The sequence below is a fragment of the Struthio camelus genome, chromosome 2, assembly GCF_040807025.1.
Source record: "Struthio camelus isolate bStrCam1 chromosome 2, bStrCam1.hap1, whole genome shotgun sequence".
Classification (NCBI taxonomy): Eukaryota; Metazoa; Chordata; class Aves; order Struthioniformes; family Struthionidae; genus Struthio; species Struthio camelus.
In genome coordinates this window covers 134,631,865-134,703,953 of record NC_090943.1, presented here as the reverse complement: position 1 = coordinate 134,703,953, position 72,089 = coordinate 134,631,865, and the positions used below count along the sequence as shown (strand labels likewise).

General features: G+C 41.2%; 1 protein-coding gene and 1 long non-coding RNA gene across 2 annotated transcripts in view; both read left to right on the top strand.

The window, feature by feature from the left end:
• The first annotated feature begins 23,213 nt into the window (after positions 1–23,213).
• LOC138066208 (uncharacterized) lies at positions 23,214–36,477 on the top strand. The gene is made up of 3 exons (XR_011139451.1): positions 23,214–23,294; positions 23,458–23,911; positions 36,396–36,477. It is a non-coding gene; the product is annotated as an uncharacterized lncRNA (long non-coding RNA).
• A 20,908-nt stretch (positions 36,478–57,385) lies between these two features.
• The window catches only part of CLVS1 (clavesin 1), a 111,477-nt gene continuing 96,773 nt past the window's right edge, over positions 57,386–72,089 (top strand). The window contains exons 1-2 of the mRNA XM_009673514.2: positions 57,386–57,538; positions 69,341–69,966. Of these exons, the coding sequence (XP_009671809.1) occupies positions 69,578–69,966 (389 nt within the window). The 5' untranslated portion in view covers positions 57,386–57,538; positions 69,341–69,577. The remainder of the gene's footprint in view (positions 57,539–69,340; positions 69,967–72,089) is intronic.

Sequence of the window (72,089 nt, the reverse complement as noted above, 5' to 3'; positions counted from 1 at the left end):
TTGAGAACTGCAGCTTAACTCAGAACTTTATACGGGAAAGATAAAAAAAAACTTCATTCTTTTCCAACAATAAAACTTACTCTACAATTCATATAATATAGAAGAAATATCATTTATCACTGTCTGTTATGAAGCCTCGCCTGATGGACTTTCTCTTTCATGATTTCAGCTCTTGCAGATCATGTTAAATATAAAAAACAGAACATCATTCATCAGATTAATCAGTAGAAACCTACTTCGTGGAGCTGTTTATTCCAGGAGAGCTCTGTTTCATGAATCACTTACTTTATATCTGGATTCCCTGTTTTAAAGTTACAGCAGGAAGTTGCATTTCCCTTACGTAAGATGAAGCATCATGCCTGTTTCTTCCAAGAACAATGCTGAAAGTTGAGTTCTTTCTGGTTCAAAAGATGGTAAATGCCAAATGCCCAATGCAAAGCAAAGTGTGTGGTGTGATAGGCAGAGACACACACAGACCTTGCTTCCTCTCCTTCTGAAGCAGGGCAGTCTAGGTGAGAGAACTTTTGTACGTAGCAGAGTTGTGTGATTTTAAGGTTACTGAGCTACAAAATGAATGTATAACCATAGTGATGCACAGTTTAAAGTAACGCATAAAATTGAGGTGGTATGATGCCAGTGATGAGCAAGGAAGAGCTGGCTGAAACTTCTCTGGCTGAAGAGAACGGCAGTTGATTGACTGCCTTGGTTAAAATAATGTGGATCCTCTTCTAGATCCGTAAGAGGTTGGGTTTCTCTAACATCCCATATTTGTACTGTAAAAGGAAGCACAAACCTGCATTTCTCCAGGACAGCGTGTGAGATGCAGATGTTTTCCATAGTATATTGTGTATGAGACTTGGTTTTTCTGGAGAACAGGTGAGGACATTCAAGTGAAATCGAATTTCATCTCAGTAGGCATAATTATAGACCTGGGTAACTTTACAGTGATGAACATCATCACTGGTCTTTCAGGCAAAGATGGGAAAAAGGCATATACCTAGCAGCAATTCTATGCAAGGCACAGAGGCACCTAGGCTAACTTTGTACATGATGTAGCACTGGAAAGAGGTATACATGGGCCTCAAAGTAATAGAGATATTTTAGCTGTGCCTTCCATCTCAGCTAATGCACTCTAGCGCATCTCAGCAGCGTTACTTAGGGGTGCAACGCCTACCTTGCTAAATTGCCTGCTGTTACAGAACTAGCTTGTCTGGAACCAGCTTAGTTAACTTTGCATGGTCCTGCACTGGGCAGCATAAACACCACCCTCAAATGAGTCCCTGGGGAACAGAAGTTAACAACATCCGAAGAAACAGATAATGTCTTATACGGTTGAGGTAACTCCAAAACGGATATGGGCATCTAACTTGTGCATCCCCTTTAAATTCAAGGGATTTACCTAAACTAACTTGAAACGGAAGAGTGTGTCTACTGTAATTTTAAACATTCATCAGCCTGAAATGCCCAATGGAGATTTAGCAGCAGAAAGGTGAAGATGCGTGTACGCAGTATTCACTGTTTGAAGAAGTCTGAGTGGAAGCCCTATGGGAGCAAGGACTGCACAGCTATGTGGCTACAAGTTTGAGGCATGGTATGAACAAGTCAGACAGCAGTGAGACCTAGGCCTTGCGTGGCAGAGGGAGGTGTTACTTGGAGTTATAATCACAAAAGTTGTTTCAAAGGTTTTTACTCTAGACTAAATCCATAATAAACTCTAACAACGGCAAGACTGTTACCTGGAGGCAGAAATGTTTTTGTACTACTTAAGCTTTACTCACTTCGTTTTTCCCTCATTTTTCCTATCAAAATCCAGTTATCCAAAGTAATTGTTGGCAGACCTGGAGAACTAAGGTCACAACAGAGGAAAGTAAGCTGTAATGCCCTGATATGTGTAAAATGCGTTGCCTTTCCCTTGGCATGGAAGGCAATATATGAAGCTGGATTTCTCTGATGCCCAATGAAGTTTTAGGCCTCAATTTCCTGATAGGAGTTGAACAAAGAAACTATATTTTCAAGAAGGAACTTTAAGTCTGAGGTAGGAAAAAGTAACACAGCTTATTGCCATTTGTTTGCTTTTTGCCTAAAATCAGTATTGCACAATGCTTTTTTTTTTTTTCTGCAAAACCAGAATTTATGTGGTAATGTAAAACATCCTGAATGACAGAGATTTACCAGCAGCAAATGATGAGTAAGACTGAGGGCTGCAGAGAATAACTGCTATATAAAGTTAGGGTTACCTCCTGCTAACCTGAGAAGAAACCTATGACCTTGTTTCTGGATATCCAAGAAAAATGCTAATATGCTGTAAAATGATTAATGAAAAGACCTTTCCTTCTGTTCCCCTTGCATGAGACTGGGCTGCTTGACAAAACATATTGTCTGTGAGTTGATGTTACCGATGCAAATGGTGGAGCAACTTTGTTTTTACTTTTAGCTATTTATGCATGTAGCTGGATTTCACTGTAGTAGAAAAAGACTGCAACTCTTTAATACACAGTGATGCATGAGAATGGGTTTCTCTGAGCACAGCGAAATACAGCATCACTTATCACTGAACAGCAAAAAAAGCTATCTGTGATTACTCTTTATGTCCAAAAAATAAAAACGCAGTCTCATATATTAAATGGAGTCAAGGACACTCCTTGACATGGATTAGTTTATAAAGAAAGGTAGCCTCATGCATCAGAGAACATCAATGAAACCTAGCCTCATCCATCACTGGCTCTCAGGAAAATGTGGTCATATCCATTAGTTTCACGAAAATCCAGGCTTGAACATCAGTTTATATCAGGTAATCCTTGCCTCACATCACGTTACATTACAGAGAAACCCAGTGTGATAAATTACCATAATTCACTTCTGCTAAAATCAGCGCAATATTCACTTACTACTGAGGTAATCCTATTATACAAACTAATGTCTACCAAAAAAATCTGCCTGAAAACAGCAAAATAACTGTCTGCTATCAATCAAGACATACTCAAAAATTCCAGCCTTAGCTACTCACCAGCTACTCATTGCGGGGTATCACATAGGCTGAGAGTGTTTCTCATGGTGCAAATGCGGAGTAGTGAAATGTCAATGCCATAGAGCTGAACTTTCTAACAGGGATTACGTCACTGGCCCTTCAATAACATCACTCTCTCAGTACCGTCACTATATTTATGAGGACTGGACTCAGTTGTGTTCAGACATGTGCGTCTCTTGGCATTTTAAATCTTCACAGAGTCCTGGCAGTCCGTGTGGAAGATCTGCAGCCTTCTGGTGCTGCAACTGGAGGCTGTACAGGATAGCTTAATGTCTCTGAAATGCCATTGTGTTTAGTCGGTGTGTTTAGGCCCACCATTTGTGTTCTGCGTGATTTCAGAAAACTTTGACACTGGCATCATCCCTTCTCTGAGCAAAGGCCTGAGGAAAGGGTACATTAATCGTACAAACTAATTCTCTGAGGTAGAGAAATCAATGATGCCATATACACAATTTTTTTATGTAAACACATAAGCAAATCTTGGAACCAGTATGGGGTCACAGGTCAAGAGGAAGATCTAGGAAGTTTCATTCGATAGTTTCTCAAGTGGTTTATATTTTCGGATCATGGCACTCATTTTCAAATTCCCAGTATCTCTCTGTTTCTTAAAAATCCATTCTTGCCAGGTCAGGCAGGGAGAAGGAAAGCTGGTGTGGCGGTCTGCATAGGTTGAAAGGACCTTACTTTTTCACAGTATAGTATATCCTGCTATGTAAATCATCTGCCTCAAGTTTTACCTTTAGGCCATCTGGAATCTCTTTGTGTCCCTGAGTCAAGTAACTCAGCTTCAATCATTAAGGTACCTCAGAGAAAATTATAATAGGGCATCATTTTATAATTAAGAATGGAAATTCAGTCTCCCAAGTGGTCATGAAATTAATCCCTTTTCATCTAGCATCTTTAGAATGAGAAACTTAGTCTAATGCATCTCTTGACAGTAGCAACAAAATCATCATCCATCACTTTGCACCAGGGAAGTCTCTTCATTTGCTTCATTTTCAGCCTGGGAATACCACCTTCACACAAATGAATGAACACCAGAAAAAAGGCCCTTCAGATAAACTGCCTCCTGAGGATATATATCTTTAGATACTGCATTGCGTTCATATACTAGTATATTTGCACGATCTTTCCCATAAGATGAATAAAGTCTCTACACAGCAGAAATCATCCTGTGTATATTCATTTAATGACCAGAATAAACCTACTATGCTACCTCTAAAATGGGAATTCTGACTGAAGACCCAGAAATCGCTGGAGGACAGGAAAACCTACCTTCTTGCAATGCAAAGTAAATGTGACGGAATATGCAATTGATGATTTTATGTAGACAAAAATCTACTTTGACAGTCCTGCACAAATGCTAAACATACAAATCTTTCAAATCACCCTCACATTATATCCATATATCGGGTACAATGATGTAGTGATAAAAGGTAGTGAAATTGGGACCATAGACTTTCACCTTAGTTCAGAGAAACAAAAGCTATGCATATGCATTCATCTTCCAGCATAGAGGTCATGCAGCAAAGAAATCTTGCCTCGTGTTTGCGTTTGTGGAGGAAAAAGATCCCCGCTACCATTTACCTAATATTTGCTTTTTAAATCTAAGAATGTCCAAGTGCATATCAAAAAAGAGATCTTTCTCTGAAAATGAAATATATTACTGTACCCTCAATGAATAGCAAACAACAGATTATCGTAACTGTAGAATTGGGGATGAAATAGCCTCAGCAAAGCTTTTTTAAGGAAAAAGCTGGACACAACTCAGGACAATTATGTAAATAAGGGCTGGTAACATTTCCTAACACAATATTGTCTATGAAGAAAGCTTGGACTTACTTTTATCACATCATTGCAGTGGAAATGCACCAACCAGGATCTCTTTACTTTGGAGGAATTCAGGCACAGACACTAGTTCACACCAGAGTAAATTCCAGAGCCGATTCTCAGTATATATTAAGGGATTTCTCCTCCCTTTTTATAAGAGCTTACAAATTCTTTACTGTTGTAAAACAAGACTTTTCTTCATATTTCACCTGGAAATAAAATGCTTCACCATGTGCATCACACAACACCACAAGATTCGTTTTACTTGGCAAAAATCCTCAGGGAAAAAAAAATCCAACTTCATCCTTCTTGCTTTGATCAGAGACAGGAAAACTTAGTACCTGCCATTAGAGAATCTTAGGCTTAGATTTTATATTGGAGATGTTCAGCTTCACTCATCTTAGAAAAAAGCAGAAGCATGTAGTTACTGATGTTAAAACACCTGACAGATCTTGCACATTTCAACAATAGGGTTTCAGAGCTCATATGGTTGCCCGTAATAAATGGGTCAGCATGGTCCTGGGGAAAAACAGATGAAGAAAGATATTATAATTGCAGGGGATATTGTAATAGGGAAGAAAGATATTTTTCTCTTGTTCTTCATTGTATTTCATTAAATACATGTTTAGCAAACTTATATATTGAGTTGAATAAGAGATTCCAATGGAGAGATTTCCCATGCTTTGAAGAGAAAAATAACTTTGTAGTCAAAAAATCTTTCTCTAAGATGGGACAAACCTGTTATCGTTCTGCAGGAGTTTTGATGCCAGCTCCCAGTGTTGCACTGCTTTGTTAGCTAGTTATAATGGGATCTAGCAGTCTAAGTGATGTTACATTCACCTCTAACACCATCACAGATAACTAGAATGCCAGCTGGATATTTGTTTCACTTATGATTTACAACATAGGTAGATACCAGGTATTCCAGTTTACATTGAGGGAAACTGGTTTCTTACATTACTGGGCAGCTTAGCAGGGATGGATATATCCCAGTTTGAATTGGGTGGCCTGGACCCACGGCACACACAGGTAATGTGTAGGAGTGGGATGAGCTCTCTAGAACTTAATCTCTCAGTCAGCAAGTAAATTTATATTGAATTTGAATACAAATTTGGTAGACTGCATTCTTTTTAAAATTAGAAATATATGAAGGAATGTCCCCTTTCTTGTATAGAAAACTGTCCCCTTGTATTGAGAAAAATACTGCCTTTTCAAAGTTTTTAAGCACAGGCTTGCAGACACCAGCCAAAAAAACCCTGTTTCATCCAACAGTTTGCATCATGGCAATGTTTTGGTCTCTCTTGCCTAAGAGTACATAAGTAAATGTTGGCACCACTGGTGATAACCTCATATCAAGGAACTCTGTCTTCAGGTTTCTCATTCTGTATGTGAAAAATGAATATCAAGTATCAACGGGCATCTGAAAAACACTAAATCTTAGTTCAATTTACATAAGGAAAATGTAACTCCATGCTTCACTGGGTGTCAGAGAAACTATGTCTCATGTATCACCATGGATGGGGAGAGGGGAGCAGGAGCTTTTTATACTCTTTATTCTGGGGAAACATTGCTCCAGGCATCACTTTTCATTAAGGATATTTGGCCACCTGAATCGTTTGGCAAAATGTAGAGTGGCTATAATAAATCACATTATCAGAGGGAGATGCTACCACACACTACACCAAAGAAATGCTACCTCATGATTTTGTATCAAGGAAAGGTAAATCTCTCATATCACTTTACATCGTGGGAATGCAGTCTGGCAATGAGCAACCTGGACTGGGGAAATAAGAATGTTTCAGATTTTTATCCTCTCTCAACCTAAACAATTAGCTGAATTGCACACTCTTTTGGGTTATTTCTACCAGAGATGCAGCTGACAATGCCTTCGTCTATTTCTGCAACGTAATCTTGCTATGCAAATAAGGTACAGGATGAAGTCCTGTTTCCCAGAGGATGTGCAATATCAAACCACAGGAAGCGGTTGTTCAGCTTCCCTTTCCAAGCCTCTTTCCCCTCAACACTTTATCTAAAATAATCTATTCTGAGATTTTCTTTGGAATAAGAGTAACAAGAGTTTTTTCTCCCTATGACTCTCTTGCTGCCTTCTTAGCCTGCTTTTGTTGCTTTTGTCCAGCTTCCATCTTTCTCTCTCTTGCTCATATGCAGAGACAGAGACACATAGGTGCAAGCAAATAAATCCCTGTTTTCTGCATTTAGGTTTATTTCCTTAGAAAGCCTGTATGACCACATGACCTCCTGTGGGCCGAGGTACGTGTGGTTGAGACCTTCAGCTCCGGCTTGCAGAATGAGGGCGCTGCTCTCTGTGGGTTCCTTTACGAGATACATTTGTCCCAGGGCTCTCCAAGGGTTTCTTTGTAATAGCAAGAGTTCATGGCCTATGGGAAAGATTGAAAGTACTAGGATTCTTTCCCTTAAGGAAAAGAAGGCTAAGAGGCTAATGATAACAGTCTTCAAGTACACTAAAGACTCTAGTGGTGATGAGAATAATCTGATCTCCATCTATATGATGAGTAGGATAAGTAATACACTCACCCTGCAGCAGAAAAATGTCAGTTAAACACTAGGAAAAGCTTTATAATGGTCAGGATAGTGGCATGCTGGAAGAATCTGTTCTTGGAGAAAGAGTGTCTATAAGAGAGAGTCTTGTAAGAAAAAGCTGATCCTGCCCTAGGGCATGAGATTTGGACTACATGACCTCTTTTTTTTTTTTCTCTAGTTTTATTTTTCTTTACCTCTAAAGCAAATATCACGTATCCTTCACTGAGTTCAAATTCTACTTGCAGTTTGCCCAAAATATATTTTCTTTTAAGTCATTTAAAGCATTTGGAACTTATGAATAACCAGCATCCCATAAACTCAAAATATCTTTGGCCAATGCTTTCAGTACAATTCATATCAGTACCCAACACTCACTAGGATTTTTTCACATTCTATATGAGATTTTGTTTCAGCATTGAAGCTTCCTCAGGATGGCATGGGAATTTTGAGATGCTGTTCCAGTCACACGCTATTCTGAAATGAGGATTTTATCTCTGGAAAGTTTTACTTTCACTGTTCCACTAGGTAAGTCAGATTTATTCTCTGACTTAATTTTTTCAAACAGACAACCTACTCCCAGTTATTTGCAGCTAACCTGCCAGCTAGTCAATTGAACAAGCATTACTTGTTTTATGTCAGTGTTACTATGCTATGCTCTGGCCTGTGTTCGGATGTGAAATTATAGCACTGTAGCTTTTGCAGTTGTTTTTATACAAGTTGCCTTTCAGAATTCCTCAATCTAAAGAACCCTTGCGGGGATGCAGGGTCTAGTGTGACCATAACGATCTTCCCACCCACACAGTGATATTCAGCTGATGGTGTTAGCTCTTCTACTATGACCACCAGTAGATCCTTTTAGATAGAGTGCAGCAATTTATCTTCGCGTTGTTTGGACTTTTGCTGCAGTGAGCCACGATTCTCTTGAGTCCACTAAATTCTTGTGTTAGTAATGTCTTGGGCTGTGTGTGGTACCAGTTGCTCACTTGTGAAGACACGCCAAGGCAGGAGTGGTTACTTACAAGAACGCTTACCAACACTGAAGATGCTGAAGCATCTGCAGACCGTGGAAGTGTCTTTTCTTTCAGTCCACCAATGCAATGGTTTCACAGCACTATTAAACCCAAAAGTAAAATTCTAAAGTAGAAATGGAGTATTGTAAAGCACTATTAGTTTCAGAGCATTGGCTAGATGTATAAAAACGAACCCTGAAATACCTGTTTAACAATGTAGCTTCTTTTAACTCCAAAAGTCTATAGTTTGAATGTTTTGTTTGACTGTGTTTAAAAATCCCTCCAGGCGTTCACTTTTGACAACTACAGGAAACCTCTTTTTCAGCAGCTATTTTACACAGTAAAACCTGTTATAGACTGATTTTTTTCTTGGTAGCAGCACAGTAACAGCAGAACTTGAGCACTGTCTGATTTTGGCAGTGATACATCTGCCTTTCCCTGTTGGCTTTTGACCCAGGCTTCTTCCTGGTATTGGAAGCCACTAGATCCTGAGACCTTACCTCTACAATGAATATATAAATATATATGCCGAGGACATGCATGCTTATGCACAGATACCCTTTCATATTTGAGGCATTTTCCACAAAGATTTTTTTTCTCTTTCGCTCTTTTCCATTCTTGATGCCACAAATGTACTTCTCAGATATAAAGCAACATGCAGTAATACTTTGCTTTTAAATGATACAAGAGTCTAAGTTTTCATAATCTCAAGTGATTTGTGTGGCAGAGTTACCTCTATCTTTATGAAGCTGGGTTTTTCTGTTGTGCAGGGATGCATGCATTTTGGTGTCGCATAAGTAAATAAAGTAATGGAGCTGACAGGGAAATCCTGATGTTTAGTGAAATGTGAAGTTGCATTCCTCTGATCTAAAGTGATGAACTGGATCTAGTTTTCCTTTAACTATTCAAATATAAGCAGCTGATTTCCAATAAAGCAGCTTTATGAGCACAGCTGGTTTATAACTGTCTGACAAGGTATATTCTTTCCAAATTTTCAGACTTATATTTATTGTTTCAAAATGGAACTTAACTTTTTCCTAATGTCAAAATTATCTGTGATACAGTAATTCTGATTTTATAAAGTCTTTTCTTTATGGACCTTTAGTTTATGGACCTTTCTTCTTTTCATTTAGGTCTTCCGGCTCCTAACCGGACTCATGTTATTACCTATGCCTAGATTCTGTTGCTAGGAAAAAACTTCAAACTGATTAAGATGATGCCTGCGAAATGATCCTCGGAACAAGTCCCAATATTTCCAAGAAATCTCAGGATTTATCCAAGTTCAAGAGGTTTCCAAGAAAACACGAAGGTCAGGTCACAAAATAAAACAGACTCTATGATTCTGATTCTTTCTGTCACTGAAATCAGAGAGTAATTCTGGGTTTACTAAAAAAATGTTCTGTCCTAGTAAAAAGCATTTGAAAGATATGTCTTGGACACATGCAGATCTCCTACGCTGCCAGACAGAGTGTTAAAATAAATAAATAAATGAAGTTATCCCCTTAATTTTCAGAGCTGCTTGGAGATGAGCCATGAAGTGATATGGTCCCCTTTGGAAAGGCTGGAAGCGATGTGGTGGGATGGCATATTTACATACTGGCTGGAAACTTATGACAAATGACAGAGGAAATGCCCCCACTTTTACATAGGATATAGCTTGCCTTTGACTTTCCAGCAACATTTAAACTCAAAGGTCAACTGATAGGTGCTTTAACTGTTCACAGTCAAGGTGATCTATTACTTAGAGGAAGAAGTAAGAGGTCACAGAAAATGTGTATTGCAGCGATAGTGCCTTACAGCCAGCAATGGATGGCTTAGCCAACACTGAAGCCTTATCCTAAGAGGGGCAGATCACAGCTGTTTCTCAATTCTATTCCTTTGCTTACACCTACATCTTTGTATAACTTCAGCCTCACTATGAAGCTGCTGAGGAGGACTATTCAGTGAAAAAACGCTTTTCCCCCCTGTGGTACTCTTCAGATCTCAACAGTTATTCAGAAACACCTGATGGCCCACATTCATGGCCATGTGGGAGATGGTCATAGATGTGTGTTAATGAGTTTATGATTTCAGATTTAGTTTCCATCTCTTACCTCTCTATCTGCTGTTCATAATAATGAGCTCTGGGACATGATTCACTGGGAGGAGGGGGAGCCCTTCGTATTTTTTGCTCATTCCCACTAACAGAACTAGTTCTGGGACATAAATCTGTATGGAGTCTCAGAGGTGCTTTTGCTGCATCCTTTCAAACCAGCAAAGAGCAGATTTCCGAAAATGGGGAAGTCTCCATTTGTTTCCTGCTCTGAGAGGGACAGACTGGTCTGAAGTCAAAAAGTTTTTATGTCAGTACTTTGGGGGCGCTTGAAGTAAATATGAGATATCTTTGAAGTTACGCAAGTATCTTTCAAAGGAAGGTGTCAAAAAAAGCAGAGAGCACAAACACATCACTATAAGGTATAAGCAAGACACTACTTTTGCTAAGGCTATACAAGGGGAAACACGCAGCTTTTAAAACTGGCCTTAATTACTTCTTGCTTCAGCCCAGCTCACTTGTATCCCTAGAGGGAAGAATGTCTGATATAAAGAGGAGAGCTTGTCTTATTTGTAAAGATTGCCATTGTCTGGAGCGATTCAAAAGATGAAAAGAAACCTAGTGTGAGAAAAACAAGAAAGATCACACAGTCCAACACCATAGAAAAGATCTGAGGAGGGGAAGATGTGATCTCTGGGCATCATGCAATTTCTGAAATAACATCTGTTCCAATTAACCTCTTGTCCCTGGGAGTCTGAGCTCTCCATGAGCTTGAAATACAAGGCAGTTACCAGAACTCTCTCCTTGGTTCACAGTCCATGAGGTGCACAGCGCCAGTGGCTGACTCACTGGGTCCTGGCAAGGTAAAGGAGATCCAAAGGTGGAACTGTTTTTACCATCAGTGAAGAAAATAAGAGGGGAAATAGTAGCAATTCTCCAAATCAGTAAGACTCTCTGGAACATAAATAATCCAAAACCATTTCTTCTTAAGAAGGGCTCGCTATATGTCACAATATATGTATGTGAGACAAGGGAAGAATAGACTACTGATGCTTTTTGGAAAAAAAAAAAAGAATCAAACCTGCTCTATTGTAGGAGAAGGTCATTTTACAGTCCAGGGGAAACGCAATTGCTGGAATTAATTTTTGAATCTTGAGCAGCTTTTGAAATATCAGTTTCAAAAGTACAAAATCCAAAGTGGAAGAAATGGCATGTGAGAGAGAGTTGTAGATTACTCAATATCTGAGACACAAAAAGGCATTTAAGGTTCAGCAGCAAATATGGCAGACTGCAAGCATCTGAGAACTAGAAAAGGGAAAAAAGATATGCCAGAGATACAAAGATTCGTGTAGCAGGTCATGATCATCATCCAGGATGACTGAGGTAGCAAAGAGACAGCCTCTTACAAAGAGATCTTTGTTGTCTGTGAAGCGACATATAATCCAGTCCCAGTTTGGGATATATTCCTCTGAAATCTTTCGGAGCTGCTCCCACATCTTGCATCTTGCCAACTGGTTAAAACAGTCATTGTAAATTCTTCCCTTTCCTATTTTTACCCACTTTAATCTAGTCAGTTTTCTTCATATGTTCTGCTGGTTTAGATCCACTGAAAATTGTGCATCTCATGATTTGAAATTCTTGAAATTTCCATTGCAGTGATATACGTTACTAATGAGTAACAATGAATTGTTCTTCAAATCTTCCTAGAATTTATTATGCCCACTTGTAAAGACTTGGTATCGATTGTGTGACTCATTTCTCTGGATGAGAAATTGAATAGACTATGTCAAATTGCTGTTGTTGCTAATGCTGTTATTTTTGTAAGTGGTAGTGAAACATTGGCTGACAACGGGCGCTAGGCAATAGTTTATGCGCCACACAAAAGTTTCTGGGAATCGACTAGGTTCCAAGGGAAACAGTATTTGGAATGCGGCAGAATCTAAGTGGAAAAATGTTTATCTCCAAGTTGACCTGTAGGAAAAATTAAGGTAGCTTGTGACACCCTGACTAGCCATTGATAACTGCAGGGTAAGAAACCCTGCATAAAGGTAACAAACCCCAGCTCTCTGAGCAGTCAGTAAGTGGCGTGCTACTTAGCCTGAAGTGCCTGAAGGGGGGAGTGCCAGCAGCTCAATTCCTACCTATATCTGAGGAGACTGCAACACTAGCTCAGATCACCCCTCCATCCCTCTAGGTACCCTATCAAATAGTCCAGGTGTAGTCTGCCCAGAAAGTGATGATTTCTCCTTTACCACTGGTGACACTGTTGTATTTTGTGTACAATATTTAAATATTCATTGAAGCTGGGCTGCACATCTAGGATTTCTCCTTCCCAGCTGAATGCTCTGACCTCTAGGCTGTGGAATATTTCCACTGGCTCCATTTCTAGCACAAAGACTATTTATTTATGCTACTCAGACTGGAAGGGCTGCAACTGAAAGACAGATAGTCACATTCCCAAATGTGCAGTATAGCCTGGTGATTATACGATTTGTTTACGAGAGGAGAAATATCAGATATCTGCAGACAAAAGAGGGAACTGCATCTGGGTGTCCTTTGACCCCAGATGTCCCCTTGTCTGGGTAACCCAGTATCTACTAAACTACTTCAATAAAAAGGATTTTCATCAGCTCTTTCTTTTTGTCATAAAGACCAGATCTGAGTATTCCTAACAATCCTGGTTTGCAAGCATTATTATTACTTTATGAGTGTTGCAGTGGCTTGGGTATGAGTTAGGTGAGCTAGCACCAAACCCTCCCCCATTCATTTTCAAGGACTTCTGGGCAGCTAAGTACTTCAGCCCTGTGTGTTCTGAGAGGTATTCTCTGGACTTCAGGTCTTAAAGAGGCAGTTAGATGCCTATTTCTCTCTGTTGCACTAGATTCTGCTTTTCAAACACAATCAAGGATTGCACGTCATGAGGAAAGTGTCATGACCTGGGCCTCCGCAAAATATGGTTTTGAACAGATGTCTGGTGCATCCATCCAAGGTCAGAAAGTGTGAATAAAATCACAGCATCTGTTGCTAGGTGGAGAAAAGTCAATCTGGAGTGTGAATAGTATGCACCACAACTACATTAGAATCCCACTCTGTGAAGACATAAGGATGAATCAACGGTGTAAGTAAGAACCAGCCCTTAAAAGAATGGAAAGAACAAAAAGTAGTGAAAAAGCCTGAAAGGGGACAAAGCTTTTAAATATGCTTTTAAAAGTGTATGATTTAAAGTTTGTCTGATTTCTGCATTTGAGTCATATAGTGGAATCTGGATGCCCTTGAGTTACCATGCTGATGGTTATTACTCTTCTGGCCACTATCCGTACATCCAGGGTCACTTTCTCTGCTTAAGCTCAGCTAGCTCAGGAAGGCCTTGCTGATTCATCATGCTTCAGGAGAAAGTGGAGAGGGGATTACAGGCATGTCAGAGCATCAGTTACACCTGCTAAAGCAAGACTCTTCAATAGGTGGCTCTTGGCTTTTCAGGACAGTACCTAGAGCTTTCACCAGCTTTCCTGGTGGACTTTCCCGTTCCCCCATTGCAGACATACACCCAGCATAGAGAATGGGTGGGTATGTGCAGCCCCACTGTGTCACTGCAGGACAAGTGTTGCAGCAGGACAAGCATTATAGCCTTGATGGACAGGTTAGCGTGCTGCTGTCTTCTGCTGGGTCCCAAAATCCCTGGGATGGGTCTATCTCTAGGATTACTGTGTATGGTATGTACTGGGAGCAGATCTTACTGCTGACTGTAGTACCTCTCCAAAGTACACTGGGAAGAGGAAGGCCAGCCTGTTCCCTCGATGTGCGATGGGCTGCTTTGTAGCTGGGAACTGCAGTGTAAAGCCTGGGCTCTGGGTAGCCGAGGAGGTCTGGTGTGATGGGTCTGGTGCCCTAATTTGCAGTAGGCTGCAGTGCTGGGGTGGGGAGCTTTTTTCACCCTTCAGTCCCCGCTGAAGCCCCAGGCTGGATGTAGAGCACTGAAGAGCCCTTCCTACATTGAGCCATTTGGGCTTGGCATCTTACTGTATTTTCCACATTAAAATAGCAATGTAGGGCCCTGTGCCAGGACCAGTCACGAGCAGCCAGAATATTTCTAATAAATAATTGACTCCAAGTTTTTTCAGTTGATGAAAACATTCCTGTAAACAAGGGCCTTATACACTCTAATTATTCTCTTTCTGATAAGGTGTTAACTCTCACTGAAGCTTTCCCCATTTGTGTGGCTCTCTTTTGAACGAGCTCTTGGCCGTTAGGGTCACAAGTTTGCACTACAGCTCTCCGTTCACGGATGACAATAATTTGCCTGCCTCACCTTCACTCAGCCGCTAGTTTTTAGAAAGCTTGTGAGAAATATCTTTGAGACTTCTACTACTTTTTTCAGATTTGCTTGCAACTGGTGAGTGGGTTCAACGATCCTTAACAGGGCAAAGGACAGATAGCATGCACTCGTAAGCTTCACTGCCCCAGGAAGCCAGGCTAAAGAAGAGAATTTTTTTTGCAGCAGTCTCTAAGGGACTTTGCAATGAAAGGGCAGATCTAGAGGCCTAAATAGCAAGAAGGATACCATAAAAAGCAGTGGCATTTTTTAGAAAATAGGAGGTGAGAGAATCCCTTCTTTTAATTAGCTTCCATCAGACTGGCAATTTGTCATATTTAAGCAGAGAAATTGGTCTCTGAAAAATCTGTCAGCCACACATATGAGCGCTTTTTTATAGATGGCTTCTCCTCTACAGCCTTTATTGATTAGATGATTAACTCTGTACATATAATAAAGAGAAGGAGATCTTGGATATCCCAGGGAGTCTCTTAAGGAAAGAAATGATCAGGAGACAAGTGGATTCTATCTTTGTAAATGTTCCCTAGGCTTTAAATTCAAAGGATTCAGCCATGACTGAGAGATTATGAACACAAAAGATGAATGGCTAAAACTATGATCCATTCAGTCTTTTTGGAAGATTTTAGACCAAACACTACATTTTCAGGTAATTATGCTGCATATTATCCTTTCCTTCTAACTGTGAAGGGAACAGCCAGACTCTTCAGGTTCATTTCCTCCCTGCGAGAGCTCTGGTTCGAGGGCGAGCTCTAAAGGATGCGTTCATATCCCAGTGCAAGATTAATAGTATTAATGCCTGTGGCCCGAAACTCTGAACACAAGCCAGCTGTGCCATTCATTGTTATTAAGCAGAGAACTCAATCTCAAACCTAGCAGATTTTCAGATTTGATATATCTTGATGTCCGTGCCCAGAAGTGAGGATTTTTGCTTGCCCATGCATGGGTGTATCCATGCCCAAGGTCAGATCAGTGTAATCAGAGTAAGGGTATGTTACCAAATTCTGGCATCACTCTAAGCCTTCATGGCAACAATAACTGCTCAGAAAAAATTAATACCCGCACCTATCAATGAAGGAAAATAGATGTGAATGAAAATTCAGTGTTCTCCTGTAATAATCCAATTTGATCTTTCTTCAGCTTTCTCCTCAGGGGTTCCCACCCCCTTCCACTGGCCCCTGGACTGTATCTCACTCTGGCTTTGAATCAGGTATGTTTTGTGAGGGACAGCTTTGTAGGCATAATCTCATGCTGCCTGTAGTCAGGGCAGTAGTCCTGCGGCAAGTGGGTTTTACCAGCTGGACTATTTCCAAACCGGAGGTCCCGTAAGAGCTTCCAAGCTCCTAAATCCAGAAGTAGCTCCATATTGGGGTGAGACCAAGAGACAAAACAGCATCCTTCCTTCTTTTGTGTCCTGAGGGAGGGAAATAGGCTGGCATGGCCTAGCAGAGTCCATGATGTGTCCTGACTGGACCCACTGGATCCCAGGTACCCATAAGCCACTTTAGCTGCAGGCAAAGAGACTTTCACTGGGGAGGTAGTGGGCAACATTTAATCCAGTGGAAACATTGGACTTGAGCGAAACGGCTGTAGTTAAGTTACTTCTTTCATAAGTGCTTCCATCTGCTGCAACTTGCATTTCATGTAACTGGTCTTACAGATTCCTGTCACCTCCTGAAGCATTCATAATAGTTTCTCTGATTTTTCTGAAATGCTTTGATGAAAACATGTTTAGACAATGCAATAACAGCTACCTATCCCAGTACAGTTGGCAAGTAGGATTGGGTTAGCCATACCCCAAAGGGCCAGACTTAGCTCTCTGTCCTGTATCTGGCTGGAACCGGTGTCAGATTTGTTAGAAAAAGGATGTTACTGATGCAGATATAGGGTAACCTACTCTTCATTCCAGGCCTCGTCTTGATCCCTGATACAAGAAGCTTTGTACAACTTCCTATTTTCAGCACAGATCTTCCCACTTCTTTGAATAAGAGAAGAATTAGGCCACTGCTGAAGAATTTTGAAAATTTCACCTGTAGATTTGTTAGGAAGTGGCTCATCCATTATGAATTAAAGAAAAAAAAACAGATGACTGGAAAACTAATAGTCTAAATCCTACTGAGTTATAAAAGCTCACTTTTCATGTATAGCTAAGAAAGGAAGAGTGTAGATAGCAAAATATGTCTTCAAGTGTTTTGCACTTCCCTTTGTCACTGCCAGTTTAAGAGCTGGAGAGAGAAAGACCAAGGAAAAGCCTAAGGGAACAATCTTGACAGAACTAGCTAGAGAATTACTCTAGCTAGTAATTCTTCTAGGTTTTATATTTCAGCTCTGTTCTTCAGTGTCATATTCACACAGAGATTGCAGAATTATTGCTCTCTCTTCAGGTTTTCTTTTCCCTATTTACATGTACTGATTTTCTCTTCCATTTTTTTCAGATGCTTGAAATTAACATTGCATTCTTATCCCAAAACCCAGCACCTTTGACTCCCACATTGCCACCTTTTGCCAGTTGAGGATTCTGCCAGAGGCTGCAAAACCTAGAACAGCAGTGGCTGCTCTGAAATAGCCAGGGAGGCTAAGAGAGAGGGAACAAAATACTGCAAGGTGTATTTCTGGGGACTGTATTTAGGGCTTAGTTGTAGGAGGCACTGAATGCAACTTGCAGGAAGCTAACTGCTTCTTTCCAGGGCGCTCAGTTTCCCACCGGGTGCTCCGCAATGAACATTCAATAATGCTGTGGCAGCTGCTGATCTGCAGCCACTGTGTGTAATAAAGGCATAAGTATCTTCCCTTTACTATCTGTTGGTTTTATGGCTAGCTTACTTTTTGCCTTCCCCTTAGGTTTGGAGTTTTGGGGCCAGAATTCTTATTTGGAGCCATTCTCTCCAGTAGCAATGTAGATAATGAATACTGACATCACTTCTGGAAACTTGGGCAGTCTCTGACTTCCACTGGGTCTTTGCCGGAGGACAAGCACTGAGATTTGCCCATTTGCTTTTAGATCTGACCAAGGATCTGACTTTCAGATCAGAAAGAGCCTTGTGAAAGAATCTGACATGAACGTAAGAGTCCAGGATGGTGGGTACGAGACAGACAGGCTTAGTAATATTTTCAGCAGCTCCTTTTCCATGACATCTGGAGAGCTGCAGGCAGTAGCAGTATTGCATAGTAACATAGTATTATATATAGCAAGCATAATAAAAAATGAATGAGTGTTTCTTTTAGAGTGAACAAATGAGTTGTGATCCCAGATCCAGAGAATCGTGAGCTGGGAGCATGCTGTGAAACTGTTAATAAAGAAATACGTCTACTGTAAACAGTATCACAGACTTTTTTTAAAACTAAATGTTTGATGGATTTAAGCCTTTATCTGATTTCAGATACAGAATATATATCACAGTTTATCCTGTAAAAGCAGCTGCTAAGCCTGGCCACACATACACACAGCTGCCGATTTTACAACACATGCAGTGACAGGCACCTGGGAAACCAAGATCAGAAAATAATTGATAATGTGTTCTTGATACCGCAGAGTGTGAAGAGAATTTAAAGTGAACAGAGTTAGTTAAAGTAAAAACGTAAGTGAATGTAGGGCCCAGAGCTAATAGCCACAGCATCTTTGGTCCTCCCTAAGTAAGTAAGTAAGCAAGCAATAATGCAATGTTTTCCGGAGAGCTCATTAGCAGTAATGGTATCATAATATCAAGCAGAGATGAAGGATGAACTTCAAAAGAGTCGCCAGTGGAGGTGAGTGGGAGGCAGTTTTCTTGCCTGGAAGTAGGATAAAAACTGAAAATTCAAAACTATTCTCAGATTAGAAATCCCAAGATATTTGCTTTTGTAAACTGTGGTTTCTAAAACGAAATGCGCTCCCTGGGATCTCAACCAGTTCATCTGTAGGAATGAAACAAAGCTGAGCACCCTAGAAACTGCTGACTCCAGTCTGCGCGATGCCCGTGTGTCCCACCAGCAGCATAGCCAGTGGACGAATGGCATACCTGACTACCCCCTCTTTTTTTATCAACTCAGCAGGATACAGATTGATTTTGAGATGCAGCTCCAGGCCTCCTAGTGCCAGGATTAGGTTAGCCAATCTTTGTGGGTGCAGACACTCAGGTGCTGGGGTATCCCTGGTGAAGGGCATTCAGATGCCCAAGTATCACAGGCTTCTGGCTCCCAAGATCTAGGGCTGCAAGCCTGGGCTGCTGTGGGTGGCTGGACACCTGGAAAAAAACAGGCCAGCCCCATCAGTTTGGCTTGTCAGCCCTTCAGAACCTGCCAGAAGTTGATTAAAATAATGCAGAGTGACTTGGTGAACTAGCTAATTCTGGTGAATAATAGACTTGAGAAATTTTCTTATCAGCTCTGCTTTCCAGTTCAGTTTTAAGGCCCTACATGTAGCTGTCCAGTGGCTCTGAGGAAGAAGAGAATATTAACATTTTTGTTAATTATTTAGGATAGGCACATTCAGACTAAAAATAGAAGTGTTCAGGATATTTAGGATAAAAATTAGAATTCTATTTAGAATAGATTCATGGGTCTATGAGTCTTATTTGCTGTGCCACAGGTTACTGCAGGGAATAATGCTGCCCCTATTTGTTTTGCAGACAAATAGAAACCAATGCAAGGTTAGAGGCTGAAGAAATACTACAGCCCATCTCCTGAAAGATAATTCAAGAACTAGAATGCCACTGAAATGATGGCTGGCTAGATACCTAAGTATGTCCAAAAATGCCAGCTTGAGAACCTACTGGTGTTTTTAATAACAGGCTTTTTGCTGAGAAAGGTAGCAAGAAGGGATTAAAGATGTGACTGTTTTTTTTTTTTTTTTTGTGAGGTGGCTAGCTAAACTGAATTATTAAGGACATTGAACTTTAGAGAAGAATGAAAATTACTTTAGAGTAATGGTGATCTAAAGGGAGAGCTTTCCTTTCAAGTTCTTTGGACTGCAGGAATGCGTTAAGGTCATATTTGAAAAATCAGATTCTGCTGCCTCAGATTTCTGTTTGTTTTAAATGACAAATCCAAGTGCAGCTAACTTTCAGTTCTGTGATCCTGTTGGATGGGCAAGCGTGAGTTCAGACTCTAGCAGTGATTGTCCATGACACCCAAAGAAGGAAGGACAGACTGGTGGGCTTGCCTCCAGCCTTGCCTAATGGATATTCTCTGCAGCCAGTCAGTCTCAATATCGGGACAAACGCAGTTTTTTATTAGGCTCAGTTATTTATAAAAAGGTAAATACCTCTCAAGGCACAGCAAATACTATTAACTAAAGCATAAGATTAAATCAGTTAAAACAAGCCAAACTTGCATATGCTTAATTTATTATGGAGACAACAGAGAATAGTCCATGTTCTGTTCCCCTAGAGCCTTTCTCAAGGATATGGCAGAAGGAAATTCACCCTTACACACTTGCCTAAGGCTCCAGAAAGTGAAACATCAGACCTTATGTTTTTATCTCTTTCCATAAATTCAGTAGAGTTTTGAGATGGCTTTGTTTGTACGCTTTCACTGGCATTTCCCTGTCTCAGGAATATACGTCAGTTCTTACTCTACAGTGCCATGAACTCTTCATAGTTCTCTCAACTTTTTTTTAATAATTAACGATGCTGATATTTATTCTATTAAAGAACATGCTAGCCATTTTTACTTCCTACTTTCAATACTTCTGGTTTGCACTTCAATGACAAGCTAACTCTGCTTATTGATGAAATTTCTGTTGGTTACTTAGTCCTTCAGTGTGGAGGAAACGGTCTTAGATGTGAATTGCTGCTTTGGTTCAATCCCCGTTTAATTTATTTCAATTTTGTTGTTTCTTTCTTTTTGCACACTTTGGTTAACTGGGCTCTTTGACTTTGTTCTGACGTATGATAACCCTTACAGATAAAGAGTTTTCTCTCATCTATGGATAAAAATCAGATCTCTTTCAATTCTAAGTAATTTTTGAACTAATGTATTTGACAGCAGGAGTGGATTTTAGGTGCTGAGAATTTGCATAGCATACTTTATTGAAACAGAAAACATACAAAACTACTGTTATTAGGAGGCACAGAAAGGACATGTCTTGTGAACTCCTTGAAAGCCTGTGGAAGAGAGTGCCAGTTTGAAAGTGATCGAAAAATAGCTTTCAAAGCTTTTTAAGGTTTTGAGGCAATTTAAGAAAAATATTACAGTCCGTTCTAACAAGCCTGGAAGGCCACGAAAGAGGATATTCAAGGGTTAAAAGTGTCTCTCCCCCTACCTGCTTTATGGTCGCTGTGCAAAGCAGGGTAAGGAAGGAGCTGTGTTAAGGGAAAAAGCCTGTCTCTGCTGTAGCAATGGAATTGCTCTGATTGACTGAAATGGAAGAGGACCGTGTTTTGGGAGGAGAAGATGGATGAGCAGTTACCTTCTGGAGACACAGCAGCCTGAGGGGAAGTACATATCTATCTTAGCTAATTCTCCTTTTTTTCATGAAGAAAAGGATGATTTGCAAGTTACATTGCAAAGATGATATGATCTGAGTATGGAAGCACTGCTTGTCTTTCATTTAGGTCTGATCCGCTGAATTAATCTTTGCCTGTATTGGCATGCACGTAAGGAGACTTTGAATCTAAGGCAACCAACTCTTTTTAAAAGATAGGAGAGAAATAGAGAAAAATCATGAGGAGAAAGAAAAATAAATTTCCTATACAGCAGTACACTCATGCTTCTTGCATTGCAAGCATGGCGCTGCGGCTGTACTTGCAGTGCACCCACAGAGCAGCTCTGTGTCCTTTCCCACTGTCTCTGCCTTCATGCTCCATTTGCTGGACACGCTGGTGCAGCACTGTAGCATCAGCATGGGTACCTCTTTGCCCAGCTTTGGACTGACGAGGTGCTAATAAGGATATACACAGGTCTTTTAGCAAAGTTTGTCAAGCTAAGGTTTAGCAGAAGGCCATGGGAACCATGCTGCTCTCTTGCCTCATCTGAGGCTGTATCTGCACAGCCAAGTGAAGGCAGGCTCCTCTGAGCTAGCTAGCTGGGTGCTGGATCTGATCAATACGCCCACTTACTTACCTTCCCAATTAGACATGCCTCTTACCTGGCCTTGTCAGAGTAAAGGCAGAGCAAGCTTTGTTGTATCAGCAATGAAGTGCTTATAATTCAGGCTTCTTCTGCTGCAGGTCCTGGAGCTCCTGTTCTAGCAGATGTTGCTTTTGTTGGCCCAGTCATTCAGCTTAGAGAATCTGTACATCCTTTTAATTCATAAATATAAAGAAAGTGGATATTCTTGCATCGTAATTTCTAAAAAAAAAAACACACATGCCGTATTCAAAACTATCGATATTTCAATGGGCTGTATAGAAAATGGCTAGTCTCATGGGCTCTATCTCTTTGTGGTACATAATATGCAACTCCCATTAGCTTTGGCAACCAGTACGATATTCCTAGTGCACTATTTACACAATCATCTCTCAGGACATATAAGAAAATGTAACATCATTTAGCCAGCTCAATAAAAGCCAAGTGATGAAATACTATTGAAATAAATATTGAGTCTACTTCCTAAATAATCCATGGGGTTATGTCTTAAAATGAATCAATAGATAAAGCAGATGCAATGCAATTTAGTTAAATGAATTGATTTTTTATCTTAAAAATATCAAGTATATTGGCTGATGTTTTCTTAGTACATTGGGAAAACTAAACAGTATTCCTTGACTGATTCCATATGCACAAATATATTTTGCATGTGTAGAGTAAATGTTATAGCCACTGTAAACATATGTACTTATTGAAGGTATTATGAAGCATAAGAAACTTTACAGACATAAAAAGAGGCAAGCCCTACGCACAAATATAAGAGTGACTGAAAATTTGATTATATATAACTATTCACAAGCACCTTGTGGGCTAAATTCTGGCAATTACTATTAGCTATGGGGCATAGCTAAATCCCGATCTAAGAAAACTAGTAATAATTGTCAGAGTGTGGTCACCATTTTTCTAGTAGAGAGGATATAAGAAGGAAGAACATGCAGTATGTAATGTGGGTTTCTATCATTCTTCATGACTTGTATCCTCAAGCAGCTTTGGAAACAGAGGAGGGTGAATATATACATTTTTTACCTACAAAATAAACGTCACTGAAAATAATTAGTAAAGAAGCAGGATGTATCTGCACTCATAGGATAAGTTTTAAGGCAGAGCCCAATGTAAATGTACTGACCATCCTCACTAAGAGAGCTCTGGCAGTAGTCTTGCTCAGTCTGCGTTGAAGAAGCTGAACCCTATCTGGCAGCATCAGCTATTTCCAAACTTTATAAATGTTTCCTGCTCTCTACAGATGAAGAGAACAGGAGTTTCATCAGCAGAAGCTCCAGTAACATGTATTCCTAACACTCATTGTCCACTTCTTTTTTTTTTTTTTCCTACTTCCCATAATTAGAGATAAGACGAAGAGGAAAGTCTAACTCCTTGCAAGATTGCTGGAGGATCAGAGAGCTCTACTGGGAGAGCTGTGGTATGTGCTACCAGGTGAGAGATCTTGGATGGCCTCCAGAACTTCCTTTGTATTTTTTCTCCGTTTTTCCATGTCCTTAAGGTTCTATGAAATATCCCAATTAACACTGGAAAAACAAGGAGGAACTGAAATCTCCTGTACCACTGTTTAAAATAACCTTATGCTTTTTTGGATTAGGATGAGGATGGGGACACTAGCCAGAAGGGTTCCTTGCAGTTTCCTCTGAAGCATGCATAGGCACTTCCCCTGGAGCATCTGGGCTTTTCTCTGCTGGAGACAGAATGCTGTGCTAGATGGACAGTGTGTCATCCACCATGGCAATCTCTATGTTGTTGTCTGCTGCGAGGATTCTTCAGTAAACTGCGTCAGAAATTTTGGGCTGGATGTGAAAGTCTTGAGTGGATTCTAAAAAAATTTTTTGCACAGATATGCTCTACCACAGAATTTGCCTATGGCCAGCAACAATGACTGATTTTTCTAACACCAAAAAGATGAATACATAAGCGGTGTGTTGGCAGTGTATCAGAGAAAAAGGCTGATAGGGCTTGTAGAAGAAGCATCCTGAATAGAAGCAGCACGTGTGAAAGAAGAAAAAAGGAGAATCAGTCTGAGTACTGCTGAAATAATAATGGTAGGAGTTAAAATTTCCATGTTTAAAAAGATGTTAAAAAGTCTGAGTGCTTCACGTTTTTCATATCTCTTTGATCTGGTTTCCTTAGTTGGATTTGAACATGTTTTAGGTAAGTTATGTTACCTCTGTTAGCAGGGGGGTGGAGAAGTCCTATGTTCAAATCAAATTTTAAATGAGTTTTTAACCAGTAGCTGGATCTGAATATAGATTTTGCTTTCACATGTGTTAATCTTATGTTAGTATTCATAGCAGCGAATAGCTGCTATGCATTTAATCCTCGCAAATAGCCTAGCCTGAAGCTATTTCTGAGAATGGTATTTCCAAAACTTTAGACAGCTGAATGTTTCTTCAGGAAAATGAAGCCAAATCATACTCTTCACCTCTAAATCTCCTATGCTGTATTTAAAGCCTACCCTTTCTCTCTTAAGATATTGCATTCTACACAGAGTGGGAATCACTGCTGTTACCTCTCCAGTACTGTTCTGGAATAAGGACAAAAATCCAGGATCCCCATCCAGTAGCCCATGTTGTTGGTTCTCACCATCCTAGCTCTCCTGGTTAGAGAGCAAAGTTTCAAACAGTCGATAAATGGGTTCAGAAAGCAGAAGACAATTCAACATATGCAACTTGCATAACATAACAAACATAAGGGCATGTAGTGTAAATCTGTTTTTAAAAGAATTTCACGGTTATGCGTATGGATAGTGGATGCTTTTTTGTGTGTGCATTCTGTACTGGCAATACAGGATGCCCAAGGACATCCTAGAATGCATTACATATACAACAATGGTGTCACTGGATACATTTCCCTGGGTTTTGCATATTGATCAGTAGTACATGAAATGGAGAGTGGATTGCCCCAAATACCTTTATGTATGTCAGTATCATATGGAAAAAAATGCTTGTAAGTTTTAATGTGTTAATAGTGGTGCTCAGCAGGAGACAGTTCTGGAAAACTGGATGTGCTGCTTTTGGAGTTGCTGCTGCCATGATGTAAGCAGCAGCTTCTTGGCAGAAAAAAACCTCTTCGCAGAACAAGCATGTTAAAATTTTTACTTGCTAACAGGCAGAGCACCTCAGTTATAGTTATTGTCAGTGAAACCGGTAGCAGAACTACACAAAGGTGACGAAAGCACAGTATCTTGAATGTTAATAAAGGATAAATCCTTTTTTTCACCAATTACTTTGCCATCTCCATGATCTTTTGGTATCCCATCCCAGTCATCTCATGCGTGGCACCATGCTCAGAATGGCAATAAGTCTTGTTTGGTCTTTTTCTTGCATGTTTTGGAATGGGGCCACTAATGAAGCTTGCTGGTTTGCATTTTGATATTTTTTCTCTTTCTCATCCCTTTTCTTCCCCTCCCCTCTCCTTCTACTTTTCTTTCTCAATCCAAGAATTTCAAGATAGCTTTTCAGAGGGGATTGTTTTCCATGCTTTCATCTCTACCTCCCTCAGCTGCACCATTGTAAATGGCTTTGTTTTTCTCTAATGGATTTTCTTGTAGTGGTGAATAATTGTTTGGTTCACTGCTTCGTTTTTCATGCTTCATTTGCTTCATGTTCAAACTTTTGCTCTCCCTTGAGCAATTCACTTTTGTTGCTTCTGCTTCGCTCTGCAGCCTGTGGCTAAGATGAGATCTCAGCCTGGAGCTCAGGCTGAGGCTTCTGAAGGCAGCAGCTGTGTCTTGCTTTACTTCTGGTTTACTGGTTTCAGTGGCATGAAAGCATCATTTTCCCAGTGGTGTTTTGTACATCCAGCTGGTGAGAAGGAACACTGAGCCGGTAGATTAGCCTGCAGCAGCTTGGGGTATTGACAGCTGGTGGCAGTAGAAGAGGCAGAAGTTTCCTATGCTTAGGTGGGTTGTGGCGAAAGGCAGAGTGTGAAATCAGAAGACAGGTAAAACCTTTCTGCTGATTGGATCTCTCTTCAGCTTGTCTTAAGAGCCTACTTCTTGTGAGTGCTACTAAATGCTTTCAAGTCCTTTTTAAGGTAAATAACCTTAAAAATATGAACATATATATATGACTACACATATGACCACTTCTACTTTAAAATATGGCAGAAAAGAAAGAATATAAGATCACAAAATGACAGGTGGAACCCAACTTTATAGATGAATTGAACCTATAACATTTATGTCTAGGCTGGGTGGTGGGTGTGCACAGTAATTCTAGACTCTCCAAAATGGTCATGTCAGGGTTCTGGGTGGAGCTGGCACTTCTAACCTCTTCCAGACCATATGCTTCGGATCCATTGGCCTGAAAACAGAAGAGGGGAAGGGGCTGAGCTGGGTCTGAAACATGATGTCCAGGGTTATCTGGGCCTCAAAACATGCAGATGTTTTTCTGCCCACAAATTAAATGGAGCCAACGAATCCATACTGAAGAAGATTTGTCGGTATCGGAAAATGAATGTTTGCTTTACTAACCATTACGTCTGGGCTGATATATGTAGTAAGCTCCACATCAGTGTAAGTTTCTCCCATTAAGAAAAAGCAGAGGAGAATCAGTGCATGTTTCCACCAAAGGCATTCTCAAACACAAATGTGCTGACCAGCTCCCATTAAAAAGCCCTTAGCTCAACTTCTGGCAGTAGTACAGGACTGGAAGCTCTATTGACTATCAGGGATTTCTCGTTATTTTTAACATATGCATCTCCTCATTTGGAGAAGAATATAAAATGATGTCTGCTCCATCCTGAGTGACTGCAGGGAAGAAAGAGGAGCAAAATTAGCATTTCAGGAACAGTGTTTGTGTAGCTTATTTGGTGTTCTGCGTGAGCCACATTTGTGAATATATATATAACTACTAATCCAGTACAGACACCTAAATTATCCTGTTTTCTGGAGTAGAAAAAAACCCATTCATGTCCATCTTATCAGCATGAAAATTGTGAGAAGTTCGAATCAGGCCAGTCCACTCTCGAGAGTTATGCATTTTAGGTGAAAAAGTGTTTTATTTTACTAAGGGCAAGCAGAGTTGACTAAAAATAATAGGTAGTGTCTTCTCAAAAACACAGTATTCTTCCATGATATCACTGGCTGCTTTAAGTATTTGGTTAGGTAGTACAATAACAGTTACAGAATAATGACATTTCCCCACATACTTTTGCTGTTTTCTCCATGGGTTTTCTTGTAGCAGATGCCTGCTCAGGTTATTTTGACCTGGATGTCAAAATAACAGACACTGTGTTGCAAGCACTGTTTCTTTTCCAGATATCATAGCCTAAATTATGCAGTCTTATCACTCTAAAAGAAAATGAAATAGGAGGAAAAGATTTCAGATGCATTTTGGCCAGAAAGAACCGATCACCTGAATATAATAAAGCATACCATGTGCCTACTATTTCTCCCTGTATCATTAGTGCAATTGTGACCACATCAGTGATTATATTCTTGAATCTGCTCATTGTTAGCACAGAGATCCATATTTTCATTCTGTGAAAAGTACCATTGCATTCAAAAGTGGTACTCTGAAACATCCACTATAATGACATTTGAAAAACAAACACCATTCTGATAGATTGGACTGTTGTTTTCATGTGGACTTTCCTGTGATAATTTCCACATTTCCACATTTCAACATTTGTACTTTTTTTTTTTTTTGCAGATAAGATATCACAAATCTTCCTGAAAGAAATGAAGGCAACCTGGGGCTGACAGCAGCCTGGGTTCCGCTGGACTGCTGGGTCCAGCACAAAAGCACAGATGGTGGCAGGATCCCAGGGATGTGTTACAGGACTCTAAACCGTAGTTTACTTCAGGGAGCTAGAAGGTGGATGGAGAGGAGGAAAATTAAATAATCGCTTACTTCCTCTTTTTAAGTACATAGCTGACTGGAAAGTAGTATGTTCACTGTATTTTTCCATTCCTGTCTCCAGAGTCCAAATTAAATGAGACAAAGCCAAGGCCTAAATTCTGGTCCTGACAGCAAGTTCATGGGTCACATCTGTATAGCTAGCTCTCTTTCTTCCACCCCTAAACCTGAATAAGAAAACTCCAGGGAATCTTCATGCATATATAAATCTGGAAAATCCTATGGTCTGTGTCACCCTGCATACCCCTTCGGTATTTCAGTGTTTATTCTTATGGACTAGAGCCATACAAGGCAGGACCATACTATTAGAAAGTGAAGATGAGAGTGGCTGTTGCCTGAGCTTGTGCCCTGGTGCTTTTTGATTTCCCATTATAGAAATAGCCTGTACATCCCTGGCCTGTTTAAGAAGGTGCTTCCAGCTAGGACCAGGGAAGCCCCAGGAGCTGGTGTGTTGTGCCTGGCAGGGGCTCTGTGAGAGATGTCACCTTCAGGACAATCGTCGGAGCTGGAGGGGAGATAGTGGCTGTTTGGGAGGCTCTGCACAGAGCTAAAGATAGTCAGAATGTGCCTGGGTGATGGTTGGCTTTGCTTTGAGGCCGTACATTTAAGACGTTAAGAGGAGTATGTTAGGTAGATGCATTATATGTGTGTTGTTCTTATTCTTGAGGCCTCTTATGCAATTCTGACAATATCATATTTGGCTGGAAAAAGGAAATGATTTGGAGCTCTCCATAGACTCACATTAATGGCTGGATCCTATGTTTCTAAGCGAAGCACAGACACACAGTCTCAGATCTTGTCTCTTTGAGCAAATTGCTGATTTGATTTCGGGCAAGACTACTTTCGTTTAGGTAAACCAGAGCTAAGGTTTATATAAGCAGTTTTTGTTCTGCGTGTCAAGAGGTTTCGCAGACATAGCCTAAGCTGCTATAGAAAAAGGCAAAGTAAGATTGACACAAATATCCAGATAAGATTTAAATACCACTTTAACTTAGGACTTAGATACATGGTTGTCTTACAGTGGCATAAAAATCTACTCCCTGCCAGCTGTGAGCCATACAGACTGTCTGCACACAGGCTCTTAGCTTGCCCCAGTTGTGAGGTAATTCAGTTTAGCTAAAACTGCTACAGCAGCCCTCCTCAGCAGCCATTAGAGCTCTGCTGATATACACTTACTTACTGAATTGCTGTAACTCAATTTTGTGTCCGAATTCTAAAAATCAATTTGGCAGAAACAATCCCCCTTCCCCGGTAGAAGACTGCCCATGCACAGGGCTACAGCTATCTGAGGAAAGCTTCATTTTACCTGTAGGCATAATGTGTAGCAGCTAAAGCCGCTGAAAGGTTTCCTTTCCAGCTTTCCTTTCCCATTTTTGGATATCATGCTGTTGAAAGTGGAAGGTGAAGAGGGAAGGAAGCCACTCTTGTTTTTTCCCAGAATGAAGCAGCTGCAAGTCTTCTTGACCTTCATGTGGACTGTACAAAAGAAAGAAAAAATTGTCCTCCCCTGTGACCTTTCAATATTGTCAAGACAGCCATCCAATTAGCACTCTGTGCTAGGCATACAGAATGGCAGGGTTTTATTTAGTCACAAACATCCTCATCTCTGCTGAATGAACAGCAACTAATTCAGACTTTCTCAGACTGCACAACCAGCTCCTGTTAACAGTAATTAGAGTGAAGAATGTGCATTGAGGGAAAACAGCTGTAAACGATGAAGAGTTGGCAAGCCTGGTCTCAGTCCCTCCTAAACAGTTATCCTCACCTTACAGCCTGAAGTATCTCCTGATGAAATGCCTTCAAGAGGGTTTGGATTTTGCCGTACTTCTGGCTACACAGCTATAACCCCTGTGTAAAGGGAGGGAAAGGCTTAAAAGAAGTGATACGTTTTCTGTTGCCCTTTGTTATGCAGGATGTTCCAAACGATACAATAGACCACAGATGCAATAGAAGCTTGAGAATGTTTGATCATATGCAAAATAAAAAAAAAAATTGTCAAAAACTTCTAACTGGCAGAAAAACCATTTCTGGAAGCTGCCAAGTAGGATCATAAAGTCTGTTTAAGTACTTGGACTGCATGACTTCAAAAGTAGTCAGAAACAAGACTTAATTTTTTTAGGAACTTCTAAAAGTCGCGTTAAGTAGCTGTGTCTTTAGCTGCTTGATCATCTCTGTAAATGCAGTGCACACATTTACAGGTCACATTTCAGCGAAGAGCGGTGGGGATTTGTTTCCTCAGAAATTTTTGAAAATGAGGCACCTTTAAAACTTTTTATTCAGAGAAAGCTCTGAGTAGCTATTTTTTTAAAATACAGCTGCAGCAGTACTCTACTAACATTTCTATTGTCATCATAAAACTAGCCAATCTCAGCCAAATAATAAAAAGTCTGAGTAATCTTTACTAACTTTATGACTGTTATGACACATGGTATGACAGGCAACATAATAGTTTCCTTTTTATTTTTTAGGACACTAAAAATGGCTTATTCCATCACTCCAAACCTATCTTATAAGCAAAAATTTCTACTTAAGGTCAGTGGAGTCAGAAATGGCTAGAAACAGAGCCCGTAACCATTTTATTTTGTGTTAATGAAGGAGAGTCATTTCTAAACAAGTCTAAGCATAATGACTTCTAATAAAACGGTTAAAAAAAGAGAACATCTGCATGATGGAGAATACTTAATAAATAAGAAACACACATGAATAAAAATAAATGAAGCACATTAATAAAAAAGTTCTATCATTTACAGCCTTTTTACATCATGTTTGCAATTGGTCCTATTTATCACGGTTTTGTCCTTTGTGTTTGATAGTAGGTGAAAAGTATTCTTTACACAATAGGTCCATGATATGTGCAGCCCCCAGCTGAAAAGATGCAAATTTTAAAGACGATATCAGTAAATACTTTTAGTGGATTTGTTTTCCCAAATTACTTCTGTTACTGAAAAAATCCCATTACAAATAATAGCAGAAGCAAAACTTGCTACCTTTCTACAGCAGGATCAGCTGATTTTGTAAGGTCTCTTTAAAAAGCTACTCAGCTAGAGAAAGCAAATTCAAAAGTCAGCTTAATGTTAACCAGCTAAAAAAGTGTCACGGATGTTTTTATATCCCCACCTAAGTTATGATAAGGGTAAGGGTAAGGGTAAGGGTAAGGGTAAGGCAATCTAAGGTAAGAATGGAAGGATGAATCACCCTCTGGACGTGCTAACTCAGAATTCATACTTAGCTTTTAGATGCCACCATCGCTTCAGATAAATCTCAGCCCGAATTTTCCTGAAGCTAGTAGGAAAGGATGTAAAGATAGCTGGTTTTACCCTTGAAATGCATTTCACTGTAATCTTATTTGGCCTTTCTGTGAGATTTTTGGAGGGAAAGAGCTTCCATGTGCTCTCTCACTTTGGAGTACCCTAAAAAGACAATTTAATTTAAATGGCAGCTATGCATTACAGACTCTTGTCTTGTTGAAGTAAATGGCCATGTCCATTAACATCATCCTAAATGTGTGTAATGCTGCACCTTTTCAGGGTTAGATCCTTCTCAAAACAAAGAGTAGTCATCTGGTTCAGATCGTATTTCCTGTGTATCTCAAATAGAAGAGAACACAAACAGGCATGCTGGACAACTGCAGCAAAAACATAGGAACAGGTTTGAAGGGAACCTTCTTATCTTGGATAATTGTGTAGAGTGCTAGGGTGTCCTGTAGTAACCCAACATTAAAGCTCTTTATTGACATACGTTTTTACCCCAGTAGTGAAGGAGGTAATTTATAGACAAAATGGACATTCACTTTACACCTGAATAAAAGCACAATGTTATGTGACAAAATAAGACTCAGGACTGTTTTGTTTTGAACTCTGGGCTTGCTCTCTGCTGCTTCTCTCTTCTCCAAGGTGATGTAATTGAACGATCTTTATTTTTACAAAAGTGCTATTTCACACAAGCTCTTAGAGCCCCAGGATCAATGAGAGATGCAGGAAGGTGAAATTTAGACTGACAGAGGGAAAAAGGGCTTTTGCTGCACATTCCATTATTTTAAAATAAATGACCTTAATGCATGCGTTAAGCAGGAGCTGGCCTTGAAGAATGGCGATAGTCAAAGCACTGCCAGCTGGACTGGAACATGGGTCCTTTGTTCCAAATATTGCATATTTATTCTGGATCTAAATGAATATAGGATTTTTTCCACGCTTCTAATAATGAAGCGAATGCCTGCCCTCCCCCAGGGAACTGACACTGACCAAGAGACAAGCGATTGTCAGACACTGCCTGCAGCAAAGCTTACAGCTGCTCTAGATCAAGCCACACTGAAGAAAAGACTATTAGGTCTCTGGGGACGCAGATAATAGACAAAAATGATAATGTATGTGGACAAAAGTAGAGGACAGTAGTGCTTTCTGGGATTAAGGAATGGGTGAAAAAATGGTTTTGTTATACCCTGCAAAATGATTGCTGACTCTCATTTTAGGATGATCCCTGACCTGAAGGAAAATAATGGATGGCCCATCTGCTTGGTACACAGGAATCCTCAGGCACCATTTTGTCCTATTATGTCAAAAGTGGCACCAGAATTATGGATGTGCTATCATATCTCTTTTCTTTGTTATATGAAACAAAGGTGCCAAATACTTACTGAAACTCCTCCTCTCCCCCTTTTTTTTTCCAAACATCATTCCCCTTGCATAAGGATGAAATAGAAACAGGTCTTTCTCACACAGTCTTACTTTTCACTTTATTTTCATTACAGAGGAAGCCATCCATCTCATCTCAGAGTAGGCGTTTCTTCGATGAACTATGGATGGCCTGAGAATTGCTAATAGGATATGGAGACTTTCATTACTGTGTTGGTCGTCTGAACCTGAGCCAGCTGGGGGAAGACTGAAGGGCATTACTGTTTGTCAGCTGTGTGAAATACATGAGGGAATCTATTCTGTGGGCCACTTCATAACATCAACAGCATTGCTGGCTCTCTCAGCATCTGAAATAATGATTTATGAGAATCTGAACTATTTTTCCCCAATAGCAGCACTATTCAGGTTAAGTTTGAAACATGTTAAACAGGGAGGTTGCGCTGGGGTTCCTGTGTTATGCCTTTGTTGTGGCCAGAAGATATATGCCTCTGTGGCTGTCAGCCTGGGAGCTTGCCTGAGATATTGGAATGAAAATTTCAAAATTGATGCTAACATGTGGTCTCTCTCTGACAAGTCAGTGTATGGCACCTGAAACTTCCATTAAGTTCACTAGACTGTATTGACAGTCAAGTTACACCATTTTTGCTCTTATGAGGATGTTTGAAAAGGTGTATTTATGGCTCCGATTATCATGAAGGTGGTATTTACTCTAAATCCCACCAGTCTACTGCGGCTTCACTAGCTTCTGCTTCCTTAAAAAGAGAGAAATTTCTACAGCAGCAGAGGGTAAGACCAAGCTAAGGATCCTGTTAACTTCTACTCAAGTTTTTCATAATCAGTAGATCTGAATCAAGGTTTAAGTGGTGCCTAATCTTCAAGCCTTTGCATTTAGACCAATTTTATCAAGAGGGCTCTTTAGTTAATTTTTATAGAAGTGAAAGTGGGAATGTTGAAATAACAAAATGCAATTCCTTAAATCACAACACTCACCACAAACAGGAAGCAGTTCTCATGTCTGGTTGTCTTCAGTGCATTTTGTTTTCATTTTCATCTGTCGTAAGAGAGATCCTGCTTCTGGGCCAGATGCAGGACACAAGGAGGTGGCATTGCTTTCAGAGAGTACCACCCTGCTCTGTAGCTGCAGGCACAAGGTCACCACACAGGTTGCCTGACGTCACCGTGTGTTTACACTTTCTGCGCAGATCTGCTCCTGACGGTACTGTTGCTGAAAGCGTTTATTCTAATTATGTCTTGCATGCAGCCTTCCTTCTGGCCTTTACCCTTCAGCAAGCCTGGGCAGATAGAAATATGTTGACTCCCAGCTGTAATCCAAAGGCATGTGAATCCTCCCTTAGTGGCCCAAACTAAGCACCACTCCAGCTTCATCCAGCACCTGTGAAGGTGATAGTCAAAGAGTTCTCTTTCAGAATAAAAAGAAATGCTTTGGCTTCAGAAGGCATGGCAGTAAGGCATAATCAAATCTGCCAAGCAGCACAGCAGATTATTATTTCAATTTCCTTTTTTTATGGTTGGGAACAGATGTGTCACAGAACACCTCTGCTTCAAGCACACTGCTAAAATCATGCAACACTTACACAATATCCCTAACTGTTATGGAGCTGCATTGGCTGTTAATGGGAAAGGAAAGACGGTGCAGGAATGCAGCTCACGAACTGAGCTCAGCAGGTGTCAATGGTGTTGCTTTGTGCAATGTGAAAAGAGCACCTTGCCACTGCTCCAGTGATTCTTGAGAAGTGTTTGTAAATGACCTAAGAAAGAGATAGAAAAAGAAATGGGAACTTCTGGGAACAGCCCACTCAGATTCCCGCTATAAACTTGGGCAGGTATGCCAAACTGTATCTGGGATACCAGGTGACAGCTCTCTAGGGCAATTTCACTCAGATAAATGTCCCTAGCTATGATGTAACTATATAATTACATTTATTTGATGTGAGGTGACAGTGAATTTTGTAAGGTCATTTGTATGAGCTTCAGAAAAAAAATCTCAGTAATAATGCCTTCCACTTACAGGACATTTTTTCATGCTTGGATCACAAAATACACTTAATGATTTAATGTCACAGTATCTTTATTAGGTATATCCATTCTACAGAAATGAGGAGGTTTAGATGCATAGAAATAGTAATAATGACTTGTCTGAATTGACACAGGAGTTCTGACTCAAAGCCGAGAATGTAATTTAAAATGACCAAAACCTCATCTTCTTTTTAACTACTAACCTATAACCTGTTTTAAAATATTTTATTTGCTTTTGGATTAAGAGATATAAAGTCATTGTAGCTTCTGATACATAGATTAGTTGATTTTGATGCAGCATCCTCAGTTCTATCCAGTTATTCAGCTGACAAATAAAAAAATATTGCTAAAAATATTTGTTTTTCTAGTGATTTATGGGAATATGAATCACACAAGGACTAAGCAGGCATAACATGCATGCAGACATTTTAATACAACAGTTCCCAGTAAATATCTGATGGTGTCCTCTAGATTTGTCAAAACAGAGACAAAAGCCATGATGCTATTACAGTAGTTCTTTTATTGTAACATCCGGCCTTCAACAGTAGCTCATCCTTAGTGCTTCTGCTCCCTTGTATATTAGGCCACAGAGGAGGGACTTTTCCAGAGACCCAGCTGGCCCAGCTGACTTGATACCCTGAAGCATGAGGATTGATAGTTCTTATCATGTTGTCATCTGAGGCTGAACTGCAGATGCTGCTCTTTTCTGGTATTTACTAGGCTACTTCCTTCCACAGTATCCTGTGGCAATGAACTGCTCAGGTTAATTGCACATGGTATAAAATGGTATACTTGTACTGTTTTATATCTGTTGCCTTTCACTATGGATAAATTATTTTTTTGTCCTCGTGGTAACCTGAAGGACAAGCCGGGATCAAATATCTGTTTTTCATTATATCATTTGTGATTTTATATATTTGTTAATATACTTTTTACACTTCTTTAAGTTACTTCTTTTGCTTTTCCTTTTGAAAAGCATCTAGACCTCCTCATGGCTTTAGTCTTTCCATTATCCTACCGTGGACTTTTTCAGTATATGCTAAGTCCTTTCTGAGACAGTGACCAACGGGGATCATGATATTCACCATAAGGTTCTATTTATGCAGTACTCTTCTAACAATTGCCATTGACTTCAGTGGACCTTCAACACATGTAACTATTTATTGAAAATGAGTTTTTCTACTTTCATGTTATCTCATTGCTTACTCTGCATTTATGTAATCCTCTGTACTATCTTTGCTAATTTAAATAATGACTGATATTTGTTAAATTTCTCTTTTTACATTTATTGATCTCCATTGTCCAGATGTTTTGTAATGAACTGTCAGAACCAATCTGGACAGCATCACACATTATCTCTGGATCAAAAGTGGTTATTGATTCTTAGTTAAATGCTTTTCCTTTAAACAAACATATCTTTTGCCTTACAAACTGATGGAAATATTTGAACTAAGGTGCTTTAAACATCAGCTAGTATGCAGCCTGCTCCATCCAGTAGTATTGTGCACTAAGTGTTAGAACAGGAAAAACTGTCAGTCTCTTTAAGTGACATCATGAATCTACTCTTCAAGATGTTCAAGATGCAAGATTTACTTACCCAAAAGTTGAAGCCATTCTCATGTCTTTTAAATTTTGATAATTACACTAACAGCCTTGGCACAGGACATTTCCTGGGGATTAGTGACTGGCTGGGAGAAGTGGCCTTTGCTTCAAGGTGTCAGCTCTTCTTCATCAAATCACAGAATTTGATATGCACCTCCTCTGTTATTGCTCAATAGCAATGATTCTTTTAAATGTTAATACATATAACTACTCATTTACAGTATACCAAATTTATGGCATGAAGCATGCTCCAATTACTGTTTCTAATAACCCCCCTATAAAAGTGATTATATATATTATATATCCGTTATAATTAGTAATTGAATAATTTCTATAATGAGAGATAAATGTCAGTGTGATAACATAAAGTAATATGCCTCCCTTTGTCTGTTCAGGTTGCCTACATAGAGACTGTGCAAATGACCAATATGAGAAAATGGAGCAGGCATCTTCTTTCTGAGCCACCATTAACACCAGATTCTTGATCAAATCTGTCAGTCACAGCAAGGAATCAACCTGAGGTATTCGGACTCCTCCTTTCTTTGGCTTTTTATATTATCCCCAAAAGTTAGTGTAATGCAAGTAAATTGATTTAATGCTCTCAAGAAATTAGGACCTAATAACTAATCTTATAGTAACTGAGAAGAAAACTGATCTCTCTCAGCATAAGCAGATTAATGGCTACAAAGTAAAGTCATCTTTTAAAATCCTTTGGTATGGCCTGCTCTTCTTGTACCTTCTTGTACGACTGGGCAGTTCTTTGGAGCAGCCTATGATAAACCGTTTCCTTTCTCATCAGTTTCTGACTGTGAGGAGAATGATAATAATACACCGTGTTGAAAATAGCGTGGCACAATGCTATTGGCACGGTGCTATATACCAATGCTATTACATTGATAATGTACCAGAATGTCTCTTATTACAGCTGTTGAAAGAATGATGTTACCTTCTCTTCAGTTATCAATCATGGCGACTGAGAACATGATAAGCAACATTTGGACCACTGTTATTTGTCCAGCTAAAATGTGTATATAGTTTTAAATGTCTTAGTTGATGCATAGTTTTTCATGCACTGCTACGTGCATCAGTGCTCAGTGTGTTTTGGGAATTATGCAAATTTACACCACATTAAGTCAGAGGCACCTTGGTATAACACATGCCATACTGGCTGGCTGGTTATTTCCTCTAGTCACTTTGGTGTTAATTGTATGTGGCAGCAACCTGCTTATGTTGGAATATATTGCCAATATTTAATATGGAAGAAAGCTGAGAAGAAGAGGCCTGAAGCAGTTAGTAGGGTGTTATCATGTTCATAAGTATGATACGAGAAGGAAGTTCTAGTTTGCTTCCCTTCAGATTTTGTTGTAAAAACTGTCATAGCTGATTAAGTTAGATTTTCTCTATTTAAGACAGAAGTAGATGCATCTAAAATTTCATAAATCTGTTTTGTATAATCACTCCAGCTGATCATTTCTGTAACTGGTGTGCATTCTTTACCTTCACGGCTTTTGCTATGGTAACTATACTTCAATATTCTGAATGATGCATCAATTACTAGCTCATGCTGACATCTAGGTTTGGTCAGTCCAGTATTTGCAGACCCAATCATCTGAAATCCATTCAAAAAAGATACACTGAAGATATCAGTGCTCTTTAACTGCTGTGAATAAGAAAATTGGACGGCATCAAAGTGGAGATTGCAGATTAATGTTTAGTGTTTTCCCTCTTTAACAACAGTACATTTTGTGGCACGCAGGAACAGAACAAAGTATTTCTTCTTTGTCCAATACATTCATGCATTGTACCATAAGAATGTCAGAAAAGTAGTGGGATAAAGCACATATTTTTGTAACAGAGGGAAGCAGTCCTGAGCAGGCTAGTTATCAGATCCATTTTTTTGCTATGTTCATTTCGTGTGGTTCATTTGATCAGATGACACTGTATTAACTAGTGCTGTAGAGGTTTTTAATGGTACCTCATAGGAGATTTTTGATTTTCGGTGCTGAAAGCTTATCACCTAGTTTAATTTAAGAACCTGCTGTTCCCTTTGTGAATACACTGTCAATTTTTCCTCACATATCCTTCTATGCTGTTAAGAAAAAATGTATGTGGAGTTATGTTCTTCCAGGAATAGATCTAGAGGCTATATTCCGCGTCTTTGCTTGTCGCTCTCTACACTGGATTTGAGAGACCTTAAAGGGTATGTCTTAATCAAATGATTCCCCAGGTATTTGAGAAGTGCAGGATTTGATCACTATTTCTAAAGTGAATTGTAGCTATGAATGCCTGCATTTTCAGCACATCGCTTAAGGTTTGCTGAGTAAAATGGTATAAAATTTTAAGTCATCTCCATTCAGAATTCCAAAAAATAACAGTCCCTCCAAAATGACCACTTACTCTTCAAAAACATCGTCAAGTCTTGAGAATCTTTAAAATCTATAGCTGGCTTCTGGTCTACACTTTGAAGTCTTTTTTCCTAAATAAGTAGCATTTTTTACGTGAACTGATTCTGATTCTAAGAATGATTCTGATTCTAAGAATCTCTCATTTCTGCCATTTATAAATGTGTTGTCAACCCTAAACCACTGTCATAAATTTATTCCGAAGATTTCTCAGCTCAGCTGGTAGGATAAGTAATCACACAAGAACTGAATCAGACCTAGCTATGGTTATGCTTAGCTGCTGGTTATGCAGGTGCTGGTCAAATGGGTAAAATAGTCCTGAAGCAAGATTCCAGTGCTATTTATGCATAAACAAAAGGCTTGTTTGATAAATATGGGTATGAGATTGAAATATGAGTAAGTGCAAGCAGAGTTTTGTCATGTGCAGGGACACTGCTCAGCCGAGAAGGAACCTTCTGTGACAAACTACATAGCTCCTCCCTAATTCTTCATCTCCTTTCCCAGGTAGAACAGTAAGGCCAAAGTTATTGTTAAAGCTGTTTTTAAACTTCACTATGATTTTCCTCAAAGACAGACAGGAAGTGGAGACACATTTAAAGAGAAGTCTCATAGAGACATGGGCAGATAGCAAAACATCACATGCAGTATAACGCAAAGTTTTAGTCAAGCTGTAGAGTGGCATTAAATCAGTGCCTTGAGATACCCAACGGATATTGTATCAAGACAGAGACTTTATCAACCAGCCTGTAATTTTAGGAAAAAAAAAAAGATAAAATTGTACTTCTTTTTAGAATTTTTTAAGATGTAGTTTTCCTTAATAGGGTTGCACTAATGAACCCTCCATCTTTTGTAATGCTGCATTCTTCCAGTCGTTTAGCCATTAGTGTGCTCAGGAAGGTCCTCACTCAGTTCCTCTTTAATTTACATTATCTGGGCTTCCTTAGCAGTTTTCATATCCTTCTTTGTTACAGACAATGAACTTGTCCTTTATCCAGCATATCATATGAGATGAAAGCATGCACCTGCTTTATTCCAAATGCAGAAGAGAAATAGCTATCAAGCATTTTACCTTTCTCTGAATCAATATTTATGACTCATTGAGCACAAGAAAAACGAGAACTGAATGTACTCCAGTGAAAAAAGCACAGCCTACATTTGGGAAATCTAGTGACAACATTGGTTGTGAATGTCTATTATATAATAGCAGTTTCTCACTCCTAGCAACTGTCTGACTGCCATAGCCTTAAGCGTCCAGCAAGACACTGCATTTCTGCAGTAGCAGTTTTAGTTCTTCTCTTCCCCTTCCCTGGCTACATTACTGATTGTTTGGCATTCAGGATTGGTTTGGCATTCAGTGCTGGCAGGAACCCAGTCTGAGCAGGATTGTCACTAGCACCTCAAGATGATTTGCCTGGTCTCCTCTGAAGGCACTGTCATCTATACCTGCAAGAGCGTTTACAGATCTGAATGCTGACTTGAGAGGCCCTTGGCAGAGTTCTTCAGCTATGCTGATGAGACCCTATAGTTTCAGCAAAAGTCATCTCTCTATTATTGAAATCTATTATAAAGTTTTTGGAAAGAAGGTGGTATGGAGGGTTCTAATCAGAGAGACATCAGGGAGAGTTTTTACATGAGAAACACTGTGCAGAAACATTTTCTTTTTTTTTTTCTTTTTATTGTTTTTATCATGCTCCAAAACTCAGCCGTACCAGATGGCAGTGAGCCCTCATCACAAGCAAACTCTTCAGGTCTCTGACTCCATTTGTCCCCAAAAGAATAAGCAGCATTATATTATTTCTCATACTTAACGCTTAATGGAACATTGAACAAAATACAGCAAAGACAAATTGGCAGAGTATGCCTTAAGTGTTCTATGACAGGAATACAAGTGACACTTGGGCAACACAGTCTTTTCTCTTCACTCACTGAGAGCTGTCAATCAAGACCTCTTGCTCCCTGACAGACCGTCCATTTACTGGAAATGCTTAAGAAGCTTTGGATCACTCTTTTCCTTGTGTTAATTGTGTCAACAATGAGTTCTTTATCTAAGGGTCAACAGGTCAGTAGGCCGTCAGCTTGGATTACCCATTGTTTCACTCCAGGGCCCTGTTTCCCTGACTATCAACACAGCATGAGGGCTGGATTTTTCCTGGGATCTGTTCTGGAGTGGAACAACTGGTTATCTCCTCAAACAAAATCCATGAATGGCTTGATGCTCAGATCAGTCAAAGACAGTTCTTGTAGGTGCTAAGGACAGGACTATTGCGCTCTCTCTACCCAGCTCAGGCCTCCAGCATGGACCCAGTATGCCGGACCTTTTCACACGTTGTAATACCTAGCCTGCTATACGCAGCCCACGCTGTCAGCATTCTGCTAGAAGACTACAAATATACAGCAGGTGTCTGTTGCAGGCAAAATAGTCTCGACTCAGGGAATTTCACTAAATTTAATTTATTACCAATTAACATAAACTTTTAATTGCTGATTTGGGTATGGAGAAAAAAGAAGTAGCAAAAAATTAAACAAACACTTAAGGAAACAGCTTCTCTCCCTCTTCCTCAGGCTCAACAACAGTCCAACAGCTCTCCTCCCCACTTCCTAGTCTCCACTCCTCTGGTTTTCACTGCAAGCTACACTCAGGCCCTCCCAGTTCTTCTGGTGAGGCCACAGCAGTGCAGGAGGTTGGGGTCAGTGGCTAGGAATTTCTGCTGCTCCTTCTTACTCTTTCCTCCTCTGTTCCTTACTTCTTATTGCTCCTCTGCTCTAGGAGCTGCAGTTCCTCGGGGGTGCTCCTAGCCTGGCATGGGACCCTCATGGGTAGGTCCTCCAGTGTGGAGGGCCTCCTTCCCAGAGTGCACCTCTAGTCATGTCCCCAACAATGGCCCCTGCTACTCACATCTTCTGTTTTATTTCTCACATGTTCCCTTTTGTATTTCCTCCTGTGTCTACTTTAACATGTGTCCTCACTGACCCTCTCCTCTGTCCCACCATGTATCTCCTGTCCCTAGTGGCTACTGCCCTTTCTTTAGTGTCTGAGCAGCAGCACTGTGTGCTCCACCAAGTTTTGGCACACGGTGGACTATTTCCATCTGCTTCATAGCCTTCTGGAACTGTCTGTGATTGGCACAGGGCAGTTCATGGCCTCCTTACACACAGGTCACCCTTGCAGCTCCTTGCAACAGAAGCCCTGCCATTTATGCCCAATACATTGTCTCATGTTTCAAGCATATTTGAAAAGAAATAATGAATCTTTTAAAAAGTTCAGTTCAGTTTTAAAAAGTTAAAAACATAGTAAAGTATCTCAGGACAAAAGAGGGACTTAACAAGGCCTGGAGGAGAATCCAGACTTTTGGGACAAAAGGATTCAGAAATGCTGGGCAAGAAGAATTTCCCTATTCACCCATGGGGAGCAGCAGAATGACATCATACTGAGAGATCTGAGGCCCAAACCAAGCTACGTAGCTCAAAATTAGAAAGACTAAAAGTGGCTCTTGAGGAAAACCAACTCAAAGCAGACAAGCATGTTTTAGAGAGGCTGCAGGGGAGCGGCCACACATGAGTGGCCATAATTGCCTAAAGGATGTTAACTAAGCTAGAGCACTCTAAAAGGGAGTAGCCCTGGCAGTCAGCAACTATGAGACTACCGGGAGAATAGAGTCACTCTCTGGAACTTATCACTCAGTTGGCACATGGCATCCTCCCCTGGATGTGGATGAGTGGAGAGCAATGGATGAATACATTGTGATTGTATTAGGGCTTTTGTTACCTTCTCCCATTGCACTCTTACCTGAAGCTGAGGCAGTATGGGCTAGAAGGAATGAACTGTTTCGTAGCGTTAGACACTGACTGGATCACCAGGCTCAAAGCATAGTGATCAATAGCTCAGTGTCAAGTTAGAGTCCAAAAATGAACAGCATAACTCAGAATTTGATATTGAGGCCTGTATTACCATCTTCATCAAAGATGGGGATGACTCAGCTGATCTGTGGATGACATTAGATTAGTTGGAGTGGCTGACTTGAGTGGCAGAGCTTCAGTCCAGGAGGACTTGATAAATTTGAGTATTGGGCCAACAGAACCTCTTGAAGGCTGTAAGGAGAGACAAGAGAAGTTCTGCACCTGGGGCACTATAACTCCATATGTCGGTACAGGCTGGGAAGAGACTGCCTGAGTAGTATTGTTCCTGAAAAGGATCTGGGGGTTGCAGCGAACACCAGGCTGAATGTAACCCAGTCATGCACTCTCATAACAAGGAGGTCAAACTGCATGCTGGACTACCTCAGGAGGAACATGGCTAGCAGATCCAAGGAAGTTATCCCCCAATATTTGGCGCTAGAATGTGATATCTAGTTTTGGGCCCCCAATTCAAGAAGGATGTGGAGAAAATGGAGAAGGCCCAGTGAAGGGCTACTAGAATGGTTATAAGCCTGGGGCATATGACCTCGGAGAGACTGATGGAGTTAGACTTATTTAGTTAGATGGAGAAGAGGCTAAGTAATTATCAAGCAGCTGTTTGAAGGGTGGTTACAAAGATAACTGAACCACACTCCTCAGTAGTGCTAGATGATGTGAAAAGGGGCAATGTCCACAAAATGCAGCTTGGAAAGTTAGACTGGAAAAAAAAAAGTCACTAGGATAGCACAGCAGCGGCACGGGTTGTACAGAGACACCATCCTTGGAGGTTTTTAAGACTCTGATAGACAAAGCCACAGCTGACCTGATCTAACGTTAGCAACAGTGCCACTTTGAACAGGGGGCTGGACTAGACATCTCCTGAAGTCCTTCCCAAAGAGCATTTCTGTGAGTCTATGATGCTTTGCAGCGTTGCTGTTCTTAGGAATCAGCCACAGAGCATTAGATAGTGATATCTGGTGTGCTTTGGAATTTGCTTAGACCCACGAAGCATCTTTTAGCCACCTATTCACTGTACAAAGCAATGCTGTTTATGCTTTCGAGATGTCAAGGAGCAGCAAGGACAGGCTGCTCCACAAGAGAAGGGGAGCTGGGAAGAGAGAGTGATGGCAAAGCAGGCAGGAGTTGTGAGTTCCCCTTCTCCTCCCATAGTTCAGTCAGCCAGGGTGAGGATTAGATCCAGGAACAGTGACCAGGATCAGCCTCAGCTTCAGTGATCACCCAGTAAGTCTGCTGTGATGAGGCATGTCCAGAGCGAAGACAGGAAGTCAAGTCAGTGAGTCAGGAGCAGGGTCAGGGTCAAGGTGGTATTAGATTGGGTGCAGACATAGCTGCCTCGCAGCTGTAATGTACCACAGGTTGGGTCAAGCAGAAGAGACTCAGCTTAAAAGAAGCTCCCAAGGGAAGGCTTGGGACGGCAGGCCTTTGCTTTTAGCTTTTTTTCACAATAGTTCTTACCAGTCAAGAGCCAGCTTTGAGTTCAGCCAGGTAAACTCCCTAATTCGGCCAAAGAAACTCCTGGAAGTGGGGTAGTGTGCTCCGAGCCCTGATACTGGAAGGATTCCCACCTAGAGCTCAACCAGCCAGAGCCTAAAGCTGGACAGGAGAGCCTCTCTGGCCCATATGCCCCCGGACGATATCTTGGTTACAAAGCAAACAGTGATTCAAACTAGCTTAATGCCTTTGCAGTAGACGCTGTAGTAGATTTTAATAGCTAAGATCTCTAAGAAGTGTCCCACACTAGAGAAGTGATGGGTTCACCTCATCCAGCTAGACTGTGACTGCTTCATCATTCTGACAAATCATATGGTTTTAACACCTCCCTGTTGCAGGATAAAAGTATCATTTGAGGTTAGCTAAAGGTAGTTATCCCTGATATTCAAAACATTTCCTGAGCTTAAATTTTCTTCTCTTTTCACCTTTATAGCAATAAGTTTTTATATTGTGTTTAATTAACTTCCTTTTGCTCACGTGGGAAGCCTTTCTTCTAGTTTCGCAATGCATCGTGTTACTCCGCATGAAAAATATCTCTGGAATATGGTTATGTTAAGTTTATTCTTTAATACATTCTTGGCTTTCTATAGATATCAAACATAAATAACGCAATGTGGAAATGGGCATCAGGTTGCTTTAATTAAACATCCTCCTTTTCCTCCCCTCCTACCTTACGTTTTTTTTAGGATGTCCTATCTCAGGAGTGTCATGATATCCAGCCAATGGCATTCATGGTGGGGGAGAGGGAGAAGGGGGAAGCCTGTGGTCTCCAGGCAGGCAGGGCAAAGGCAATTTTGCTATGGACAAGGAGTGAGCTGACACGCACACATTACACTGCTCTTTGCTGGAAAAGGTAGGTCAGATCTAAAGGAAAGGTCATGCATAGTAGCATTTGGAGTGTGAGTAGTGCCTTAGAAGAGGAAGTAGGGAACAAACCCCTGCTTCCTAGATGCACCCACAAGAAAAAAGGCAGTCTATATCTCAGAGAAATGGCTATCTAAGTAACAGGTACTGTACGGCTGTTTTAGAGCCTCCAGATTTCCAGTTAACACATGTTCAGTTGGCCAATGATTGCTAACTTTGTTTATTTGTGGTTATGGATAATTACACCATGTGATGAACTAAAATATCCCCACAGAGTGCAGCTGTATTGATCCACAACCTACTTCTAAGCATCACGAAAATATCTTTCAGGGAGCATCAGTGAACAGCCTTGTTCTGGAGGAAATTGGGTTTGATTTGGCAGCATTAAATGTGTTTAAAAATCACTCACTGTGATTACAGCGTTGGACATGCTTGTCTTGTTAAGGCTGATACTTTATTCACCTAAGGAATGATACACTGAGCATGCACACATAGCCAGAGATCTCTCACTAGAACAGTCAGTGGTATATGGGTGCATAAGTCAAAGGATGCTTGTTTTCTTGCAGAATTATTACTATTTTCTCATTATATATTATTTTCTCTTACTATATTCCTTCTGCTAGAGCTACGGCACTGTCTGCCTGTGCCAGTAATTCAAGGAGAGAAACACCTTGTGCGTATATGGGCACGTGGAAAAAGCTGATTTAGGAAAGATCATTGTTAATTCAAGAAAGAACCTCATTCTGACTGCACAAAAAATTAGATTAAATGCAAGGGAGTCTTTCATCTGAGTTTATAGTTCCTACTGCTTCTTAAATCTGGCTCTTACCCATTACCCACCTAATATAAGCACTGTGGACTAAACTAGCATTCATCACTGTCCTTTCAATAGAGCTGTAGTCTGATAGCATTAGTGTGAGACACCTTCTTCTGTGATACCAGGTGAGCAGGGATGATGTAATGCAGCAGAAAGTTGTCAGATCCCATAGCCAAGTACAACTCAGATTTCAAAGCCAGAGAAATGAACTCCTGAATGGCTGTCACGCTTCAAGCAGAGAAATTCTCATACCGGATGAAAGTATTGGACAAGATCTTGGCTCTATCTCAAACCCTTGTTTTGTGGTAACATTCATGACAGTCATAAGCCACAATGTCATTTGATTTGGAGAAATGGCTCTTTAGCAGTTAAAATACTAGCTTTCAAACAAAGTTAAATGTAACTGAGTCCTGAAAGATGTGTATCCTATTTGTTATAATAATCTTCTGCACATCTTTTACATGATTCCCAAGTGATGTTATACTTATCAACGGATTAGGACCTACGACATTCTGCACTCTAGGTCAGTGTTACTATCCTCAGTTTATGGAGCATAAAATTTAAGGCAAACAGGGTAATGATTTTATTCATTGTCATGTAGCACATATGTGAGATAAATGGGAGTAAGATATAGACCTCTTCAGTCCCAGGACTGTGCTGCAGAATCTTTCCTTTACTCTTAGAACTGGTTGCAGCAGACATTGAATTCACACAAACTATACCAGAGACTCATATTTCATCAGTCTATGGCAAGGTAACAGGGTCCTGGAATAACCAATCATTTGCCCTTTCTTAGGCTGCTTCACCTGTGAAGTGTTACTCTTCCGTTGAGCTTTAAAGTTAGAGGGGTCAAGCCAAATTAGCAGCGAGTATGCTCTTATCCTGACTGTTAGGGTTTCTCTGCTGATAGGTGGCAACTTTATATGTTCATGGCATCTGTTCAGTCATCACTCTGAGCCTGGAATATACATGAGGGATTTTATTTTGCTGCTTCAAACGTGTCACACCAATGGGGTCCCCCTGCATTAAGTGCATATATAGTAGTTGTTGTACATACTATGTTCTCATACACTGCAGTGATAGGCCTGTCTTAAGTATCTAAATATCAAGAACAGCAGAGAGAAAAATACTTATTCTAGGATTGCTGTTGCAAACCTTGACATGCCAGTACACGTTAGAAAGGTTATTGAATGGTTTTAGTGAGACCATGCTTATGTTATCCCATTCTTAATCATAAATGCTTGCTTGTTCTGCCCCCCTCTGGAAGCCATAGGATGAAACACAAAGAGCTCGAGGAACCTTGCAGTCTCCATTTCTCTGTTTTGCCAACATAGCTAGAACTGTTTCTGAGAAAAGGAAGATTTTAATATGCCTTCATATTTATAGCTGCCTGAACAAAGCAAAACAGATCATTGTTCTAAGTGAAACAGTTATTAAAAAAAGGTGATGGAAAAAGTGTAACAGTGGAGGGAAGCACTGTATATCTTATGAAGCTGCCAAAGGACTGTAAACCATGTTTTCTTTAATAAGGGAAATTACTAGCACAAGGTGTATGAACTGAAAAATTATCAAGTTAGAACTTGCAAATGAAATTAAAACAAACAATGAAAATCTCTTTGCCATGCAAACAAATAAGAAAATGTGGCCACTGTACAATGAGGAGGAAACATAATCATGATATGACACCAAATCCAGAGAATATTTTGCTTTATTTTCTAGTAATAATGATGGTTTTCCTGGGATGGAAGCAAACGCCAAATGGCTAATGGAAGTGAACACAGAGATAGGAATGACTGCATCTGAGGTATAAAAATACTCAATATTCTCTATCAAGGAATAAGATAATTTACACACTGCAATCTGAGAAACCCTCTGAATTTTTAATAAAACAAGGAGGAGTACCATCTGACTAGTAAACAGCAGGCATACAACCCATATTTAAAAGAGAGGGGAGGGAAATAATGCAGAATCCGTAGTTTAATCTTAACAGTATGTAAGATTAACGCATATTTTGAAAGGTTGCATAATTAAAAGTAAGAAATTAAATAGAAACTAGGATAAAATGTAATATGGATTTAGTAGTGGTAGATTTGTCACATATTATTACAGTTTTCTGTGTTAGAGGATGACTAAATTTTTGTAAAATATAGAAAAAACCCCCCACTAAGCTCAAACTTAAATCTCATCTATCTATACTGTAGCTATATACTTTAGCTAACTACTGACACCATACAGGAAATTATTAGCTATATAGGCGATATGAGGATTGTCACAAGAAATAAAAGTTCAGAATCAGCAATAGAGGGGAAACAACAATTAGTCTGGAAGGAACTACTATTAGTGGAAATCCTTAGACATTTGGGATTGACTTTATAACATCTTCATTAATGACTCTGGGATAAAAAGTAGGAGTGTTCTAATGAAGTCTGGTGATGACACAAAGCTCAACAGAGAGGCAGATTGTAATATTGTTCAGAAAAAGCTAAATGACCTTCAGAGTAGTGTATTAAAAATTGGATGAAATTTAATTGCACAACGTGCAAAGTCATACACTTAACAAGCTAGTAACATGAACTTCTGCAAATTGGGAGTTTCAGTTGAAAATGACAGAGAAGGAGAAAGACCTGGGAGCACTTACTGATTACAGGAGGACTGTGAGCCACTAGTAATGTGTAGTCATGAAAAAAATAAATATGACAATTGGAAAATACCTTGCCTACTCTATTCAGTAGATCCAGGGATATATTTTTGTCAATATGTAAGACACTCATCAGCAATCATGTGAAATATTATCTATTTCCCTTATTTGAAATGGAGGTTTTCTGATGGGAAAGGATGTCAGAACCAGCTACTGGGATTTTCATCGCGCTAGAGACATGAATTGTCTTCTGTGTGAATATAAAGGCAGCCAATTACGTAAGTCAGCTCATACCCAAAAACAATAAAGCCACACAATGAAGCTATCCTGCCCATGGACCTGTGATTCTCTGCGCAGTGCTGTACTGTGCCCTGTGGATTCACCAGCTCTAATCAGTACAAGTCTATTGTGCAACAGAGACACAGCCTCTCAGAGGTAGTTTTCTTGGCCTAAAAAAATAAAATTTGCCAGAAAATTGAATGCTCTCTATAAATAAGCACTGCATTTAGCATCTCTTCTGTCCTCCAGAAGGAAAATGTTAAGAAAAAAACAAATAAGGTGAAAATTGAATAAATTTAGGTTGAAAATTAGAAGAAGCTTTGTAAGTGACAGCAAAGACTGATTTAGTAATATAATTATGGAGGGAAATAATAAACTTGCCTTAAGATGGACCTTGAATTCCTTAGAATGCTCTATACACATCTCTCCTAAAATGGGCCCAGAAAAAGAGCCCTCAGTCCCTGTGTTTGTTCTGTAACAAAAAAGCACCAACTTCTTGGTGTAAAATGACCACTAATTAGGAAACTGTATAAGTATTAAAAATATAGAAAATATATAATATATAATATATATGTGTATATATAAAATATATATTTATATATTCTCACACACGTTCACACACACACACATCCCCCAAATTATGTCATTAATTCCTTACGGAAAAATGCATATTCAATTTTTGGATTTCAGTAATATTTCGTTAAAGAACTTTTGGCACAGAACTGTGTTGGAGTAAACAACATGAAATTAGCGGAGTTGTTTTATAGTGTCCATCTCCTTTATAGTGGTCTGCCATTGTATTTAGTGACCGTTTGTCTGATCACACACCTTTGGGCACTAGAAAGAAAAGCAGACAAACTGAAGTGAGCTTTTAAAAGCATTGCAATATTTTCTGGTGCACAGAAGTATCTTCTCCAAAAGGGGCAAACTTTTCCACAATAAAAATGGTGCAAAGGAGGCAAAATAGTTTTTCTACTGACTGCTGTCAGCTACTGATGCTTTCATCTGCACTGGGGACACTAATTATCCTGATAAATATTATTCATGAGCTCTCTTTTGGACATATGTAATTCAGCAGCTGTTTTCCTCTCCGTGACTTAGAGTGCAGTCCTTTTTGGGGGGATCTAAAGTACCTGTCTTCCCTTTGATTCTGTTAGAGACAAATAACCAGTTGGCAACCCGTAAGCCTTTGCTAGCAAAGTCCCTCTATCTAATGCTCCTGAGCACTTGTTTTTAAAGACATTTAATTTCTCTGTAATATTTTTTTTTTAGGTTTTCTAGGTCTCACAGCCATATTTTATTAGGCAGATTAGTTTGCACTTCAGGGTAGGATTTTTTTTTGTCCAATATACCTTGAGTCCTACATGTGCTGCTACCTTTCTCCAAGTTCTGCATTTGTCTGTAGCACTTCAGAGAGGCTCGGAATCACATTATTTTCAACAAAATCTAAGACAAGTAGACACTTGCCTTCTCTTCACGTTATACAGCAATTCCATAGGAAAAAATACTGAAGGAAGGAAGGAAGGAAAGAATGCAACTCTGATGCGTACAACTGCCCGTGTTGAGCTACTCTGTCATCTGGTTGTTCACCCTTGCAGAATAATTGACACCTCCTGAGGAGTGCTGCAGGTCTGTGGCACTCAGCAAGACTCAGCGAGCCTCTGTTCTGAAATGAAATACCCCATATATGGAAAGAATCAATTCAATTTAATGATTATTTCTAAATTTTTGTCCCCTTCCAGTGCAGATGTAGTATGCACCACATCATATGAAGAGTGATGGACTGATACTCTAACCCTAATGCATTGATTGTAACGCCAGCATTGGGAAGGGCCAGACATATACGCCTTTTCTAGGAAGTCACAGCAATGAGAACAATCCCTCAATGTTAAATCATGGCCTTTTGCTAAGGGGTAAGCAAGGCTAGTTCCACCCAGTTATTTAGGCAATAATTTAGCTTGAACATCTTGCTAAAGAGTTTCTGTGACTTTGTACCTTTCTAGAGATGGCTTGGCAACTGAGATAGAGATTCTGACAATACCTGACAGAAGTGTCCTGCTACCAAATCAGTTCTCCATTTTAGGGCTTTTACAAAGGATTACTGAAACTACCTTTTGCGTGTACAGATAGGAAAAACTAGGTATTTGTAATAGTATATATGAGACATGAAAGAGGGTCTAGTGAATACACTTTCTCTCTCACACACTCAGACTTGTCCCAAATCCATTAAAATCTCAGCTGAAAGGGGAAGACTTCTCTATGATGTGTGAAGTGACAGCTCTTTGGCATTTCTCCAGCCAGCCCTCCTGCAGGTCCAGACTGCATGAGAATAACCTGATTAACAGCTGTCAGTTCCCTGAAGCTAGGGGCACTCGAGGGAAGGGGCTGTTCTTCTTTTCCTGCAGCAGAGAAACAACACAAACAATGTAATAAGACTTTTCCAGCAGTCTCACCTTCCCATTTCCAGCTGTTTTTCTCTCTTCCTCCACCCCCACCCTCCCTTCCATGTGTTTGCTCACTTATGATTACCAAAAAAAAAAAAAAAAAAAAGGGACTAGCAAGGCAAAGCTGCTGCACAGATAGACTCCATTTGCCTTAGGATGGGTTGCTGCATCTGCTTGTGAGGCTGCTAGTCAGGACTGCAGATGATTTAAGAGGCTTTCTTATTGGCAATTTAGTTAAACCTGCTGTGCACGGCTAGGTCTTGGGAGAAGGAAGATGAATGCACATTTTTAATGACTGAATCAGCATATATTGGGAATCAGTATGGCAGCAGCCTCACCTCCCTAGGGCCTCACCAGCTATGACGAGCGAAAAGCCTCCAGCCTATTAAAAAGTACATGATTGCAGTATGCCCCTCTGCCTGATGTATATTCTAAATGGATTGTGCTGGGGCTCCACAATGACATTAAAGCACACCCAGTGTTTGCAAGACGATATTGACTCTATTTAGGCCTTGATTCCAGTGCTACGTCCCAGGAGGAATAAAACTGTACTACGGAGCAATTTCAGCAGATTGTTGCATCCTTTGCTTTCTTGTATAAACTGATAACGTAAAATGTTAGATTGCTGACAGGTTCTCCCCAGCTTGGGTGTAATAGTTGTTTTACGTATACCCACACATACCCCAGTGCTGACTGATGTAAATTAGTATACTTCCATCAAAGTCGGTGAACTTATGTTGATTTACACCTGCTGATGATTGCACACATAATGCTTGTCTCTGTTTTCGTATATGTATGCATATACATTCATATACTTCAATTTCCAACAGACAGACTTCAGCTATCCAGAATAAGGTTGTGTCCTCCATCTGTTTTTATTTCCAACAAAAATCTCTGCAGTAATTCAGAACCACAAACATGTGAAATTACTCTATATCCTCAGTGACATTCAGATAATTGAATATATATTGCACATATGCTTGTTTACATATACAAGAGCTCACATCATTACTGTTGTTGATTTATGTTATTCTTATCCAAAGCTGCAGGCATTTATGTACATCACTCATTTTAAAATATTTGAAAAATAAATAATCATGCATGTATAAATCATATGACAAACTAAGCAATCAGATAATAGTATCCTGATATTCCCCTCGTCTCTAGATAGTCCAGTCAAACAATGAACCTTTTGTAACCTCAGAAGATATAATCTTGCCCTCGGAGCTCAACTGTTAAAGCTATTTTGGATAGATGTATAGGAGCAGGTTGCAATTTAAGTAAAACATGCAACAGACCTTGTGAAGTTAAGGAACCCTGAATTTACACACAGGAGAATTAAAGAAGTCCATCAGCATCGGTAAACAGAATGCACATTTCAAGCATTTAACAAATCATACCGAAGATCAGAACCTTAGAGCTCAAACTTCAGTACTGTTTGTATGCAAACTGACCTCAACACCATAAAGCACCAGAGAGCAGCCAGGTTTTTCGCAAGAAGATTTTTCTAAATTTTGTATAAAAGCCATCTTAAACCTTCTCGCTGAACTTATTCCACTCATGGATCACTCTTATAAGCTTTTTTATCATGTCTGATTACTTTTTGGTTATCTTACTTCCAGATCAGGAAGAACATTAGCTCTTCACTTTCTTATGCGATAAGGCTATATTTTACCATGTTCTATAAAGGTTATATCATATCATTGGGGTTCTAGCCATGCAAAATACTCCATCTCATAATTTATTTCCCTCTGTAAAAGGACACTTAATGATTCAGCAAGATAGTGTCATTATTGTGTCTATGGAGTAGCACTGACTTTGTGAGTAAGTGAACTAAATTATGAGCAGGTCCCAGGTGATTTAAGTCAGAAAACTCACAAAAGTCAGCACAGCACTGCCAAGTTAAACCAACTAAACATGTGAGGCTAAACCCGTTCATCGCTTATGCAGCACATCTTTGCCTAAAGTCAGTGTTTTCAATACCCAAATGATCAGTTCTTCAGAGAGACTCTTAGGCAGAAAAAATTGTAGTTTTTTGGTTATTGATTGATCTCTGGGAACCAGCTAATCAGCCTAGAACTTCTATAGGAGATGCAGGAACTTTACAATCGAAAAATATCAGAGATGGCATTTAAACTCTTACAGATTTAGGGATCGCAGTTCTGAGAGTGCAAATTCTACCTGACTTCTGCTGTTGGCCTCTAATTCTGTATTGGATCTGTCTGCCAGCTCCTTGATTTCTATGAAGTGAGGTACAGTTCAACTGCACCCCTGCAGACAGGACATGCTCAAGGTCTAAACTGTGCTCTTGTCCCACTTACGGATTATTTTGAGAGTGACACAAGTGGGAATTGCGTGTCAGCTCAGCAAAAGAGTGAAATTTTCTCCTTCAAGAGTTAAAATCACAGAATCACAGAATGGCCAAGGTTGGAAAGCATCTCTGGAGATCATCCAGCCCAACCCCTCTGCTCAAGCAAATGTCATGTGACTTGACAGCAACAGGGCCATTCTCATTGAATAAATCACACCAACAATCCATTTGCATGTGTTCTGTGTTCTTTGATATGAACTTTTTAATATTTTGAAGGTTCAGGAAACCTGGAAGAATTTATAACATGAATTCTTCTGAACTGTGATATAAGAGTTACCTGTCCCTTAAGAATAATGATTTACAGGGTCTGAGCAGTTTTAGGATTATTATTTTTTAATCTACTGGGACTTGCAATGCAGTTACTTTGAAAGGAAATAAAAGCAGATGGTAACTATAGATTTGGGAAAAAGAAGGAGCTCCCAATTAATTATTAAAATGGACTGTTAATTTTAGAAACTTGCAGCAAATTGTTCATGAAAGAAAACTTAAAGATACAGAGACATTCTATACTGTATTATTTTTCAAATTCCCTATTCATGAGCTCCAAAGTACATTTTAAATATTAAAGAAATCATACTGAAAAAGTAAACGATATCAGATATATACTTAGTTATTTCAGAGAACTGTGCCCCCTTCATATACGTGGGCCGTTCACAAACACTGACCCGGTAAGATTCTGAATATCATACATTTCCATTTAATGCAGACATATATCTGTGGTTTGGTATGTGAAAGTGATCTTCAGATTCTTTGGATTTTTTTCAGGACTAAAAAAAATCCATTTCTTATTGTGATGGGTTAAGACGTTTCAAAGGCTTTGTGCGTTGCAAAAATGAGCACGTGATATCAGAGCTGCAGAAATCTGAAACTAGCCTCTAGCTTCATGGCACTTCTTGGGTGTCAAAAGAGACAGGAGGAGACTTTATGTCTAATGTCACTGAGCGAAGACAAAATGTTTTTCCGCAAACAGAATGGATCCTGTATAAATTAGAACTCTTACATCGACCGTGGAGTAACCAGGCACTCAGCCCTTCCATGACTTCCTTTTTGGTTCATGTTTGTGGGTCCTTTTCACTAGTGCTAAAAATATATATTCTTTTCCAAGCTGATTATTTGACTGTTTTTCATTAAAAAAAGAATTAATATATGTGATGACTGGGAAGACCAGATTAGAATAAATTTAATATCAAAGCACTATTTTACTCTGAGAAGAGGATGCATGAAATATCCTCACCCTTCTAAACTGATCTGCTCTCTAATGACCTCAGTGACAAACTGTGATTATTGGCATGTTTTACTCTCCTTAGCTCTGCACATTCAACAGTGCAAATGGGAATAAGATTCAGCTCCATCCTGTCAGAAAGGGAATTTCTTATGTTCCAGGCACACCTCTACGAAACTGAAGGTTTCATACCTTAAACATAGATGTTCCTGAGGACATAACTTGATTTAAAGTGTAACGATAGGAACAGTGCAAAGGATGAGAAGACCTGAAGCGTGTTCTCAGAGTACTTACTGAGTAGACTGCAGAAATAGTGATGAGAAAGCAAGCTGAGAATATTTGCAGTTGGATCAATATGAGACCCTGCAGTAAAGTGTTTAGAGACTCACTTCTAGTATAGCATTGTGCTACACGTCAGTCAGCCAGTAGATCAGCAGATATTGGTCACCTTGCAGCAATAGTAGGGGGAAAAATACCCTCAATTAACAAATCATATAAAAACATGAAATCTCAAAATGGTAAGCATACATCAAATTTAACGCTTAAGAACCGACACGCTTGGCTGCCTAAGGTAGTTAGTTTATAGAGTCATGTTCATTCCACTTATTATTATTAACAATTCCCAGAAAAGTATTGCATAATTACAGTAGGTAGTACATTAATCTCTATCATATGTGCAAGAGTGGAAGCTTGCAACAAGAGTATGAAAACAGAGTACACATTGTTTTATTTCCAGACTGATCTCTATACAGGAAATAGTATTCTAATTAGACTACTTATTCTACTGAAACTACTGCTAACTTCCCTGGGGCTAGAAATGCTCTCCCATAAAACGCTCCAGCAAATGCTCTTTTGAGCGGTTTGAGCTCATTGCCTTTGAGCCGCTTCTTCACCTCTTCCAGTCAATATGATTGGGTCAGAGGATGCAAATATCTCCTATGCCAGTTTTAAATATGTTGTGGGTTAAATTAATGGTTGCATATTCAAGTCATTCTGAAAGCATAAGGGATCTTCCCCCGAGATTCTTTTTGCCTTTACTCTTGAATGACGTAGAGTTTCCCCTAAAAAGCAAAAGATTCTAGCTGGATGCACATTCTTTCAAACGGGACAAAGTCATGAGCTTTCCCCCTTTTAAGGGAAAGTAAAGTTGAAATTGTTCCTGCTATATTCGCAGTCTGAAAGTCCACTTTATATATAAGAACATCAGAGCAGCCAGTACCGGCTCAGATCAAAGGTCCATGTAGCCCCGCAGTGATCACTAGTGGATGGGTAAGGTGAAGAATAAGAATAAGACAATGATATAGTCATTCTTTGCCAAGTACTGCCCCGTCATTTAGCTTAGCCCCTTTAAGATGTGGATCAGGGACTTCCTGATCTAGCAAGTCATGACTTCATGTTTAACAGACCTTAATGGATTTTTCTTCCATAGATTTTCCAATACTTTTCCGAAACTTGGTTTCCAATGGAAAGGAGTTCTACACCTTCACTAAATATTTTGTGAAGGAGTATGTCCTTTTGTTTGTTTGAAAGCTAGCCCCTAGTGGCTACCATTTCTCCTTGTTCTTGAACTGGAAATGATAGGGCGAAATCATTCCAATTTATCTTCCTAATCCTGTTCATTACTATTAAAAGATGAAAAACAAAACATACCACTATTATGTTCACACTTACTCAGCTCTTTTTGCCATGCTGAAGAATCCTACTCCATTCAGTCATTTCTTATGCAGAAGTTGTTCCATGTCTGTATCATGATTGTTGTTTTATCATCCAGTTTGTCAGTATTATGAGTTCTCTCAGTTACTCACAAAGGAGAGTTGTTGGAAGAAAAGAAACAAATGTAGCTCGTTGACCTTAATTCATTACTTCCCAAGAGTTATACTCCACAATATGCAGGGGTAGCAGAAGAAAAAATGCATTTCATGGGTACATTTACTTGGGCTTAGTGTGTTGACATGATCAGCTGGATGTGAACTTGATTTGCCAGGGCCAGTAGACCAGCCAAAGTCTTTCAAGTACCATTTCCTCGCATAGATCAAGTTTTCTGAGGCTCATACAGACAGATTTTTCAGGTGCTAAAAAAATGAGAGAAGTTCTCTCTCCAGACCTTTCTACAATGCTAGCTAGTGCTTACAGATTCCCACAACAAAAGAGATGTGACTGTTTTTGCAGTAGGCAGATGGCCTGTGGAGCTCTTTGTCCAAGGACATTATGGAAGGATGTTATAGAAATGTATAGGTGTTTCATGAGAGACTGGGAAAGCTCAAGGAGGAGAAAATGATCCTAAAAACACAGGCATCACATCTGCTGAGGAAGATGAACTGAAAATGAACTGAACTGAAAATGCTTGGGAGAGGGGCTGGGAGTGTGTAAGGGGAAAGTATTCAACATGCTTGTCCTGTTTTTATATTTTTTACGACACTACTGCTGTTCCCACTGGTGGTGACAGGCACACTGATTTAGTATCTGTAGTTTAACCCAGCCCAGCTGCTCTTATAACACAGACTGCCATGTTCATTACGACTACCAATCTGTAATACATGACCCATAAAGATTACTTTTTCTGTAGCTGCTGTAAATGTTGCAGGAGGTTGCACTCTCCTCAAGTTTTGATGGGGAAGGAGTGATGCTAGTAATAAAGGTACTGAAGACTATGCCTCCAGGTGATGGTACGAACCGCTATGCTTTCAGTGACCAGCTGTACAACTGCTTTCTCGGCTGTCAGCAGCCCCGGGGCTCCATTTTCCTGACTTCCGATGTGGTTGCAGTGCCCTGGGATCACTCCATCATCACTCCGCTTGCCGGGAGGCAGCCGGGCGGGCGGGCGGCAGGAGGGCTTAGGACCCAGGGGGACGACAACCGCCGTGTGGAAGGACCCAAGCTTTGGTGCACACGCCTCCTACCAAAAAAATGCATAGCCCCGTGGAGCTGGCGCTCTCTCATTCACAGTTTTCTAGAGAGATCTGAGCCTGAACCTGGGAGCCGGGAGATCTTTCACACCCGCCCCGCTCAACAGCAAGGACACCTACGGGGGGGGAAAATACTCATCCCACGCAGCCCCCCGCCACCTCAAGGCAAGGCTGCCTGGCTCTGTGCAGGTATTTGCATTTGTCTTTTCTCCGTTTGCAGCAGGGCGGCTCTCCGCGCTCCCCGTCCCTGCCCCCGCGCCGCCGCGCCCCGGCTGCGGCGCTTCAGCACCGGAGGACGGACAGCTCCCGGCCGCAGCCCCGCCGCGCTGCGGGCAGGGGCCGCTCCCCGCCCGGGCTCCTGCTCCCCGCGCCTCCCTGCGCCCTGCCCGCTCGGCCTCCCCGCCTGCCTGCCTGCCTCCCTGCGCCCTGCCCGCTCGGCCTCCCTGCCTCCCTGCCTGCCTCCCTGCGCCCTGCCCGCTCGGCCTCCCCGCCTGCCTGCCTGCCTCCCTGCGCCCTGCTCGCTCGGCCTCCCCGCCTGCCTGCCTGCCTCCCTGCACCCTGCCCGCTCGGCCTCCCCGCCTGCCTGCCTGCCTCCCTGCGCCCTGCCCGCTCGGCCTCCCTGCCTCCCTGCCTGCCTCCCTGCGCCCTGCCCGCTCGGCCTCCCCGCCTGCCTGCCTGCCTCCCTGCGCCCTGCCCGCTCGGCCTCCCTGCCTGCCTGCCTGCCTCCCTGCGCCCTGCCCGCTCGGCCTCCCCGCCTGCCTGCCTGCCTCCCTGCGCCCTGCCCGCTCGGCCTCCCTGCCTCCCTGCCTGCCTCCCTGCGCCCTGCCCGCTCGGCCTCCCTGCCTGCCTGCCTGCCTCCCTGCGCCCTGCCCGCTCGGCCTCCCTGCCTGCCTGCCTGCCTCCCTGCGCCCTGCCCGCTCGGCCTCCCTGCCTGCCTGCCTGCCTCCCTGCGCCCTGCCCGCTCGGCCTCCCTGCCTGCCTGCCTCCCTCCTTCCCTGCGCCCTGCCCGCTCGGCCTCCCTGCCTCCCTGCCTGCCTCCCTGCGCCCTGCCCGCTCGGCCTCCCTGCCTCCCTGCCTGCCTCCCTGCACCCTGCCCGCTCGGCCTCCCCGCCTCCCTGCCTGCCTCCCTGCGCCCTGCCCGCTCGGCCTCCCTGCCTGCCTGCCTGCCTCCCTGCGCCCTGCCCGCTCGGCCTCCCCGCCTCCCTGCCTGCCTCCCTGCGCCCTGCCCGCTCGGCCTCCCCGCCTCCCTGCCTGCCTCCCTGCGCCCTGCCCGCTCGGCCTCCCTGCCTCCCTGCCTACCTCCCTGCGCCCTGCCCGCTCGGCCTCCCCGCCTGCCTGCCTGCCTCCATGCGCCCTGCCCGCTCGGCCTCCCCGCCTCCCTGCCTGCCTCCCTGCGCCCTGCCCGCTCGGCCTCCCTGCCTCCCTGCCTCCCTGCTTGGCCTCCCTGCCTCCTCCCTGCCTGCTCCGCATCCCTGCCTGCCTGCTTCCCTCCCTGCCCCCTGCCTCCTCGGCCTCCCTGCCTGCCTCTCTGCCTACCTCCCTCCCTGCCCGCTCGGCCTCCCTGCCTCCCTGCCTTCCTCCCTGCCCCCTGTCTGCTTGGCCTCCCTGCCTGCTTCTGCCTGCCCGCTCGGCCTCCCTGCCTCCCTGCCCCGCTGCCTCCCTGCCCTCTGTCTGCTTGGCATCCCTGCCTGCTCTGCCTCCATCCCTGCCTCCCTGCCTGCTTGGCCTCCTGCCTGCTCTGCCTGTCTGCCTCCCTGCCTCCCTGCCCCCTTGGCCTCCTTGAGCCTCCCTGCCCCCTGCCTGCTCGGCTTCCCTGCCTCTCTGCCTCCCTGCCTCCCTTCCTCCCTCCCTCCCTGCTCGGCCTCCTGCCTGCTCTGCCTGCCTGCTCTGCCTCCCTGCCTGCTTGGCCTCCTGCCTGCTTTGCATCCCTGCCCGGCCTCCCTGCTTCCCTGCCAGACTACCTGCTCTGCTCTGCCTCCTTGCTCAGCCTCCCTGCCTCCCTGCCTCTCTGCTGGCTCAGTCTCCTGCCTGCTCTGCCTGCCTGCCCAGCCTGCCTGCCTCACTGCCCCCTGTACCTCCCTGCCTGCTCTGCCTGACTGCCTGGCCTCCCTCCCTGCCCAGCATCCCTGCCCACCTGCCTGCTCTGCATCCCTGCCCGCCCGCCTGCCTGCCTGCCCGCCTGCCCAGCCTCCCTACCTCCCTGCCCACTGCATTCCTGCCTGCTCTGCCTCCCTATCTGCTCTGCCTCCCTGTCTCCCTGCCTGCATGGCCTTCCTGCCTGCTCTGCCTGCTTGCCTGGCTTCCTTGTCTTCCTGTCTGCTCTGCCTGCTTGCCCAGCCTCCCTGCCTCCCCTGCCTCCCTGCCCACCTGCTCTGCCTGCATACCCAACCTTCCTGCCTCCCTGCCTGCCCTACCTCCCAGCCTGTCCTGCCTTCCTGCCTACCCTGCCTCCCTTCCTGCCCTATCTGTCCTCCCTATCTCCCTGCCTGCACACCCTGCCTCCCTACCTTCCTATGTGCCCAGCCTCCCTGCTCCCTGCCTTTCGTACCCGCCGTCCCTGCCCTGCCTGGCATCTCTGCTCCCTACCTGCACTGACTGCTTGACCTCCTGGCCCCCTGCCTCCCCACTCCTCTGTCTGCCCTGCCTCCCTACTCCCTTCCTCTCCTCCCTGCCTTGCTTCCTGCCTGCTTTGTCTCCCTGTTCCTTGCCTCCCTCCCTTGCTCCCTGCCTTGTCTGCTCCCTTCCTGCCCTGCTTGCCCTACCAGCTCTGCCTTCCTGCCTCCTCTACCTCTCTCGTTTCTGCTCCCAACTTCTTGCCTCCTGCCTCCTTGCATCCCTTACCTCCTCTGCCTACCTCACAGCCTCTGCTTTCTCTGCCTCCTCTCCTCCTTGCCCTGCCTTTTCTGCCTTATTTTTCCAGCTCCCTGCCCCCCTTTCTCCTCTATCTCCTTTCCTCCCTGCCCCTGTTTCCCTCTGCTCCTCTTTTCTGCCCCTTCCTCCCCTCCTGCTTCCCCTTCTTCCTCATCAGCCTTCATCCTTCATAGAAGAAGGCAAGATTGATTCTCCAGGAGCTGGGCAAGCAGTAGAAAGTGCAATAGCTGGAAGGGAAATTTCAGATGCAATTTCAGAGTAAGAGGTGAGATGGAGGGAGAAGGGTTGATACACGATGTTGAGGGAGCAAGGAATGACCCCAGCCGGGTGCAGACAGATAGGGGCTTGCCAAATACCAGCAGGTAGCCGTTTGCTCCACAGCAAGTTGATGCCTGTTTTAACCAGGAATATTAAACCTGGAGGGGGAGGAGAGAGCAAGGGGAGGGGGAAAACAAACAGGGTCAGTTAAATGTTCTGCTTTCCCAGTGGGAAACAGTGATGAGTGATCTGTGCAGGGAAGATATAGGGTGAACCATGCGTACCTTGTGGATCCTTTGCTGCAGGAAGTCAAGAATTAAGTCGTGGTCTCTGTAAACACTCAGTGTGTTCATTGAGGTCTTCATATAGAGAACAAACACAGAGCAAACATAGAGCAGGTAACAGCTAGAGAAATCGCATGCCTGCTACTTGCCTGACTTTAATTCCATTTGCCATGGTTTGATCCTGATGGGGGAGGGGGGAACACAGGAAGAAGGGAGCTTTCCCTTTTCAAAATGCTGATTTCCAAATCTAAATAAGCTCTAGTAATAATAAAGTTAAGGAGCAGATGGTTTGTTGTTGTCCCTCACTAAACAGTGGCTGGATCATATTTGGAAGGAAAAATTAAATTATAGAAAGGCAGCTTTCATGTGCTTTCTGAGTAATCAGATGATAACACAGATTTTCTCTAGTAATAAAAGTTAATGCAGAGCCAGCATCTGAATGACATATTATGTAACAGTATTATGCCATGTACTCAATAGCAAACTTAAAGGTTTTCTTTTTATGTAATGGTAAACCTTATAGATCTTTCCTCAATTTCCAGTTTGTATCCCAGCTTGAAATTAACAGGGCCAGCCTGAGTTTTGACCATAGTCGGTTCTAATATATATCTCTTATAAAATGTTGCTGATTATCTTAAGAATTCTGTTGACTCATCCTAACTTTGAAAACTCTTGAATATTTTCTAAAATTTAGATTATTGTAAGACATATGCAAAGCAAGGGAAGATATTCTGTTCTAAGAACTTTGGCATTCTTACTCTATGATTTCATTGTTTCTGACTTAAAATCTGGTGCAGACATCAGATACTCTGATAGTGAGTAACACTGGGTGCAACTGAGTAGTACAAGCAATGCAATTGAGTTCAGCAATGGAGGGATTGCAGAATCCTCCCTCCCCATTGCACTGAGTCCTAGTTCTTTAAACTCCATGTGCTTTGAACACAGAAGATGTTTCATTGAAACATGCAACAGCAGTCTCCTCATATTCCAGAAGAGAACCACGTCAGTTGAATTACAAATGGTCAGCTCCATAAAAGAATTCAGAAATTTTCCTTCAAATGGGGACTGCAAGCCACAGCAATTCTTAATTTAAGTGTGCAGTTACTGAAGCATTTGTGCTATTGTTTGGCAAGTGAGTATTATTTTCTCTCACAGCCCGTTGCTGTGGTGTCTGGCGCATACACAGACAAGATGCCACAATCAAATCCTACTGCTAACAAAAGGAAGCAACATCAGCCTTTTATGGAGTGGGAAGTTCAGTGAGCAGGCTATGGGAGAAGTTCACATAGGTTTTGTTAGATGAGTTATAGGTCTTTTCCTTCTTGATACCAATGTTGCTCTTTTTTTTCAGAGCTTTTTTTTCCTTAATAGGAAAATGCTTCTGGTACGTTCCTCAACTGAAAAAACAAACCTACGAACTATTACCAAATCATACTAACTTTCTTTTCTACAATTTCGGAGAGGTGTCTGTATACAGATCTTTGTGTTGTTTTTGCTCACACTTGAATAGGAGCGAAAGAAAAAAACGTGAAATTCCTTGGTGCAGAAATCTTCCTTCCTTCCCTCCCTCCTTCCTTCCTTCCTGCCTTCCTGCCTCCCTTCCCCATCCCTCCTTCCTTCTTTCCTACCATCCCTCCCTGCATACCTTCCCCCTCCTTCCTTCCTTTCCTTCCTTCCTTCCTTCTTTCTTTCCTTCCTTCCTTCATTCAGCCCTCTTTTTTCCTTTCTTGCCTCCTTCCTTCCCTCCTTCCCACCTGCCTGCCTGCCTTCCTTCCCTCCCCACCCCTGCCTTCCTCCTTCCTATCCTTACTTTTCTTCCGCCCCCCCCCCCCCCAATTTTTTTTAATTCATTTTTATGGCAATTAAGTATAAAGTAGAAGGAAAACAGTCAGTAATAGGCCCATAATGCACAATCACTCTGTCTACTATTTTTAAAGGAGGTTAATTTTTTAAATGTGGAGAGCTATAAAAGAACTGTAAAATTAGGTAATCATCATGTTATTAAAGGTGTACCACTAAATATCTTGTTTTGTTCCTTCTTCTGCCTAACTTTGCGCAGATGTCAGAAGACAACCAGTTAGTTCAGTGCACTTAGACTTTCAGGGACTATAAAATTTCTACATGTAGGTTAATTATCATGTTTGGGGCTCAGAATTCATGTTTTACCTTTTGCTGATAGTTTATTCTACAAGCCGATTCTATACTATTGGACCAAGTGACCTCTGACCAGGATGCTTTTTGTAGGCTTGAATGGTGACACTTGGAATATTTCATGACTGACACGTTAAGTCTCACGTAGCCTGCTGCTTCTTTCGTATGCCATATGCTGGATACCCCTGAGCAGGCAGAACATTCCCATAGGGATTTGCAGTTCATCTGTGACTGATGAATATTAAAACTTTAAACTATGATTTAGAGAAAGACTGATATAATCTTATTCAGTCCACAGATTTTTTTCTTGTCTAACTTGTTTATTTACATGTTGTTTGATGTGCCTTCCTCAGAACATCATCCCATTTCCTTAATATCCCGGTAGGTAATAAGTTTGCAAATTTCAGGTCAAAAGATAATGAGGTAAAAATCTTCATTTCATGTGTTTCATAAAGCCTTGTCACATCAGTCTCTCCTCACTCTTGAAAACTTGCAGTAACAACAGGAACAACTGCAGGGTAGTGTTGCAAACACAACTGCCCTACTTGCTGCACTCAGAGTTGCAAAAATCAGTCCAGTTGCTGCCGTGCTTTGTACTGTACCATGGCTAAATTACCCCTGCTGGTCGGATAAGTATGGCCCCAGAGTACGCTGTAACTGTCTAAAGCTGACAAAAAGCCTGTAATAGGAGGGCAGTAGAAATTTGTGATGTATCATTTTTTATTGAGCTGAAGGAAATTGTTAACATTTGTACCTGAGCGAGGAGATCAAGTCCCAAGAAAGTGTGGAAAAACATCAAATTCCCCATGCTGCTGTTACAGTCACAAGCATTTCCTGTTTTCACATTGAAAAGAAGCAACAGTTCCCTAGTGAAGGTTTACAAGAGCACCAGGCCTTGAAGGTGAAAGGATTGAGATGTTTCCCTTGTTTAGATTCACTAGCAGTATCTAGTCCTTTAGGGAAGGGATACAGGGAAGCAAGAGACGTTTATGATTTTAGTAGCAGTCAACCTGTGGAGTTTTGATGCAAGGTGGGCCCAGAGCAAGGGTGTGTATGTGGGGTGTCCTGTTGGGAAAAACAAAGAAATGATAAACTGCTGGTACCCTGATTGTGCTGTTGAAGCCTAGCTTTACACTAGGAATAGAGGGAGAGTTTGCAGTAGACCTCCCGGTGTCCTAGAGTATAACACTGCTTCACATTTTTCCCTTGATGCAGCGCAATCATGACTATTATGCATAGGGTGGAATGATTGCCCAGATGTTAGCGTGGAAGCTGGCAACTCGTAAGACACATGTTCTGGTCCCAGCTCCGTGAAACATGTCCTGCATGACCTCAGACAAATCACTCAAGGCTGCCTTTCTCCCCATTGACTGAGAATACGATGCCAGGATCCGGCAGCTAAGGACAACGAGATTTTCTCATCGGTCTTTTGGGCTTAGTTTATGGGGCCATGATATGATATTCTCTATGTCTGAGTACGCCATTCCCTGTGTGGGCTCCTACTAAGAGCCCACAGCTCCTACTAAGAGCCCACAAGGTGCTGCAGGAGCCATTCCTAAGCTATAAGTACCACTATGGCTTCATCTTTCCTTGCCCTTATGGACTAGGCCCTGCTATAGCAGAACCTAGCCCCAAGATGTTTTCCGCAGTTAACATCAAAATATTTTTAAAAAAGCAATTTAATGAGATGACACCCACACTCTAAAATGAAATCATTCTTGGTTACCATTTTCCTTCCCTCCGTGCCCACTCCCTTCATCTTTGGCATGATTTTATCAGCTAATATCTGGATGAATGCTACTAGTTAGGAATTATATAATGAGACAAATTATAACTAACAGTGATTAGTGACCTACTAATTCTAGGTGAGGATCACACCCTAGTGCCTTCCCCATTTGAAAATTGTGGTAATGAACTTTTAAACAGCACATAGTGTTGGACTGAATCTAAAACACCCATTAGACAGAGGCAACAAAAATCTGTCTGGAACTGAAGTGCATGGGAAAAGGCCAAATGGACATGACAGTGCTTCAGGAGGCGGATGATGTTGCAGGAACAACTAAGTGGCTAGGCACAAGATGATCCAGACAATTGTCATCATCAGCAAGAGCAAGTTTGGCCAATTTTACAGTGAGGTAGGGGAAATGGATGTTGAATGATGATCTGGAAGTTATCACGGCAGAGCAAGCAGGAAAGGACATTGAGATCTTTGGACAGAAAGTGCTATATGCATACTTACGATATTATCTTCATTTTAGTTAAACATGAATTATTAATATAAATTTTATTATTAACTGAATCTTGTTTTTTGAGGGTCAGGTGAAATTATAAGCTGTTGATCAGAAGACCATATCCCATTTTCAATATTTTACTTTATTTATGAAGCTGCTGTTCATCCCTTGTCATTCTCTTATTGTGACTGAAAATACATAAGCTGAAATGGTATGTCATATCAGAGTTTTGGTGAATGCCTTTTTTCCCTGTGTATTAATATGTTTCAAACTTCTATTAATTATTTTTCCTTGTTTAAAGTTGGGTTTTGTTCCTTTGGAGGGACGATTTATTGTAAGTGGCTGTGAAAAGGCATCAGGAGAGCAAATAGTCCTTTGGGAACACAGAGTCACAATACAGGAAAACAGCTGTAGAGACTATAACAGAGATTATAGTGTGCCAACACATAGCAACAATATTCAAGGTAGGAAGAAAAAGCTAGCATCGTCATTTGGAAAAACAAAAATGCAAAACAAAGATACAAATGTCTTAAATATTAGGAGATGAATCAGAGCTACTCACAACACCAGACGAGAAGGAAAAACTGCCATATTGGGGGGGAGTGAAAATGGAGAAGGTTATACCTTTAGCAGCCAGGATAAATCAGTACCGTTTGAGAAAGCAAAGTGATAATTAAACTGGATAGCATTGGGGCAGTAAATATATTGCCTAGGTAAACAGTGGGAGGACCAAATCATCAATTGATATAAATCATATAAACTCCTTGAAATCAATGGTGCTGGGGTGGATTACAACTAGCCCCTGACTTGTGGTGTGATTTAGACAGTGACAGCGTTGTTTACACATATATGGATTATTGTGCAATATATCACATCATGCCAATAAAGTATTTTAGAACAAAGTCTGTTCAGGCTGCTAATCAGGATAATCTGTAGAATCTCTCCTATAAATTGCAACCCAAGGCTATAACTCAGCTCACTATCAGAAAACTCTGGTACGCATTTTAAAATATATTATTTTTTGATAGATTGAATATGTGTAAGTTTGGTAACAAATTATGACTGGACAGGCATTTAGCTCTATCTCCTTGGGACCACCCTAGGCATAAAGGGTGCAAATACACTTAAAGAGGGTAGCAACAGCAGCAAAGCATAATAATAAATAGTATCACTCTTGACACTAGTTGCATGGGAATCCTAAAAGCAAACCTAAAGGATTAGACTTTCTTTCTAGGTCTTATCCCATTTCCTTCTGGAGCAGACTGTAGCTGATCCACCAACAATTTGCCTCATTTCCATAGAGAAGGTTTGAGTCAGAAAAGAAGCAGAGTAAGGGGCAATTTTTCTCTCTTCAACTCTGAGGAAATGGGGGGACCCACTGGGGTCACAGTTACCTGCCACAAGTCACAGCAGGTCCAAGGATGTTCAGATTCATGGTGGGTCCTGAGCCAGAGCTGGGGCAGATCCTAAACCAGCTCCATGCTACTGCCCCTCCTCTGCTAAACACTCTAGGGCAGAGCTGGCCTCCTTTGGATACTAGCAGCTGTTAAAACTGGGGAAAGAACTGCCCCTTATGCTGCCCAATGACAGTGTCACATGTAAATACATTGAGATCCCCTAACTCGCTCTCTGTGGAGGCAGCTGTGATTAAAAACACGATTAATGCAAGAAAATGATGCTAATGCCACAGTTAATTTGAGCTTTTAAGCATGAAATATGGGTGTGATTCTTCTATGGCCTACATCAGTTTTGCTCAGCATAGTTCAGTTGGCACCCGTAGAGCTATCCTAATTTGATCTAATGAAAGCAAAAGAAAAATAAATGCAGTTCCCATATTTTTATGTATGTAATCCACATTTAAGAAAATCCATCTTTCTTTAAGAAGAGAATAATGTGCACCTACAGATAACACCCACAAAACTTCAGAGTGTGTTCTTCTAGAGTCATTTGTGCACTGTAGTGACTTGTCAAAGGCAGCCAACTTTCTTTCCTTCTTGTCTCTGCCTTGCTTTTTCACGTCTTCCCAGGCTGATGAATCATCAGATACTCTGCCCTGCAGATAGCTCTACATAACTCTAGCTCCATAATGAATACAGAAACAGGTTGCTTAACAAACTCCCTTTTGTATCACCCACAGACATGTCTAATACACACTGCTGCTGAATGAAAGGCTTTGGGAAGTGTCCTTCCCCCCCACTTCTCCCCACAAACGTCCTTTGAGAGAACACGTGGAAACGCTCTGTATTCAGATTTAGGGATCACCCTGGGGCTGCAGCTGAGCCCAAAATGCAGTTTGTATCAATGATAAACAAGCTCACAAAATAGGGAACTCAAGTATCCCTTGCGCTGATTAACTTCCAGGCCCAGCAGTGTAACTCTGAGCAGCCTCTGGACTAACAATTACTCTGGCGGCTGCTGTCCCCTTTGTCTGATATGAGAGCACTGAGCCCCGGGGGGGGGAGGGGGCAGCTAAGTGAGACCGTGCTTTTGCTATCAATAATGCATAATTTTTCCAAACAGCTTCCTTCAAATATAATAAAGCAGGTCTTTCACTGAGGGATTCCCTTTTAATTTTTAAAACCAATTTTTCTTTTCCAGAAACGAGAGAGAGAGCTAGATCAGTTAAGCTGTACTGGGGTTCTGTTCATTTGTTTGTTTTTGCAATGGCTGAAAAATCAGAAGGATCTTGATCTTTCTTCATACACATTTCACACTGGAAGAGACTTTGATCTTATTTCATGCAAGTGTAACTACATAGACTTCCCTGACAGCATCTTGCTAATTATGTCATTGAAATGTAAGAGATTCACTGTACCGTTTTGCTCATACATAACAGCTTAAACAGTTTTTATTCTAACCCTTGTAAAAACAAACTCAAGGCAAAGTACAAGAATGTACATGAAATTCGGGAAAAGTGTATGATACTGAAAATATGAATTTGGAATAAACTATACCTCTTTTCAACTAAAACAGCAGCCCTGTTGGGTTAGATTCATCAAACACTTTGCTCATGGGAAGTTTTCTTGAGTTTTCAACTTCTAAGCAAAATGGATACAAATTTCCTTTTTTACAGAAGTACTATTATGTAACTACACCCCCTACAAGACCCAAAACTTTTAAAAATAACATGAGAAGTGACCTAGAAATTAAGAAATGCCATGAGTCCACCAAGAATCATGATGGAGCAATAATGGTGGAATATGGGTAGTTTGAATGATCTGTTTTCCTAAGTGGTAAAAGTCCTTACAGATATTGTTTGTCTGAAAGGAAAAGATCCTATGTCTTCCATGTCAAAAAGGTAGATTTTGTTTGTGTTCAGCAAGATATCCAGACATCCATTAGATCTACAGCTATAAAATACCAGTGGAGACAAAGTATCTGCAATCTTTCCAGAAAAAATAGCTTGGCCAGCACAATACTATACTTTCTGTCTGTTGTGACCATCACAACAGATATTCTACTTCATGATAAGCTTGAGTTTTGTCTCCAGTACAAGAGATAGGCTAATAAATATTGATTATCCTTCATGCTTCTCCTTATACTTCTCTTAGGTGTTCTTCTTCATTACTTTTGAGATAACACTGTATTTCATACCAAACACAGTGATTTGTCTTCACTGTCTAAAAGACGCATAAAGTCTCAAAGGGAAATGTTTCCCGTGAGGTTTTACCAAGTAGAGAATACCTCTGGTGCTGGTGGAGTTTTTGCTTTTTATCATAGTTTCAGGAACGACTCCGGGACTAACTCAAGGAAAATTACAAACTGATATTACATGTTATCAAACAGTGCTTTATTATGATAAGTGTAAATCTGCATATTTAGGAAGTCAAAATGTTCCTATTAGGGATGTTAAAAATAACTACTATTTTTACTTTTGTCATCCAGGCCTTGAAGTTATAGAATGCTGGAATTTCCATACTTTTATATGATAACTTTTAAAAGCATACTCTAATCTTAAACTCATACAGCATATCATTATCGGTTTATTAGATTGCCTTTCTGAAAACCTGAATATATACATTCTAGATGTCAGTGGCTGTTTTATCTTAACTGCACCTATTCTGAAATTATTTGACTTCAATCCTCTTACATATGACGCACACAAAACAATTTTATTGCTATATTTCAGAAATGCATTGGTGCAAGCTTTATATACGTATTTAATCTTTCTTTTATATATTTGCTTTTTCTTTCAGTAAGCAATGGAATAAGCTATATTTTCCTTTGGATGGATTATACTACATATGAACTGCAGGTTGCTCTTTCTGCAAGAATAAGAAAAGGCCTTCCACTTTCATTTGTTAAATATCAGCTTGATAGCAAAAAGCTTCTGAATGGCTCACGCTCACAGCAGACCATTAGTTGAATGGGATCAGCATTTCTCCTTCTAAAATATTTGAAGTGAAGGATTTGAAAAAGAGGTTTTCGCAGAGATGACCCATTTACAAGCTGGGCTTAGTCCAGAGACTATAGAGAAAGCCCGTCTGGAACTGAATGAAAACCCAGACATTTTGCATCAGGACATCCAGCAAGTCAGGGACATGATCATTACAAGGCCTGACATTGGGTTTTTACGTACGGATGATGCCTTCATCTTGAGATTTCTCCGAGCCAGAAAGTTTCACCAAACTGAGGCCTTCAGACTGTTGGCTCAGTACTTCCAGTACCGCCAGTTAAATCTGGATATGTTCAAAAACTTCAAGGCTGATGATCCAGGAATCAAACGGGCTCTGACAGATGGATTCCCGGGAGTGCTGGAAAATCGTGATCACTGTGGCAGGAAGATTCTTCTACTTTTTGCAGCCAACTGGGATCAGAGTAGGTAAATGTAGATAGTGTCCTTATACTTTTGCATACACATACACTCAACTCTTAACTGAATATTCATAACCATACTTGAAGCACCAAGGTCAGTAAAACATTTTGTAACCATGAATCCATTCCACTGAAGCTTTTGTTTGACCTGATCACCTCCCATTCTTCAGATATAACACCCCATGGACTAAATGTACATCAGTGTTTCAAACAAGTAGCTCACATCCTTCTCCATAAATACTTCCAATTTTAAGCTAGATAGTGTCTTCTTGCTGTAAATACATTAATATATATTGTATAATTACTTCAATAATGTTATAGATCAGTTGAACAGGTTGACAGGAAGCAAATGCCTCAAAACATACGGTGGTCCTCGTTGCTCTTCCAGTTCAGAAGGAAGTGACCCTATTTATCCTATTTCCAGACTTCTTAACAGATCATCTTTTGGTTTTAACCATTTCAGGAATTATAGCCTCTGCTATGAGATTTCCAGGAACTGTATCATAATTTCTACACACTCTGGTTAATGTATGCTGGTTACTCTGGTAAATGGGAGGTTCATGTAAAGGTTATTTTCTGTTCAGGTTATTTCTTTACAGGATGGTATGAACGAAGACATCTTCCAGCCATTAGTATAAAATGATGTTCTTAAATGTTAATGTGATTAGTCAGCTTTCACTACCTATTTGAAGTGATATAAATACAGAGAAAGGGGGATAGTCCAGGAATATCATGTTCACATTGTCCTCTTTGTTAGAAGTCATTCCATTACAGTTTCCCTGCCTTCACGATGAGATTGAGAAATGCAATCACCTGTAGGATTGCCATGTGTTCTGCTGATTTTTCATAGAAGACAGAAGAACAAAATCCAGATTCAGGTTTTGAACACCATAAATTCTGATGAGCTCCAGGTAGGATTTTGCCTTGGCACAGTCTAAAGTTGTGTGTGAAAGTATCTTTCATCTGCAAAACTGATTAGAATGGGACTTTGAACTCACATTGTAGAAATTATTAGGGAACAGTACATACATGCTTGCAATGTTTAAAGTTTATTGTTTTTCTGGGAAAACTTTTGATCATCCTGTGAACACAGAGTTCAGAAATGTTTGCAATTTTCTTTTGCATTTACAGATTTGGTAAATAAATGCACCGAAATGTAGCTTTGGATATGCAAAAGTATTTGGTACATGCTGGGTGAAATTCTCACCCATCTAAAGCCGGTGATAAAAGTACTGTTAACTACAGTGGGGTCAGCAGTTTATCTCCTGTGATTTATTATGGGATTCAGTACTCTTTCTGAACTGTGAGCTTTCCCTTCTTCCAGCTAGAAACCCCCTCCTTTAGCAACCAGGCTGGAAAGACAGATGAATGAACACTTATCTTGAATTAATACAAAGTATAAGCTTTAGAAGCCAGAAGCATTGTGACTCTGCTGTTGGACTTAAAGGATTTAGGTATTATACAGAGCCAGCCTTGGCTTTCTGATCCTTTGACAAAATGAATCCTTACGATTAACCTCGTTCATCAGACCCTGCTCTGAGAGAGCTGCAAATGCTGTTGTTTAAGGCTTCCACACCAAGATTTTGACAGAAATTTGATTCTTGATAGATTTTGGCTCAAATTTTCTGAAAGTATTTTAATATCTATCCATGTATTAGTGTGCACGTGCGTGTAGACAAAACCAAGGTGTTCCTATGTTCAAGATAACTTGTTTCTGAAAGTGTAAATTTAACCCTCACATAAGAAAGGTTTAGGCTAAAAGGTTAGGATACATTTTCCTAAGCAGAACTCCTCAGTGAATCTGAAAATTGTGTGCAAATTCTACTTTTCTTCAGTCAGTGAATCTCAATTCCTGGTTTCAAGTGACAAGAAGTGTCATTTCTGCTGGCTTTTTTAGCACTGCAACTCACAGGTTTGGGACAGGAGTATTTTGACTAAGACTTAAGGATAGGATTTGGCCCAGACATTGGCCTGTACATAGAGGTATCGTCTCCTCTTTTTTACTGTCTAAAGGTGCTCAATGCACCAGACAGTCTAGCAGCATTTACAAGAGCAAAGCTGTTTAGGAGCAAGAAACAATGGGTATAACACCTCATTAAGCAGCAGGGAAGCAAGTTATGGACCAGAAGA